This window comes from Procambarus clarkii, chromosome 57 (assembly GCF_040958095.1).
Source record: "Procambarus clarkii isolate CNS0578487 chromosome 57, FALCON_Pclarkii_2.0, whole genome shotgun sequence".
NCBI lineage: Eukaryota > Metazoa > Arthropoda > Malacostraca > Decapoda > Cambaridae > Procambarus > Procambarus clarkii.
In genome coordinates, this window is record NC_091206.1 from 19,189,834 (window position 1) to 19,261,922 (window position 72,089).

Here is a 72,089-nt window from a genome sequence, read left to right on the forward strand (position 1 = left end):
TCAGGGCTAGGCGTGACGAACCCTCCGTGTCAGCCATTCCTTTTATGGCTCGGTCTCCTACCTTAATGGCCTTTAATAATCCATATCGCTCTTTTATTGAACCTTTCGATCTTCTTTCTTCTCGTCACTCTTTTTTTTTAATTTACCTTTCACTTCCCTCTCGCTGTTGGAGTGAGAGATTCTTCTCGTGTAAATCGTGAAGAAACGCAGGCGAAACGCATGCACTACGAGGCAGAGGATTAGTAGTAGAAGTAGGCATCCTGCACTACACACAGAAATCACAATGGCGTGATGTATCAATGAACAAATGGGGGGAATTGTGTAAAACCCTAGTTTGTGTCTCAGAGAGGCTGCAGGATCCAAGGAAGTCCAGTAGGACTTCTGGTTTCAACTCATTTGACCATGTCGTAGCTCAGTCGATTAAGGCAGCGTCTGGGATGATCTCGGACGTAGGTTCGAATCCTCGTCACGGCCCTTGTGAATTTGTTCAGGCAACTTGCAGTCTCGGGAGACTATGCAGTTGCGCTCTAGTTGCCGAGGCTGGCGTGTCCGCTTAGTTCACGTATTATGCACTCTATTCCTATCCTGTGAGGGTTAGTAGATAAGGTTACGGAAGCGCACAATAGGTTCAGACAATGAACCCCAAATTTTGTTTAGGTAAATAAGTTACAGCACTGATGAGTTAGTTACATAGTATAACATGTAAATAAATAATGTTGATAACCAGAATGAGAGAGTCCCAAAGACTGAGAAAACATGATTGATTCTATGAGAGGGACTGTTAAACAGCGGATGGGGAAGTGTAAGGAGTTTGAAGACCAACACTGTGTAATGTGAAGAGAATTTATGTCAACACTTATACAAGAATATGGAGAGGATAACCAATTTAGAAGACGTGGAGGAATAACGAGGCATTTCAAGAAGCTTCATTAACGAGAGCTTAGATGACAAATAAGAACTGCGCGAGGTAGAAGAACGCCTTAGTTTCAGAAAAAAATAGGTTACAATGCGTTCATTTGAGGAAGAGAAAGGGAAGTTTTCCTCTGGTGAGTCACTGAACATGTTGAAGGTCGCCTACAAACCTTTCTTTGTTGAGCCCAAGAAGGCCATGACCAAGTTTATAATGAAGTTGAAAGGTCACGTCGCTCTTGGTTGTATTCAGAAAGTTCCAATGGCATGAAAAAAAAAAAACTAGTTAAATTTCGTCAACTAAGGAATCGCTTTGGCTACAATTGTCTCTTGACTATTGTCAGGGAAATAAATATCTTGTCAGCCGCGAGATGTTTATCTACAATTTCTAGCACTTGGGGTAACTTAAAATACAAGTTATTGAGAAACAATTTGTTCTATGTTGTTTGTGTTGAGGATTTAATATACTGCACAAGAGGTTATCTTCTTGAGGTTATCATGAGAGGATTTCGAGGCTTAGCGTACCCGCGGTCCGGTCCTCGACCCGGCCTCCTTTTTCTTACACACCTCCCGGGAAGCAGCCCGTAGCAGCTGTCTAACTCCCAGGTGCTTATTTACTGCTAGGTAACAGGGGCAGCAGGGTGAAAGAAACATTTTGCCCATTTGTCTCCGCCTCCACCGGGGATCGAACCCGGAACCTCAGGACTACAAATCCGAAGCGCTCTCCACCCAGCTGTGGATCACATCATTCTTACACAACGCCAAGGACTGATGTCCTACAACCTTCTAATGAATCCACACTTTAGCAAGAACATATGAAAAGGGATAAACGTATATCTTAACTCCAAATAGCCAACAGTTGACATAAAAACTCGTTATACATGAAGCAGTCGCCCACTTATCCATAATAATCTGCCATCACCAACTTCAAAACCTTAAATATAGTTGAGAATGCAGATCAACTATGCAAAGTGACATATGCTCTGTAAAAGACGAGCCAATTCGACTGGTCGGTAGCCTCACTTTCTGCAGGTCGTGGATCGATCCTCCGATGTTCCAAGTGGTTGGACATCAGCCCTATCCCAGCTCCTATCCCATTCGTGTGCTATACAGTCATAGAGGCTTAGTGCCTTCTCGTAATTTCACATTTCGCTCGCTAAAAAGCTGACGAAACTGAAATAACGAAGAGAATTACTGGCTTCGTTCCCTCCTGTTATCCATGCTTATTGGAGCCATTTCTCGTAACTTCTTGAAGACGAAAAGAGCAGGAAATGTTGCCATTGCTGAGACGCGTGTTGGTGTGTTGCACCTCCTTGTCTTGCTTGCATGTTGATCTTACTTACGTGTGGCTGTTGCTTGTATTACGTGTGCTTCTTGCCTAGTGTGTGGTGTGTGCTTTTTGTGTTTTGCTGTTTTTGTGTTTTGCACGTGTTGCTGTTGGTTGTTAGTCGTGTGTGAGCTGTGTGTTGCTCTTGTGTTTCTGTGACTTGTCTTGCCGAACTAATGCCTCGTCATAATATCGTGGGCATCTATCTTGAGGTTATCTTGAGATGATTTCGAGGCTTAGTGTCACCGCGGCCCGGTCCTCGACTAGGCCTCCACCCCCAGGAAGCAGCCCGTGACAGCTGACTAACTCCCAGGTACCTATTTACTGCTAGGTAACACGGCCATCAGGGTGAAAGAAACTCTGTCCATTGTTTCTCGCCGGCGCCAGGGATCGAACCCGGGATCACAGAATCACGCGTCCAGTGTTCGGTCCGCTCAGCCACCGGCTCCCTGAGCCACATGAGGGAGAAGTAATCAAGAAAGTAGTGTCATCTGTCTCAGAATATAATAAGGTTGAGGTTTAGGCCTATGTGTTAATTATTTAGAGAATCTTGTTTCTAATTATACGTGATTAATATCTGAGACGATTATTATCTGCCCTATTGTATCGGGCACTGTCTGCCCTATTGTATCGGGCACTGTCTGCCCTATTGTATCGGGCACTGTCTGCCCTATTGTATCGGTGACCTTCACACTATCAATATATATATATTTTTAACACAAGTATTATTTTCAATTTACTTGGAAAAGTTTCCACTTGAATAGTAGAATGTAATACCTGGATATGTGTGTATTAAATATTTCATAAATGTTCATTGTTCTCGTGATCTTTTCGTTCTTCTCATTCTACTTATTCTCTTTTATTTATCCATGCCTTGAAAATTATAATGGTAAAAATGCTTTATAACATTTTATTTTGTCTTGCTCGCCTTTATTATCTAAATATTATTGTCTTCTTTTTGGCAGTGTTATTACTATTATAATATTAAATCTGATTCAAGTAATAAAACGTTCAACGACAATTGTCACACATCAACAAATAAATCCCCATCAACACCAGATGTGTAAATAAATGAGCGATAATAAGCTCAATCAAAAGCGACAACGACAAAGTCCTTGACGCCAAGTGCATGTAAATGACTCACACTGTTTTGGTGCTGCGGTGTGAGTTACTCATGAATGTAAACACATGCATGAGTCATTGTGAGGGGGTCATGAATGGAGTGATGCGTGTGTTATTGTAAGGGGTCATGAATGGTGAGATGCGTGTGTTATTGTAAGGAGTCATGAATGGTGAGATCTGTGTGTTATTGTAAAGGGGTCATGAATGGTGAGATCCGTGTGTTATTGTAAGGGGGTCATGAATGGAGAGATCCGTGTGTTATTGTAAGGGGGTCATGAATGGAGAGATGCGTGTGTTATTGTAAGGGGTCATGAATGGTGAGATCTGTGTGTTATTGTAAAGGGGTCATGAATGGTGAGATCCGTGTGTTATTGTAAGGGGGTCATGAATGGAGAGATCCGTGTGTTATTGTAAGGGGGTCATGAATGGAGAGATCCGTGTGTTATTGTAAGGGGTCATGAATGGTGAGATGCGTGTGTTATGGTGACGGGTCATGATGGTGAGATACGTGAATCAATAGTGAGAATATGTCTGGAAATATCTTGCAGATTGTATCAATTGTTAGTGAGAAGTAAACCATGCCACCTATCAATGGAGAAGCTTATGATTGTAATCTATAAGCTGGCTAAGCTGGCCTCCCCTATACTCTAATTGACGGGCTGTTTCTATTGGTAAGTCCTCGGTTAGGTTCGGTTCAAGGCAGTTTAGTACATCATTTTTATGACGTTGTGACCACTCGAAAGGGTGGGCTGAAATTCACGCACATAACCTCCTCAATCACTTTAACAAATTCACTCACCCCACTGCCTCTTGAATACACACGCGCTCAGCATATTACCTATAAAAATCAAACACACACACACACACACACACACACACACACACACACACACACACACACACACACACACACACACACACACACACACACACACACACACACACACACACACACACACACACACACACACACACACACACACACACACACACACACACACACACACACACACACACACACACACACACACACACACACACACACACACACACACACACACACACACACACACACACACACACACACACACACACACTTTATACTCTAACACACACTACTAACACTAACACATCCTTCACTTAATCTCTCACTTAAGGCTTCTATACCGGAGCACATACTATGAGAATGATACAACATCGTAATTCGTGGACAAGTCTAGAGTGTACAGCATCCATACCCGGGAGATATCATGTGTACGACCATGAGGACAGGCTTAACTACAGAGAGAGAGCGGACATGTGGAAAATGTAACGAGACTAATCGAAATTCTCAACGAAAAATTTCCCGGCATTTGTCATGCTGGATCCTGATATGCTCATTGGTCTAAGAGACCCAAGTGGACCGACAGAGCTGCATGACAGACATTTGGGAATAGAATTGATACCAGAAGATTTAAACGAGTAGAGAAAAAGGCTGTGTTAAAGCTTACAAGCCTCGGGCAAGATCTCACGGTATATAATAGACAACTGAAACCTTACACTGACCCCCTCATGGTAGAGTGCTGAACTGAATGAAAAAGTGAGAGGTACCAGAGTGTTGGCTAACACACCCTGCACTCTCCACAACACACGCCCTGCACTCAACACACACACACACACCCCACGCATAACACACCCTAAACACAACACCCTACTTACAACACGCTCAAATTACCCAGCACAACGCACCCCTACACACCCAGAACACAACACCCTGCACTCAAAACCTGCACACATATAAACTTTTCTATAGTGGTATCCTCCCATCATTATGTTTTTCACACGCACAAATGCACGCGCTTCACTGTGCCATAAATCCCGGGCTTTATGGCACAGTATACTCCCAATCCCTCCCCGCCCCCCCCCCCTCTCCTGAATCCTCCTTCTCCTCCTCCTCCTCCTCTTCCATTCGTCCTTCCCCCTCCTGGGATAGACGGTCCTCCTACCTCCCAGGGGCTTGCATAGAGGCTAGTTAGGTTTTCTAACCTCCGAGTTTCTCGTCTGTGGTGAAACCTTATTATAATTTATGATAATTGAATAATTCTAGCACAAGACGTTGGGGGTGTGGGCGAGGTGAAAGGGATGGGTGGAGGGATATGCTGGTACTGGCTGGGTGAGGATGGTGGGTGGATAGGTGGTGTGGACCATACAGTGGACGTCAGTGAGGTCGCTGGGGACTATACCATCCCCCAACCACTGACAAACAACGAACAGTTGAGACATTACACACATGGCACTCAGAGCTCGTAAATTCATCTCGTGATGGCACTGCAACAGCTGACTAGTGTCGCGAGATCGGCATACAACTTGGTGTATTATTCGAGCTCTCACGTCTCTCTCTAGCATCGTCCTGGGATGTACGAAAGGTCCACACATTATCCCGCTCATCTCGAGGGAGGATAAACCCCCAAAACAAATATCCAAGTCAAGAAAAAAGGAATTTCTATGCAAAAGAGAGAAAGGTTACTGTGGAGGTTAGTTGGCAGGCAATGTTGCTACTGGCTCCGGCCACCAGATGCCGGGATTAATGTGCTGCACTTGATAATGACAGATTTATGGCCTCCCACACCCTCCTTCCACCACCCCCCCTCCCCTGAAGGTCTTGTTTTCCTGCCGGCGTGGTCTTATCGCTCCTGATAACGATAGCGAGTTGCACAGTCACGTACAACCGGGCCACAAGCTCATTTTGGACAATTCAAAAGCCAAACCTTTTTTTTTTGGGGTGGGGGGGGACTGCATATACCAATGAGGATGTAATTAGGCATTACAACTGTTTTTCTTAACTTTCGATCACAATATAACGATAAACTGATCTGACAATTGAACGTTAAGGTCATCACTCATCAAAAAATATGAAATTAAACCTCAATGAAGAACCGTACCTACACACTCAACCATGAATAAATTAAAAGTTGAGAATGCTCCACTGATGCTCAAGACTACCTTTCAAGGTTGATAATGCTCCAGGCTGATGCTTTAAGGAACATTACGCTCCAGTAATGTTCCAAACAGATCCATCAACAATGAGAATCGTCTAATAATGCTGTAAGAGCACCCCTCTCAATATTTATAATACTCGACTGATGCTCCACACTGCCTTTTAAGGTTGGAAAGGGTCAAATAATACTCCATGCAGACTCTTCGTGATTGACAATGCTCCAATAATGCTCCTGGTTGACCTCTGGTGCAGCTGGGGTTGAAAATAACAGGAAAACAAACTTCTTGCACTTGCCTATTTTTCATAAAAATAATCAGAGTAATTTATAGTGGACAGATTGAAAGAATTCACACGCGAAACGCAAGAATTTAAAACAAATAATTTTTAACATTTTGATACGGTTGTCGGGGCCCTTTTCGCACCTCAGACGGCGGTGTAATTTAAAAATCGTGTACTCTCTCCATTAAAGTCTCACAATGTTACCTGTTACCTAGCAGTAAATAGGTACCTGGGAGTTAGTCAGCTGTCACGGGCTGCTTCCTAGGGTGTGTGGCGTGGAAAAAAAGTTAGTAACAGTTGATTGACAGTTGAGAGGCGGGCCGAAAGTGCAAAGCTCAACCCCCGCAAGCACAACTAGGTGAATACAGTCCTTTACTCGCCAAACTATACACACACACACTGTACCTTATGTACAATGCACCCTACGTACAATGCACTCTACGTACAATACACCATACGTACAATGTAGGGTGTAATACACTTTGCGTACGTACAATACACTTTACAGTACACTTTATAATACACTACATACAATTTAACTTAAGCATGCCACAATCACCATACACACAACCCACCAAACACTCCCTCTACTCTAGCTTAAAACACTGGTTTTCTCCTTTTACCACCAAAAATATACATTCTAACCCCCAGAAGAATTTTTTGTTCGATATCAAACCAGGTTTAATACTTAGATATGAATAGTATCAATTGTATATTTGAACTAGTTTCGTGAAATAGGGTTTGCCAAGCATGCTGTCTTCTGTATCCAGCAGTGCTCCCGTGTGGAAAACGCCTCTTCCAAATGATTAACAGTGATTAACTTCCAGATTAGGTAACAACCCCCCTTTCCAGATGATAGGATTGGAGGGGGTCCAATCCTATCATCTGGCCAGGATGTCAGATGGAAGACAACGCAGTTATACATGCCTTAAAACCCCGTGTTGATGCATTTATTTAATTTTTGCTACGTCCTTCCTGATGTTTTTCTCATGCGTCTGTTTTTCTCTCTCTCAGTCCTTGCCTGTCTCCCACCATTGAACTACTGGTCCATCAGCCTGTGTGTGTGTGACCTCATTGCTCGCTGCAACGTGTCGTTCGTTCACTGTCCATATGGACCAATCAGGGTCTTTCACCACCTCCGCACTGCAGCTGCCACTCGACTGTTTAGCCTTCAGCAGGTACATTACTCCCTCAGGTTGCATAAATTATGGGATAAATTATCATCACACCCAGAATCATTATACCCCCATTAGGGTTAGATTATCACTATGTTTTGATGTATTTGCTTTACAGATATGGGGGGTTCATGCCATAGTTAGTGTTTTCTTCGCTCGAGCTTGTCATAAATGAACACTAACACAAATAATGAGCATTTGAGGCTTGGGGAGAAATTTCATGAGGTAGACTATTAAGGCCAAGTTAACATTTACAGTACTGGATCAGGGGAAACTATTTACGGCTCGTCCACCATCCAATGATGGGTCTGGAATTATTGCTATTAAAGGAGAACGAAGGGGGGAGGGGAGCAATTGTTCCTTCATTTGGTTTGATTTTTTGTTGAATTGTGCCACCTTTGTTTTAACAACGTATACGTGGGATATGGTTATACGCAAGATACTTGCCTATTACGAACTAGAAAATGAGACTTAGACCACAGTGATTGCCTAAGTAACTCCACACGTAACACCCCACAAAGTCTTACACACAATCAGCACTTCAGAGATGCTAGTTCACGAAGCATGACGTGTGTGAGATCACACTTCAAGGAGCTGTATTACACAATACTAATTAGATTCATTACTCAACAACTTATTAACGCTGCCATCAGACACAAGTCAGTGATGACAATACAGTAATTAACCGCGTAGCACAATAATTCCAGAACACTACTTGTTCCTTGGACTTCTCGCCCAGTTGCTCCAGTGTTTAATGATGATGGGCCGTGACGTGTGTTGTAGGTGAGAACTGTAGCAGATGTTACTGTACCGTAGAAGAGGTAGTAGCAGTGTCGCCATAATGGAGAAGGTGAAAGTGGAGAAGAGAAAGGGAACCTCCTGGTAACGTCGTCAGAACTCAGAGCTAAAACCACGAATGTCAAGTAATCTAGTGTTGTCGTCCCCGAGTTGAGCGGCTTGTCTACGCCTGGTCGTGTACTGACAATACACTGTACTGGGAAGAACAGTGAAATGAAGAATGCTGGTGTTGACCAAACCACACACTAGAAAGTGAAGGGACGACGACGTTTCGGTCCGTCCTGGACGTTTCTCAAGTCGATTGTGAGAATGGTCCAGGACGGACCGAAACGTCGTCGTCCCTTCGCTTTCTAGTGTGTGGTTTGGTCAACATATTTCAGCCACGTTATTGTGACTCCTCGTCTACAGAATGCTGGTATTGGTGGGCAATGAACAGTTTTTTACCAGCACCAATCATGCCAAAGCATTTATTTGGAAGATACTTTTGAGTGGCTCTCATTAGATGCACCTCAGCATGAAGAACAAGCAGGAAAGACCTAGATTTTGAACGGAAAAAGTTTTTAGAAGGACCTAGTTTGAAGAAGACCCAGTTTGTGGTGGATCCAGTTTATACGGGAGACCTAGTTTGTAGCGGGACATAGTTTGTAGAGGGATGGGGGACCTTGTTTGCAGAGTGGACCCAGCTTATTGGAGATCTAGTTAGTAGGGACACCAGATTGTGCGAGGGGTACCCAGTTTTATATGACTGTTGTGAGGTAAGGGGAAAATAAAATGCTGTATACGACTGTTGTTTGTCGTATACAGTATACGACGTATGTTTGTATACGACCAAGTTTGTGTGTATTGTGAAGGACGTCCTAGCATCCTGATCGCATCTAGAATGTGAAATTTCAAGCAGTATTTATTAACACATTTGCTTCTGCAAGAAAAATATATCAAGGATTTCACAAGATTTAAATACTTGGTAACATTAAGACATATCTTACGAAACCAAAATATTATGTGTGGTTGAAGATTATTGGTAAATGAGAAATGAGAACGAGAAATGAGAATAGTCCCTACAGTAAATGTTAAAAGTGCAACTAAAACTTAAATTGATTTCAAAAGAGTTTAATATATTACAAGAAATTAAAATATATAAATATTAAATAATATTACAGGACTTATGGGCTCCAATCCTTTCAGGGTAAGATCACTGGGCACCGCTGAGAGTCTGATTAAGATCACACACAGAAATCACAATAGCGTAATGCATCAAATGATGCATCACATGTCGTAGCTCAGTCGATTAAGGCAGCGTCTGGGATGCTCTCGGACGATGGTTCGAATCCTCATCATGGCCCTTTTGGATTTGTTCATTTAATTAAGATCCTTTGTACCCTCTCTAATCCTCTGCTGTACCGCTCTCAGGATGAGTATGAGATACACAATAAACTAACACACTCCAGCGGCGACTATCCACATATTTAGCTACGGTACACCACCTGTGATTGTAAACGTGGTTTAAATCAACTGGAATTTCATGTTCTGAGGAAAATATGGCGTTGAATAATCTAACCGATCAAACTACCTGGCTTGATTCTTGTTGGCCAAAATATACGCAAATAAACTGTCATAACCATATTAAGTTACCAAAACCTCAAGAAAAACACAATTACCTCAAGCACCAACACAAACCATAAAATAACTATCAACTCCGCAATAACCATGACCAATTCTGCTGGCACTTCCATCACAATCACCATTACTCTGAACAAGGCTAACTAACCATCAACCAGAACCACCTTCCCCACCAGGCAACAAGGCACCACCCCCTGATTCCCCTCTCCTTCCCTCCTCCACTGACATTATACAGAGATCGACAGGAATTAAAATCATCATATTCTTAGCATATACGGCAGTGCGCTAATATATGCAGGGTTAAGACTGCTCATCAGCAAACCACACATCACATCAACAAACTACGACGCCTCACCGGGCATTCACAGCCATACACAGTGGTAACATATTCGCCCGGCGCTTCGCAAGCGATTTGGTCTGGGTTCGTGTCCTCGATGAGGAGCATTGATTATTCGCCAATCCTTAACTGTACGCATCTGTTCACCCAACAGTGATTGGGTAATTGGTTGTTAGACGATTGGAGGGTCGTATTCAGAGGAAAACAATTGGGTAAGGCATACCATGAGCTATAGGAAGGGAAAGCTTTCCGCCTGCTAACAGGAGACAGAAGTCGTCTGTTCCTGAACCCGCCGGTTTGTAAAGAAAAAAATCACCAGATCACCCCCCCCCCCCACACGATCATCACTAGGCAAAAATTCCACAAAAAATCCCACATAACCACAACAAAATCCTTGACACCTACCAAAAGTACCACAACCACCCCAATCCAGTCATCACTAAAACTACTTAACCCCGTCCCCAACCACCAGCACCACCACAACAAGAGCCTCCACCACCTACAACACGACATCTCATATTACTACTAACATTTCTACTAAAGACACCCCAGCAGCGGGTATAAATGTTTTCACAACCATCGCATTACCACCACCACCACTAAAGCTACCACAAACAAGACTAAACTTTATGCTTCTCTAACTCCACCACTGACATTTCCCCAGAAAGTTTCTCCCGTGTCTGTAGCTTTAACTGTTCCACTGAGATATCGCACAGAAAAGCTCTTGCTCTAGCTAACCTACCATTTATTTTGTGAATTTTTATTTCCCCAATGTTCTTGCTTAATTTAGATGTTCTCATTGCAATAGCTATCTATGTTCTCTACACCATCAGTGTTTACTTGGTTTTAAATATTTTTTTGTAACATCATATCTTTAATAATGTTTAACTAGTAGCATGATGCTTGTGTCTTGTGCAACACTGCTCAGCTGTCTTGGAGTCACGCAACTCCTCAACTGACATTAAGCTGCAGAATTGTGTTATATTTATGTTAAGATATCTTAATGTTTGTAATATGAGTGACATTAGGCTTTGTGGTTGTGTATTTGTCTCTGGCCAAACAGAATGGCTCCCGATTCAGCTCTGATATTACTTACCCTTTCCCTCTCACTTGGGATGGACGGTAGAGCTTCGGTCTCGCTTCATGCAGGTCGGCGTTCAATCGCCGACCGTCAAAGAGGTTGGGCACCATTCCTCCCCCCCCCCCCCGTTCCATCGCAAACCCTTATTTTGACCCCTTCCAAGTGCTATATAGCCGGAATGGCTTTCAGCTGATAATTCCCTTCTCTACGTCAGATTTGGAAGTAATCGAACACTTGCTGCAAAAAAGTAACTTCGTTATCATCCTCGAACAGTATGCTGGACTGAAATCTACTGCCGTACATATTGCAATACCCGTAGGAACATTTATGAAACTAATTTGTATGTTGCCGTCTGTCTAACTGAAGTAAGTTGTAGTGCCGTGAAAGTTTAAGATATAGGTCACTAGCTAATTCTAAGCTTAGTGCACGCCCGTAATAATCGCCTTCTTAGTTGGTTGTAAGTTCTTTGAGGGGGTTTCTTGGTTTCCTCATTCCTTTCAGTTTATTTTCTTTATAAAAACCTAATTATTAATTATCCTATTAAAAAAATAATTGGGAACCCCATTGTTCCCAATATCCACCTACCCCATTTTTTCTCCACATTCTCCTCTTTTCCATCCTCCTCCTTCCCCCATCTTCCACTAATTCCCAACCCCCCTTTTAATCCCCCACTTTTTTATTAATTTTAGATTAATTTAATTTAGATTAATCTTTAAATCCTTCCCCAACCATCACTAAACGCTCCATTCCCCCATTCCCTACTCCCCAATTCCCCTCTTCCCCCCAAACATGCCTCAAATCTGCTATAATTCGCAAGCGAATTCTTAAATTCATTACAACTCAAAAGGGGAAGGGAACTATCAAGGGAATGCGTCAAGCCATTACGACTATATAGCCCTTGGAAGGGGTCAGGATAAGGATTAGGGATGGGACGGGGGAAAGGAATAGTGTTTAACCACTTGGACGATCGGGGATTGAACGCCGACCAGCAAGAAGCGAGACCGTCACTCTACCGTCCAGCCCAAGTGATATATTTTATATATTTGTCTCCACTGAGATCTCGTCCCCAGTGCAAAATATTCATTCTTGCTGTGATATTTTTGTTTTCAGGGACACCACCAATTTTCGAGGTAAATTATAATTATCATAAGGAATACAGCAGTACATGAACAGGATGAAAAAGTGGGTCCCCTGTCGCCTCCCACTAAGGCAGTGTCGTCGCAGCGTCGTTGTATTACGTATGGCATTGGCTCCAGATCATTAGTGCAGTCAGTGAGAGTGACACTCATTAGCAGAGAGAGATTGTATCCAAGTTTAGCCTCGAATTTGGTAATGTTCGTGATAATGCGAGGTGTTGTATGCGACTATTGTTAGAACGGGGGGGGGGGGGGGCAGGGTTATACAAGGTGTTGTATATGACTGTTGTGGGGGAGTCAGGGCTATACAAGGTGTTGTATTTGACTGTTGTGGGGGGTCAGGGTTATACAAGGTGTTGTACACGCGGACAGAACGCTGGACTTGTGATCCTGTGGTCCCGGGTTCGATCACGGGCGCTGGCGAGAAACATTGGGCAGAGTTTCTTTGCCCCTGTTACCTAGCAGTAAAATAGGTACCTGGGTGTTAGTCAGCTGTCACGGGCTGCTTCCTGGGGGTGGAGGCCTGGTCGAGGACCGGGCCGAGGGGACACTAAAGCCCCGAAGTCATCTCAAGATAACCTCAAGATAACGACTACTGTTGGGTCAGGATTGTACAATGCGATGAGTAAAGCTCTTAGAGAACAATCTTGACACTTTATTTAGCACTGGCCTGTCACTCTAACAAACCGTAAAATTGTCGAACTCATGAAGCTAGAGTGACTCCCTCTAGTCTGTGGCTACCTCTAATTGATGCAACTTCGAGCTTGATCCACCGACACACACACACACACACACACACACACACACACACACACACACACACACACACACACACACACACACACACACACACACACACACACACACACACACACACACACACACACACACACACACACACACACACACACACACACACACACACACACATGGTGTTAGGCAATACACTAGCCCCTAGCCGCCCTGTGTCCTGCTACATTATTGAATGTCCAGTCATTAGACCCGTGAGACCTGCCGGTATGAAGCTTTGCAATTATCCACTCCCACCTTCTCGACAACATCCTCATAATGCCTCCAAAGTTAGCCAACACAGGCTACTGATTACATGCCCCCTGTATGATTAAACATCCTGCATCATGGGGATTTTTTTTTTATTAGATTTGTAATGTCTGGTCTGCGTCAAGCTATAGCGCTTGACGCCAATTATGTAACTGTTCTTATTGTCTTGGTGGCAGCTGCATAAATGCACATTTAACTATATATGATATTAACAAGAATGTGGGTGATGATCCTACCCAACACAACACGCGGTAGAACAAGTCGTACACTGATGCATCACTTAATGCACGTGCAGGCGATGAGTCACAATAACGTGGCTTAAGTACGTCGTCGTCCCTTCAATTTCTAGTGTGTGGTCTGGTCAACAACTCAATGCACGTTTTTTTCAATTGTTGTAACTTGTTAGATATGCTAGGTTAGGTTGTTTTAGAATGGATTAGGTTAGGCTAGGTTTGACTAGGGTAGGGCTTACGATTATAAATGGTTAGCAGGGGTTTGGTTGGTAGAGGTTAGGTTGAGATCAGTTAAATAAGCTAGGTTATTACTAGGCTAGGATGAGAACGAAAAAGTTTTATTTTTTTTTTTTTATTATTATTTTCTACCACAGACGTGGTCACACATTTACAATGCTAACCAGCATATATACATTTTCTTCTATCCTCCATGGACAGGGTTAGAGAAGTGTTAAACATATAGTTCAAGGGTTTATTGAACACTCAACCACAGAAGGTGATTCGGTGCTTTTAAAATGCTAACCTAACCTACATACGTAAATACATAGATACACAGATTTACGTATGCCCTACATATAGTGTTCGATGTGTCTTTTACATAGTGTCATTAATTTACATTTACAAAGGTGAAATGTAATTCTGATCAGCTTCCATATATACTTTATACCCATGCATATACATACACACACACATATACATACATATATACACACACACATGCATTCACATACATTTGTCTCATTTACTCAGACAGGGTGAGATAGCTGATAAAGAAACTAGTGTGCAATTAAGCACTTAATCACTGAAGGTGATGAAGGTGCTTTTACAAGCTCAGGTTATATAGTTACATCATATATATACATTGTATAATTGATACATTACATGGTTAATCTCGGGTACAAGTCCAATATATCATCAAGTGTTCCAGTACTCATATAGTAATTACAGAGTTCAGCATTCCTTAGCCCAGGAGGGCGAAAGTCAGTCAGTATGGTTGTTTGGTTCGCTTGGTTTGGTTGGATTGCGTTTGGTTATTTTAAAAATAAAAAATAAATGGTTGGCAAAGTCTTTAGTACGAAATGGTGGTGTGTTTAATACGTGACCCCGGCAAATTTAAAGATAGTATATGGGAGTACGTGGAAGAACATCTTCGTGGGGGGACTAAATAACAAAGGGTGTTTTAATATTAATGCTGTTATTAACTGGGGTTTGCTTAGCAGTAGATCCCCTCCCCCTCCCTCACTCAGATTAAGTTAATAATATGCGATTGATGTTTTCTTTACACGTTAACCTCCTTCTAGGTTCTTTGATTTGTACTCATACACTCACGAAGTACACAAGACCCAACAAATGTCAGAGTTAATACACGAGTCCAAATCTGGGCCGGTTAATGTACATAGCAAACGAACCTCGTGTTGGTTTGCTAGGTATAAAGTAATAATCCTTTGCTCTATTGAGCTATCGTATGAAGCTTTACATTATTATTATTAACATCTTTATTGACAAAATTAATTACAATTTTGCCTAATCTGAGGTCGGTCCTTTTTGGCTCCCATGAAACGTTATTTATTTATGCGCTTTACTGGAGCTTTATTATTATAGTGGTTTCAGCCACATTATCTCTCTCAATTCCCCCTCCCAGCTGAGAGAGGATGTAGAGAGCCTCTATCCCTCCTGTCAATCAAAACTTACAAAATGTTCCCAAAAGAAACTCCTCTACTCCAGGTAATTACCGAGATAAAGTTACCTCTATCACAGGCAGGTATAAAGAAGATATTCTCCCCTCTTCCCCTTCTTGAATAAGTAGTGTTGGCTACTGGAAGAGAACAAATAATGAGTTTTCCTAACTTAGACAAGCTACGGGAGGGCCAAGGGAGGGAGGAAGGGTAGGAGAGGAAAGACAAAGTAAAGGAGAGACAAAGAAGAGATATAAAGGTGGAGGCACAGAGAGGGAAGAGTAGGAGACGGCAGGAGAAGGAGAAAAAGAGGGGGATATAGGGACCTAGGGTTTAGAGGGAGGGGAATAAAAGTTAGAGAATGTATTCTATAGAGTATAACTATTATATTAGAGGACTGAGAGAAAGGAATTATTTTACTTCAGTGAAGTCTGATGCTTCTTCCTCAGACGCCTCATTAGGTCTAAATAAGCCTAATAAATGGCACAATTAGATTGTTTATTGGAACAGCTATTGATTTACTGTTCGAAAATATTTTTGTATTTGCAGGTAAATACCATAAAGGTGGTACCTAAGCCACCTCTCCAAGGTTGTGAGCGACTAGGACACATCTCTCCCAGGCTTTAAGTGACTTCGGACACACCTCTCCCAGGCTGTGAGCGACTTCGGACACACCTCTCCCAGGTTGTGAGCGACTTCTGACATACCTCTCCCAGGCTGTGAGCGACTAGAACACATATCTCCCAGGCTGTGACCGACTTCGGACACACCTCTCCCAGGCTGTGAGAAACTAGGACACATCTCTCCCAGGCTGTGAGCGACTTCGGACACATCTCTCCCAGGCTGTGAGCGACTTCGGACACACCTCTCCCAGGCTGTGAGCGACTTCGGACACACCTCTCCCAGGCTGTAACCGACTTCGGACACACCTCTCCCAGGCTAAGAGCGACTAGGACACACCCCTCCCTGGTTAGGAATAACCTGGAGCACATCTCTCCCAGGCTGTGGTCGAACTGTATGCGTGCATGTGTTTTTGTGTGTGTTGCGGGGTGGAAGAAGCGGACACATTAACAGGACTATCCTGTGTATAAGAAGCTGGTGAATGAGCAGTGGACAGTAGCCAAGAGAAGGAACCTTGACATTCGTTTTAAACTACCCAACACTTAATTGATGACTATGTATTATAAAGAAAGAGTTACTTTTTTATCTTTTTTTAATAAAATACAATATAAATCATATATACATAAATTTTACAAGGCAATACTACATTACATATACAGTAGTGTAATTCTCAGTAAACAAGTGTTTCATTATCACATTACGGGATACATTTCAGAGAGATGTCTCCACCTCGGATCCCATAAATGAAATGGCTTAAATACAAGGAAAGCATGAAGGAAATAGATGCCAAGTAAAAAAATACCGTAGATATGATTGTGACATACAAGATCTTTAGTGGAATAAATTGAAAAATGTGGATGAGACGTTCAGTAGGAGCAATAGCAGAACGAGAATCCCTAAGTTTAGAAGAGAATACGAGATGCTACAGGGATGATCGGAAGCAATTTCTTAGTATGAGGGCAGTAAAAAAAGTTGGAAGGAATTGGAATAAAATTCTGTTCAAGCCATTTCAATTCAGTTTTAAAAGCAACTTTAAAAAAAAAAGCCGAGTATGAGGTCGTTGTATAAGTGGGGCTCTTGTGTTAAAGGCCAGGGGCCACATTCACGAAGCAGTTACGCAAGCACTTACGAAAATGTACATCTTTTCTTAATCTTTGGCTGCTTTGTTTACAATTATTAAACAGTTAATGAGCTCGAAAGCAACAGGAGGCTGTTTATAACAATAACAACAATTAATTGGGAGGTTTTCATGCTCGTAAACAATTTAATAAATGTAAACAAAACCGTCAAAGATTGAGGAAAGAGGTACACGTTCGTAAGTACTTGCGTAACTGCTTCGTGAATCTGGCCCCCTGGTATCTCTGCGCTGAGGCTCGACACTTCAAGCCCAACTCTGCAAGCCCCACTCAGTGAATAAACACGTGTTTCAGAGTGCAGTTGCGATTTCGCGTGCGTGGCATATTTTATTTTTATGAACGTTATTTTTTTATAAACTTGTGTAGCTGATGTAAACATACCCTTGGTGGGGGCTCGGGAGTCTACGCATACAAGTATACGCTCCGCGATATACACACACCTGCTGCTCTGTCAACAAACCTGTCCGCTTACGCACTCACCGACCCATAACTAGAAAAACCCCGGTAACGTATTCACCATTTTTTGTTTGTCTTACATTTACGAGCAGTCCCCCCCTCTCTCTCTCCTTTGCTACTCCCTCTCATTTTTCCTTTTCTCTCTGCTCTCCTCTCTTTTTCTCTTCCTTTTTCAACTCTTTCATTCTCCTCCCCCTCTCCCAATTGTGTCTATATATATATATATATATATATATATATATATATATATATATATATATATATATATATATATATATATATATATATATATATATATATAAGCCTATACTTGCATAAACCACAAGTGAAGATAAACAATCTTTGGACAACACCCACCAGTGGGACTCGAACCCAGAAAGCACAACTACCTTCCAGTAGCTGGCATAACTAGTATGCTTTAACCCACTACGCCATCAGACCTTACAAAAGAAGTAGATAGTTCGAGATATATATCTCAAACATCTCTACCTCCCGAAGGCACCAGATGAGTGAGGGGTCAGTCTGCATTTTTCGTCAAGCCACTGTCAATGTGAGAGAACTCGTGTCCAGCTTATAAGCCTATACTTGCATAAACCACAAGTGAAGATAAACAATCTTTGGACAACACCCACCAGTGGGACTCGAACCCAGAAAGCACAACTACCTTCCAGTAGCTGGCATAAATAGTATGCTTTAACCCACTACGCCATCAGACCTTACAAAAGAAGTAGATAGTTCGAGATATATATCTCAAACATCTCTACCTCCCGAAGGCACCAGATGAGTGAGGGGTCAGTCTGCATTTTTCGTCAAGCCACTGTCAATGTGAGAGAACTCGTGTCCAGCTTATAAGCCTATACTTGCTTATGCAAGTATAGGCTTATTGATAGATTGGAAAATAATATTTGTATTTGCAATTTCCATGAAGGAAAAATTAGTTTGGTTTTTACGCTTTAAAACGTTAGTTGATTATTACAGATAATTCTTCAGATTTTGAAATGCGTGCTAGCCAATTAGTTGTGCCTTCGGTATCGAGTTCCAGCTCAGTGACTCCACCTTTCCTGCCGCCGATTGTCTAATTGTTCTTGATCTATGTTTCTATCACATTTACTTTTAAAGTTATGAAAGAGTTGGTATTCAACCTATTCATTTAGTTCAATGCATTTTCCTACTGTTCTTACATTAAAAAATACTTTCCAACATTTCCACGGTTCATCTGCTTCTCCAGCATGAATCTATCCCACTTATTGTGTAGCTATCCCCCCTTTCCTGTCCACACCCTCCTCCTCTCTATTTTTCACCCTCTCATACTTTTTAATTCCCTTTCCTTCCCTTTCTCTTTCCCTCTCTAAGGTAGCTGTGGTAATAAAAGTCCCCATCTCGCAGGATGGTTAGTCATACAGGGTCATATGTTTAGTAGCCTGCACTGGCAAATTTTGGGTACACTGGGAGGATATCTTCAAGAATACGAGAGTGAATAAAGTAATGGCAAAGCTCCAGGTACCTCGTGCCAACTGGTCTGAAAGGTCTAATAACTGGGTATCCTTAGAATTTTTTTTATTAATATATGAGGTACATCTGCATTAGTGCAGCTACCCTAGACAAAATCTCAGATTTCATAGTTCATAAAAATCTCAAACGATAGCTGTTGGGGCCGATATCCCTAAATAGAGCTCACATACGATCCATGTGTCACCTAGAAAAGTTAGATGAATCTGTCCCGAGGCCTCTGTCCTCCACTCTTAGTCCGACAAACAAACAAGATGGATTACCTGTTTATCAAACCTACTCCCTCTCTGTTCTTAAGCAACGCTAGGTTTAGCTCTCTCACTCTTCCTGGGCCCCCATGTCACACAACTCTGGAACTGATTCCCCGTTGCAAATCTCTCCCTCTCCTCCTCTTCAAGTATCTTAACATTTGAACACCATTACCTGATGCGATTTATGTATCGATTCCTGGTTGCATTATTTCTCCTATGTGGCAGTGTTTTGGTATCGACGCATACGACCCTTAAGGGAAAATTACACACACATAACTCGGCAAGACCACGTGTGTGTGTGTGCCTGCTGTCAGGTTCAGGCGACGCTTCGGGTTGATGGGGTTTAATATGATAATTAATTTAACGTCAGGGTTGGCATGGGATCTGTCATTTACTGATGGAAGTCACCTGTCCGCCTGAGTGTGTGCATGTATATCACCGTATATGTATCTACGTATTTATACGCGTATGCGTAGGTTTATATGTATACCAGAGTGTTGGTATGCATATAATATATATATATATATATATATATATATATATATATATATATATATATATATATATATATATATATATATATATATATATATATATATATATATATATATATATATATATATATATATATATATATATAAGCGCCTTAATCCGCTTGACCATCACGGCCGTCAAAAGGAAGTGATAGCCGAGGTGCCGTGACGGTCGTGATGGTCAAGCGGATTAAGGCGCCCTGTAGTTACCAGTTGCGTTGCTTCTGGGAGTATGGGTTCGAGTCACTTCTGGGGTGTGAGTTTTCATTCGCATATAGTCCTGGGGACCATTCAGGCTTGTTCGCATATATATATATATATATATATATATATATATATATATATATATATATAAATATATATATATATATATATATATATATATATATATATATATATATATATATATATATATATATATATATATATATATATAATAAGGAAAACGTCTAAACTTTATTTTATCAGCCAGATACAGTTAGCTAGGAAGAATAAGATGGGAGCTTTACAGGGTAGGAGAAGCTCGCGTGCACCTCACACGTCGTCATTCACGTACACACACGCACTCGCACACACGCACACGCACACGCAGGGAGGCTTGACGGCTGAGTGGACAGGGCTCGGGATTCGAAGTCCTAAGGGTCTGATTTCTATCCCCGGCGGAGGCGGAAACAGATGGGCAGAGTATTTTTCACCCCTAATGCTCTGTTCACCTAGCAGTAAATAGGTATCTTGGAGTTAGACAGCTGCTACGGGCTGCTTCCTAGAGAAGGGAGGGTGAAAAAGTTGATTGACAGTTGAGACGCAGCCCCAAAGAGCCAGAGATCAACTTTTGTAAGCACAACTAGGTGAGTACAACTAGGTGAATACACACACTACACACGACTACACACACACACACACACACACACACACACACACACACACACACACACACACACACACACACACACACACACACACACACACACACACACACACACACACACACACACACACACACACACACACACTCACACACACACACACACACACATATACAACCGTGCCATTTGTTGGCAAAGTAAACCTGAGTCACGTCAAAGAGGTTTCTGGAGGCAGAGTGAAGACAGCCAGCCAGGGATGCTGCATCTTACCATGTTTTGACTTGCAGATGAAATTCAAGGATGGACATTTAGGCAAAGGAGATGTGCCAAGCATATTATACAGCGTTAATGCCTTGAATACCCGGAGCAAATGAGCTTCATGTTTGATATGGGAAGTGAAAGACTAGAAATTAGCACCATCGCTGCAGGACTGAAGGATAATATCGGTACGGATTGCGAAGTGGAAGCAGGAGCTAAGGTGCATCTTCCCTTACATGAAACACCTGCAGCTAGTCCTCATTACCTCCTGAGTGAATGTTGTGTGTATCCTCCAAGCCTTTCAACGCTGTCGGTACAGAGGCCTTGGGGGATTGAATTACAGTAAGTAATGGAAGTAATGTGGAGATGGTTGGTGTCGTGTTGCGTCCCTCTTGATGCTCTCGGTGAGGAAATCCTTGAGGAGACGAGCACTCTCAAACTTGATATAAGATCAAGTCCAGCTTCTTTACCTTATGCCAGAGGAGACATTTCCAGCGTTTTAAAGTCACTATTGGTAACTCTAGATCACATGGCACTCTATATATTGAATTATATATTCATCAGTCAATTTATTTTGAATAAATTGCACATATCTTACTTATTTCCATAAAATTTTGTGCAAGCGACATCAAGCGAGGTCGAGAGCGAGCGAGATCGAGAACGAGGGACAGACAACTAAAAAGTTCATAACTTTGCCTTGTATACCAATTTCGGAGACCTATCTTTAAAATTAACGAATACTGACTCGTACAAGTAAGTTACATTTGCTCCATAAACATAAATGAAAACGAAGAGGAGGAAAAAATAGCAATATTCTCTAAATTTGAGTTAATACTTCAACTTGCTGGCTCTTATTTGCTGCTCTCTTACTAAAATCTCAACTACAGCGCTCCAAGCTTAGTTAAAAAAAATAACTTGACATACAACACAATAACAATTAAGTACTTAGAGTATATAAAAAATACGAAAAATTATGAGACATTGAGTAGTGCTATCTAAATAATTAAAATTCTTAGGTCGGTACACGAAACATTAATAATCACATTATTAGTGACCAGATGATTGCGGTTTAGTTATGAAGATCTTGAAAGTATCTGCTGTGTCCAGACTCCGCCTCGTTGTGTATTTTGTAATGGAACAGCGAAACGTTTAGACATGGCAACCCCCGTCATACATCCGCAACTTCCTATTGAAAGCCAGTTGCATCATCCTCAAGCTAAGCTTCAAAGCCAGAGAGACTTAAAAGCAAACTCATCCTTGTGCCCGGTGTATCGCATCTTCAAGCCCAGTGCAACTGTAATGACGATCTCTTTCTGTGCCCTTATTTTGATCAATATAATTATTTGTAATTTGCAGAGTCTTCACATATAGTTTGAAAGGCTAGAAGAGGGAGGGAATCCAGCTTCAGCAATGTAGTGTGGAGGATATTAAAAATAAGTCTATGCTGGCTGTGGCCTCAAAGACACAGCCTTAGAGAAGAGTGCCTGGAGGGATATGCAGATGATATTTCTGAGAGCTATGTCGCGTTGGGAAACGAGGCATATTGGATGGAATTTTCTGAGAGAGAGGAAGAGAAAGGAAAACTACTTATTGGTAGACTGTTCCTGCTAGTGTCATTAGAAACATTGGTGGGATTTACAATCGGTTTTGAAGTCCTGGCTAACATTCATTTAGCTAGTTTTTTCAGTTTTTGTTATTGACGTCGTCAAATGCAAAATGACAAATGAACGAAGCACTGTGGAAAAGGGGGTCTAGCTCAGTAACTTCCATCTTGAATGCAAATTGAAGCAAAGGAAGTTCAGCTTAGTCTACAGCTCTGGTGGCTACAGACCCATCAAGAGATATTGAGTAATCTCCTGCATTATGTACAACAAAGCATTGCAGCATAGTGATCATTAGCTTACGTTTACAACTGTCTTGTAAAGTTCTACAAATTGTCAATAAGGAACTTGTTTTATTGTGTTGGTATATTTTTGAGCAATTTCAGGCTGCAGTTAGACACTGATGGTTAAGCCATAGAAGGCCACCTATATTACATCTGTTGACTTTGTGGAATATTAATACTGGTCATGCAAGCCTTTCTTTATTGGTGCTAACATATTTTAGCACCAATGAATCCTAGTTTCTCACATTATCATCCTAGTTTTCACATTGCATCTTATAAGTATTATAAGCTTATTTATGCTAGTTTTGTGATAAGGAAAGATGTGACAAAATAATTAAAAATCGTTAATCTAATATTATATTTATATTATTCCTTATCAGATTTATATATTAACAACATTTTAGAATGTTCATGTTAGTTGTAAGACCCACATTAAGCTTACTATTGCATTCTAGTTTAGTTATCCATTCAGGTCCCAGCTAGATAACTTAGGTTTAACAGCCATAGAAGCAACTTTAAGTCAGTGTAATTTAAGATGTATTGTACTGTTTCCAAATTAAATTATCTTTTAAGAGTAAGTCAAACGAGCTCTTCAAACGAGCCCGGCTCCTTGTCCTCGACATCCTTCCAAGAGTCATAATTGTCTAGTTCTCTCTCTTTATAATTTACTTACCTTTTCTTACAAGATTTCCTCAGATGCTGATGCTGCCTTGCGTTGCTGTATCTTAGTTAAGATGAACTAATATTTGTTTTGATAAAGAAGCTCATAAAGATGATCTGTCAGATACAATACCTTGCCACTGAGCATCGCACCTTGCTCAAACGAAACGATTCGCGAGCCTTCCGACGTAAGCAAAATTAGGTCATTTCTGAGTGAAAGGGAATATATTCTTCGAAGCGGTGCTGCTGAAGAGGCTTATGAGTGCATTTGGAGCTCTTGTTTTGTACATGTTTTAAGAGAAAGTCGTCAGTGCTCTGACACCCAAGAACAGACAGGACAGTTTTGTAATCATTACTTCCACTTTATATTTTTCACTGCTAACATTTCTTTACCTCTGTGGGACCATTTATGACCCTGACCTTTCTCCAGCGCCTCTTCTTTCCTTTACCAGACATCCACTCTCGGTTCACGGCCCTGACCTTTCAGAAATCCCTTGGCCTCCGACCTTCATGTGCTCGCTCGCCTGTTAAGGACTTTCGCTAACATTACATACTTGATGGAGTCGCCAAGGGAGTATTGGAAGTGTTGCCAAGATATAGGGAGGAGCGGGTAAGTGTGTCTGGAAGTGTTTGCTAGCACAAAGCGCATCACTTGAAAGATATTGACTCTCGCTCGCATTTTTTTTTCTTCAACAAATTCATCCAAATATTTTCAGAAGTTTGTGAGTTTTGCAAAACTACCGATGGATATGTAACCTTGTGTTGCTTCTCTTGACTCAGGCGCTTCTCTTACTTGGTATGTATTGACGTCATAGTTAGGGCGAGAGGAAAAAATAATGAAACAAGTTTGAAGGGCGAAGCGTGAGAAGCGGAGGGTGAAGAGTTAGGGGGATAATATTGAAGAGATAATATTGGAGGAACGGGTTTTATAGGAGAGGATGTCTGTAAGTGTATGAAGAGAGGAATGACTTTTGATTGGGATGTATGCATGAGGAGGGGTGATTGGCGTCGTCCGGAGAGACGGCACGTTGGTGGTGTTCGGTGGATGAGTAGGTGTGGTTAGAGGTTAGGAAAATATGCAGGTTTGTGAAGGTGAATGAAATGGATGGATTAATTGAGCAGGTTTATAAACGCAATTTATAAACGCAGTTTATAAATATCCTTGACTGCAAATGGAAATATCTGTGAGTATGCGTATTTGATTTTCCACAGATGGAGGCCAGAGGGTTGGAGCTAGCCACACCCAACTTTTTACCCTGATTCTTGTAGGGTACGTGCCCAATATTGTCTTGTCAAAGTTCTCAAAAATTAAACAAAAAAGCGAGCCACGGTTACATATCGACCACCACGACTGATTTTGGCAATGGTCGCCGGAAACTACTGGCTAACTATTAAATATATATTTTTATAGCATTAAAAACCATTCTGCATTTAATTCGGGAAAATTAACACAATTTTTTTAATCGGCATACTTTGCCCATAACAGCATAAAACAGAATCCTCCAATAGTATTAAAGCCAATGGGTAACTAAATTATTCTTTGTATATTTCATTAATTTACACATAATATCACTTGTTCTTTTAGTGTTATTCGTGATATTGAGGGAGATATCTCCCTAAATATCACAAATAATCGAGTTATATTAAGCGATATACCTCGCTTCTTGCAGTGTCGGCGCTCGATTCCCAATTGTGCCACTAGTTTGGCACCGTTCGATTGATGACTGATGAAGATTAAGCCACCCAAGAGGTGGCACGGCATGAATAGCCTGTCATGGCACCGTTCTTTCAATTCTTCCTAATATTCCAGCTTCACGTCACCAACCTATTAAGTGCTATACAATCATTCCGGTTTAGCACTTCCTCCAGATAATTACCTGGTCTTACCTCCCTAAATAACTTGGTTCCCGTTAACAATCATTGCAGTTGCCGGTTGCATCTGCATTATACCGGTATACAAATTCAGTGTCTAGCTCTTCCATCCACATTTTCACAGTTAACTGTTGGTAGTATGTAGGCTGGTTTTAAGGGCGCACCTTATGTGTAGGCACTGATTAGTTATAGGGTAGGAAGCTATAGGTTATACTGATGTAAATCCATTTTTTTTTATAAGCTTTGTCTCGAAAGTAGTGTAGCGGTTTTATTGGGACGCCTCAGTAAGTGTAGAGATTTATTTTTTTTATTTTTTTTTATTTAATACGTACTTCATACCCAACCTATGGGCGGTAGTAGACCCCATACCCATCCTGTGGGAGGTAGTGGACGCCATACCCATCCTGTGAGAGGTAGGGGATTCCATACCCATCCTGTGGGATGTAATGGACTCTATACCCATCCTGTGGGAGGTAGTGGACTCCATACCCATCCTGTAGGTGGTAGTGGAATAGATTACAGAAGCATATAACAGGCTCAGGACCTGAACCCCAAATTGCATTTAGCTAAGCATGTTATAATCTTGATAAGCTATAGTTTAGTGCATATATTTATATTCTTTACCACAAACGCTTTAGGAACTGGACGACAACAATCCTGGCTGAGCAGTTTATGTGTGTGATGAACCACTTATATATATCGTGTATTAAACAGGCACCCGACACCCATGCAGTTTACAATGGATGAAAGGTGGATGAAAGTTTACAATTTGTTCATGTTCTACAGCCAGCACACTTTCGAGGATATCTGAAAGTACACCATAGTGTAGTGAGTTATTGGTGTGTAGGGGCTATATAGGCCTGGGGTGTGTATAGGCGATGGTAAAATATACAGAGGGCAGAGTGTAGGAAGATGTGAGGGTGTGTTGGTTAGCGTGTGGTGAGTGTGTTGTGTGTAGTGATGTGTTGCTGGAGTAGTGGTAAGAGTGACGTTTATATGGAGAGTATGTAGGAGTGTGAGCGAGTGAATATAGCGTGGCTGATGTAAAGAGAAAGGGAGCGGGGGGGAGGGGGGAAGAGTGTTTGTGAAAGAAGGTGAAAAGTGTGTGTTTAGGGTGTGTACGAGTGAGGGTGGAGGTTAGTGAAAGGGCAGTGGTCATGGGGTTGCGGGGGGGGGGCGGGGGAGGGGGTATTGGAGAGAGTGAGGGGAGGGGGGTATTGGAGAGAGGGGGGGGAGGGGGGTTATAAGAGTGATGCTGCAGCTTTTGTTGCTAAGCCAATGACGTCAGCAGTGTTCTCACCATCTCAGAACAACAAGGTCATATGAATTCAGCGAAAAAAGGGGGGGGGGCGCAGGCGTAGTTTGTGTGATGGTGACGTAGTTGAGGTGATGGGCGATGACGTAGTACAGGTGAGGGTCACTGACGTAGTTTGAAGTGAAGCTTAAGAAACCATACTTAACACTATCTCATCAGTTAAGTATTCACCTAGTTGTGGTTGCAGGGGTTCAGCTCTGCTCTTTCGGCCCGCCTCTCAACTGTCAATCAATCAACTGTTACTAACTACTATCATCTCGTAGATCAAATATCATCTCGTCAACACCATAAGAATGAAATGAAAGCTCGTTAAGCATCCCAAAAGGCCACCAAGCCACTGGCCAAAAGAAGAAAAAATATTCTATAAACCTTACCCTGGAATATCAGCAGAGGAACTCTGAAATGCTTGAAATATAAACAGACAGGCTTCAGCAGTAAGGCAAGAGGAATGAGTGAAGCCGAGCGTATAGAGTGGGTTGTGTAGGGTAGTGCAATGTTGTGTAGTTTAGTGCAGTGTTGTGTAGTTTAGTGCAGTGTTGTGTAGTTTAGTGCAGTGTTGTGTAGTTTAGTGCAGTGTTGTGTAGTTTAGTACAGTGTTGTGTAGTTTAGTGCAGTGTTGTGTAGTTTAGTGCAGTGTTGTGTAGTTTAGGGCAGTGTTGTGTTGTTTAGTGCAGTGTTGTGTAGTTTAGTACAGTGTTGTGTAGTTTAGTGCAGTGTTGTGTAGTTTAATGCAGGGTTGTGTAGTTTAGGGCAGTGTTGTGTAGTTTAGTGCAGTGTTGTGTAGTTTAGTGCAGGGTTGTGTAGTTTAGTGCAGTGTTGTGTAGTTTAGGGCAGTGTTGTGTTGTTTAGTGCAGTGTTGTGTAGTTTAGTGCAGGGTTGTGTAGTTTAGTGCAGTGTTGTGTAGTTTAGTGCAGGGTTGTGTTGTTTAGGGCAGTGTTGTGTTGTTTAGTGCAGTGTTGTGTAGTTTAGTGCAGTGTTGTGTAGTTTGGTGCAGTGTTGTGTAGTTTAGTGCAGTGTTGTGTAGTTTAGTGCAGGGTTGTGTAGTTTAGGGCAGTGTTGTGTAGTTTAGTGCAGTGTTGTGTAGTTTAGGGCAGTGTTGTGTAGTTTAGTGCAGGGTTGTGTAGTTTAGGGCAGTGTTGTGTAGTTTAGTGCAGGGTTGTGTAGTTTAGGGCAGTGTTGTGTAGTTTAGTACATGTTGTGTAGTTTAGTGCAGGGTTGTGTAGTTTAGTGCAGTGTTGTGTAGTTTAGTGCAGTGTTGTGTAGTTTAGGGCAGTGTTGTGTAGTTTAGGGCAGTGTTGTGTAGTTTAGTACAGTGTTGTGAAGTTTATTGCTGTGTTGTGAAGTGTTGTATGGTATTTATGTTCATTGTTCTATTACAGACTTGATCGTCCATTTAAAATGGCATCCAGAATACTGTACATAAATTTTCTCTGCACAATCGGCGGAGTTAATTATATATTAGCCTTCATATATTTCCATGGGTAATTGAGCACTCGACAACAAAATATAATTCGTGCTTATGAGTTCAGTATATAATTATACTTCATTGACTGCATATTTGTTGCATTAGTAAATTTAGGATACAAATCAAGTATTAAATCATGTGATCGGAAGTCTGTCAGTAGACGACATTTTACAATATTTTATTCAAGAGAATACATGCGTTTTCTTTAATAAATTTGACACATAACATGATTGACACGGGCGGATTGAGGCCAATAAATCATCGCAAAGCTGTTTTTTTATTGTTCCCGTCATCATGTTAATTGTGACATGCCAACTCGCACCCCTACGCCTTACCCTTATTCATACTCCCCTCCTCCCTACACACACACACACACACACACACACACACACACACACACACACACACACACACACACACACACACACACACACACACCTTCACCACACACACCTTCACCACACACACCTTCACCACACACACCTTCACCACACACACCTTCACCACACACACACCTTCACCTCACACACACACCCACACCCCACACACCCTCACCACACACACCCTCACCTCACACACACACACACACACCCTCACCCCACACACACTCACACACACCCTTCACCCCACACACACTCACACACGCACACTAATGTACATTATTATTTGAAACGATTTCATAAACTTAGCAAAAGATTTTCCAACAAAAATGAAAGGTTCCGAATTTCCCAGCAGTAAATAAAATGAGATGTATAATTCGACAGGAAATCCACGAACGACCATCTCTCAGAGCAATTGAAGTATTTTGTGAAGCAAGAGACAAAATCTTCCATCATATTACACTCTGTCGTTCGAGGACGGCATATAGTTCTTTTGCAATTCGGTGAGCTCCAGTTTGTCCTTTCGGACTCACTCGTGCACGGAATTGAATGCCGTTGCAAAACAAGTGCGCTAGATTACCTTTAGAATGAAAAATGGAAAGCTTGCATGAGTTACTCCTCTATACAGAGTCATCGAACAAGCTCTCTCGGAACCTTAATAATAAATGGATATTGATATATTCTCGAGCTCAAATATCAGCATACATAATACTTTTTAGACTTGATATTTGAACTAAGGAATTGAGGAGGTCGACGGTGATTGCACACACAACAAAACCTAACTTTGTACTGAGAAACGTGCCCTGGTTATGAAATTTTCTCAGTTTGTCTAAGACTTCTTTTTTCATTGTTATTTAATCGAATTTTGACTCCAAATCTAATGATCATCAGTCACAGTATTCTGCCTATTTTCGTACGTTTGATTAGGTGGTTGTCTACGTTAATAGGGGTCTGAATTTCGTTTTAAATGTATATTTTTCGACACTTTTGTTTCTTGGTATATATATTTTCAATTGTTTTTTCAAATTCATACACTTCTACTGCCGCCTTTGTTTTGTTGACTAGTAACGTCCAGGTTTTCCAATTATTTGAATGAAATCATCCGTACGTGATGAATTCCCTTGTAAAGGAGGGAACAGGTTTGCTTTATAATGTTGAAAGAGAAAGTGATAGCCAACTTCCATGTGGTACTTCATTTCTTAGTTCGACTGTGCTTACAGGACATTACAGGCATAGTGGACTTCTATTGAAATTTTGCAGACACCAGTGCATGATTTTTTGCACTATAGCAGGACAAAAAATGATGGAAACAAAAAATAAAAATATTTCAAAATACAGTTATTATAGATTTACAACAGAGCAAAAGCTGCTAAACATTGGGAAAGTCTTGCTCAAAAGGTCTAGGCTCAACCCTCGAGCACACATTTATTTTTAGATTCCTGAATTTCCTTTCAAACCAACACTTCCTCTGTAGAATCCAATGCCGCAAACTCCAGCAGTAGCAGCAGCAGTAGCAGTAGCAGCAGTAGCAGCAGCAGCTGGCGGCTGTAGGGAAGGGAATAACAGTCCTCAAACCCAACAAAAGCACCTGTGTCGTAAGATAATTAGCTGCAGGTCTTTACAATGGCATGAACGGCAGCCGGAAGAGACCAGCGAAGCGCCTAGTAATTACCTGCATAAAGCATCCTTGGCAATTATAAATACGTTAACAGTTATAATTATTCCATTTGCTTGCATAAGTAAATTGAGAGCTCCTCCTCCTCCTCCTCCTGGGATTTGTTTTTGATGGAGTTATTGCATTTATTTCGAGTTGATGCTTGAGGATTGCAAGATTGTTATCTTTGCACGAATTTATCCATTATGTGTCTTTGTTATCATAAATGAACACATTTAATGAACTCGATCTAGCAACAGTCTGGCGAGCCAGACATGCAGTTAAAGTGACCCCCAAACAATCATTCCAATAAATCAAACTTCTTTAATTGGTATTCAACACAAAATGGTATTCAATAAGTTTCAGTTATAATTTTGTTGTAAATTATTCACATTAAAACATACATATGCAGGTATAGGCCAGATAATCACTGCTCCTGATGTTGAAGATAAAATTGCAAAAATAAATACCTGGGCATATCTGACGTGTTCACAAATTTAAGCACCTACAATTAGTATCTTAAAGTTTTCTTTATATGGGTGATGATAAACACTTTAGAATGATGGTTAAAGTGTTCGATTGATCGACAGTTTTATCCCAAACCCACATTAGAATAAAGCTTGGAACTCGGAGCTGCGAAATACAGCTTTATATAATTTTAAAATCAAACACCGAATTTTAAACGAATGCTTCAATGAATTTCAGATACATAAATTTAGGCCCACTGGCGTCCGGCTGAAATGGAATTAATTACCTAACTCCTATTGTTACCAAGCGGGAATTTTTGTGCCGCCAGTGTTATCAGTAAATATATAATTACAATGAAACAAAATATAGCCAAGCACCGCTCTCATCAGCTCCCGCTGGTTACACCGTTGGGAACATGTGGACTGGCCTAGTCAATCCCTGTTACGACCAAAGATACTCAGATGCCTCGAAATATTTCAGCTATTTCACCAGTAAAATGTGATAGAACGTTGTAATGGGCTTACATTGTGATAGTGTTACTTCGGGCTGGAGTTGCTCTCAGATGCAATGGCTTTGTGTTGGCGTTAATTTGTGTTGGCATTGCTTTTGGATGAAGTGGCTTTAGAATGGAGGTGCTTCTTGGGAATGGTGTTGCTTTGGGGAGGCGAAGCTCTGTCATGGAGTTGTTCGTTGACTTTAATAAAGTTAATTTGGGATAAAAGTGTAATTGTAATATCTGTATACATAAACGGCCTTATTAAGACAATAAATTCATAGCGTTCTGTTCAGAATCCCAGGCAGTAGCACCAGGCACGGAGCACCAGGCACGGAGCATCAGGCAGTAACACCAGGCACGGAGCCCCAGGCACGGAGCTCCAGGCAGGAACGCGGTGCACGATTCACTTCCCTGCTTGATATTCCGGAGGGTGGAGGACGTCCCTTCAAGACAACTAGAGCCTCAGTGTCTTGTGTCTGGGTTCTGGGCTTCATAATGGGGCCTTCTGTGTTGGACATTCCCTGCTCATTCCTCACAGTGGATCGAATACCGAGTCTAACTCGCTAAGGGAGAGAATTCTGGTGGGAGTTGAGATTCCGGAAGCGTCGTGGTGTAGTCTGGAGGGCTCCAGGGTTCGAACTTCGTGCTGGATTTGTTTGAGCATCTTTTCTTAAACCTAGCAGATGCCTCAGAGTTAGGCAACTGTTGTGGGTTGCATTCTTGGGAAGGTCTGTTGTTGGACTAGTGAAGGACCTCGACATTGACAAACCAGATTTAATATGACTGCAGTCGAGAAGATAAATAAATGATAGCAGTAGTGGACACACTGCGCACACTCACCGAAGGCTAGAAAGGCGGGATCCAAGAGCCACTGCTCGATCCTGTTGGTGAGTACAAATAGGGATGTACACACACACACACACACACACACACAGACACACACACACACACACACACACACACACACACACACACACACACACACACACACACACACACACACACACACACACACACACACACACACACACACACACACACACACACACATACACACACACACATACACACACACACACACATTCACACACACACACTATATACGCCAACAATATATGTCCAGTGTGAATCCAACATGAAGCTATCATTCCTCTCCCAAGCACACAAAAATAATCCAAAGTTCTTCCCCTGTCGCGGAGACCAGCTCCTCCGTTCCTGTTATTACACACTACTACCGACTTTGCGCAGATCCGGACAGCCTGGAGAAGAATGGGAACGTCCCCTTTTTCCTAAGATATTTTATGTTCACGTGGAGAATGGAATCCTCGGGTATAATACCGACTAATGGAGCTCCCTCCAGCTCACTTCCGTGGCGACACGTGTCTTCAAACTTTTATCTTTATTTCAAAATAATTGGAAGTGGTTGAGAAAAATGTTTAACAAATGTGGGAGAACTGGTCGACTAGAGCGTGGAGGGCTGAGGGAGAAAGAGAACAAGAGATGAGCGTGGAGGGATGAGTGAAGGTAGTCACGTGTCAGTGAGAGATTAAAATGAGAAAGAACACAAGACAAAATTAGAAGCTTAGAGGGATGGAGTAACTCTGAGAGAGCCAAGACTTCATCCTCTCCTCACACCTCATTCACCCAACAGTTCACCAATGAGAGTAGGCCTCGTTGTGTTAGGTTGGTTTATGTTGGTACTCATGTACTGTAAAGCCTCTTAGTTATACGCTTTTCAATATTAATGTTAGACATCTTATCAAATAGTAATTCCGTCTGTGTGTGTGTGTGTGTGTGTACTCACCTAATTGTGCTTGCGGGGGTTGAGCTTTGGCTCTTTGGTCCCGCCTCTCAACTGTCAATCAACTGGTGTACAGATTCCTGAGCCTACTGGGCTCTATCATACCTACATTTGAAACTGTGTATGGAGTCAGCCTCCACCACATCGTGTGTGTGTGTGTGTGTGTGTGTGTGTGTGTATGTGTGTGAGTGTGTGTGTGTGTGTGTGTGTGTGTGTGTGTGTGTGTGTGTGTGTGTGTGTGTGCATTCAAGCATTTGTATGCATATATATATTCGATAAACAAGAAACTATATTGGCTTAAAGTGAAGTTCAACGTAGAAATGTTGGAGCAGCAAGCAATTCATCAGAGATCTCCCTCTTCCCTTCTACATACCTGCTTACCTCCCCACCCATCTCCCATCCCCCCATCACCCCATCTCCCATCTCCCATCCCCCCACCCAAACAACCTTCCCACTCCCCTTCCCCTACTCTGCTCAGATGAATATTTCATATTTTCATCAGACAACTAAATTGGTATGATAACTTGACTGCCTATCTTAAGCAGACGCTCTAACAAATGCTTTTAAAGTATTAGACCTTTCCTGATAGCCAGCTTAATGGGGGCTGCTTATTCAGCCATCAGCCACCCAGCAGATGGTCTGAATATGACGTGGTCTGATTGTCAGGTCCAGCATAGAGTAAAGATTTCTTTCCTCTTAAGTATTTTCGGGAGCTACAACTTTTTTATAATTGTTATTAAATAGTTTCTCAACGTTGGCAGGTTGCCACTTAATTAAGGGACTGAAACATTATGAAAATTCTACCCATTTTTGTATGTTGGAGGTACTTCAGCCGAGTGACAGCAAGGTATATCAGTGTCATTTTGGAAAAATGTGAGCGTGCATGTGTGTGCACGCGCGCGCGCGTTTCAAGGAAATATTTATCTACAATATACGTTCTTATTGTAAAAATGTAAGGAAATGGTGAGAATTTGCAATACTACAATATTTTTATATATTAGCTGAAGTATGTTATGAACATTGAGATCTGTGGATTGCTGACCAATTGCAGGAGAGATTCCGATGAGCGGCGAGGACATGATGTGTGTGACGTGAATATGTGGGCGTGATGGAGATGTACGGACGTGATGAAGATAACGTTTGGACGTGGAGATGAGTGGACGTGGAAAAGACGTAAGCAGAACTGGTCCGGCTGTGACGTACACACAGACATGCTATGACACCATGCATGATCTGCCATGAAATGCAACTGAAGTGACAATACGAAAATATTTTTCTTGTGACATCCTATTACATACTGGATGGTAGCTAAAAAACAAAACAAAAAAACATGACTGTAGAAATAAACAAATAAGGGTATTCAAAGCCTCAGGCACACTTATCCCCAAGGCTGAACCGGGTTTGCATAAATCATTATCACACAAGCTTTCCCTCTGTCCAGCGAACCAGTGGTAGTGGTCTGAAGCGTATCCCAGGATATAACAAATGAAAATTTGATGAAAGTCTTCAAAAGGGCGAAAATTATTGCCCCACTTGTCACCTGCTCACGCACTGGGCTCTACTCCAGCTCATGAATAGCTAAAAATGTACACCAGAAAGTGCTGTAAACACGGCGATATTTTTGCAGGCCGGAGTGATACAGGGAACGTTCGGGGCAAACAGAGACAAACGAGAGATGCTTCTCTTGCATACAAGTGGCTCACGCCAAGCAAAACTATCATCTGTATCATTTAATGCCAAATCCACTGCGTTGATATGATTCGCTCGGAGCATGATGGCCAGATCTACCTGAAATTAAACTTTGTATTCGATACATAATCACAGCAGACTAAGGAATTTAATGTACATGAATTGCATGATGCATGAAAGAGACTGAATTGCAAAAGGTGAAGAGATAACACACCATAAGTTATCTGGGGTATGTCTTGGGAGCGCGAAACTGCGCGAAATGTACCCCTGGGCGTCTTGCATCTTGAGAAATGTTAGCTTTTTTTTTGAGGTGACACATAGATGTCTTGACAGCCGAGGGCAGCTGGAACCTCGTACTCCAATTCTATTTTCCTTTTATATAATAGAACGTTATTCTTGTATGGAGTTACGATTGCACGTGAAGCGAATATAAAGCCATTACTGCATATAAGACTAGTATAAAGCCATGACTGCACATGTGACTAGTATAAAGCCAAGACCGCCAGAGACATGCCAGATTATTTTCATTGTTACTGAATGAACGACAACTCTCCTGCCATAAGCCGCGTTCTCTCGTTATGTTAATAACCGAGACGCAGAGCTTCTCTCCCGTGTAGCGTCCTCGTGAGCACAACATGTTCCCTATGAATATATAATAGTGATATAAGACTCTAGCGCTGAAGATGAAGCGAAAAACTCAACTTTCATTTAATGATTCGGTTATATCATTCACATATATAAGAATATGAGCTAAATTTCAAGCTAAGAATCCCATGGGTAGAATTTCTTTTTAAAGAAATGTGTAGGAAGAGAAGCTTAGGGTAATAAATGGCAGTAATCTTTATATTTACAAGAGGGGGGGCATCACTCTGGTCTACATCTTCACCCCCTATTGTTATTTAAAAAAAAATAGGGGGCGCGGATCCGATACAAATATTGCACAATAGCGATATAAATATCATCATCTCTGCGTACATGCAGGAAGAGTTTTCCTAAATACTGGAGTATGTTCATGACTAAATTATACTTCCAGATAGACCAGTAAGTTATTGTGATATTCCAGCTCTTTCTCACAATCGTTCTCCACGTCAAGAAACTGTCGTGCTAAAGTGACTTTATCCTAACCTAACAGAGGACCCAAGAACTGAAAACGGGAAAGTATGTTTATTTCGAATGCCGCTACCATTTTCTAGTACGACAGGTTTTGCCTATAGGTAACGTATACGTCAAAATGCTATGATTTAGCTTTGGTTCTTTGGTCCCGCCTCTCAACTCTTAACTTGTCTCGACTGTCAATCAACTGTATACGCGTGTGTGTGTGTGTGTGTGTGTGTGTGTGTGTGTGTGCGTGTGTGTGTGTGTGTGTGTGTGTGTGTACTCACCTAATTGTGCTTGCGGGGGTTGAGCTCTGGCTCTTTGGTCCCATACTTTGGGAAAGTACTTTGAGAAAGTACATACTTTACTTTCCCATACTTTGGGAAAGTATGTTTATTTCGAATGCCGCTACCATTTTCTAGTACGACAGGTTTTGCCTATAGGTAACGTATACGTCAAAATGCTATGATTTAGCTTTGGTTCTTTGGTCCCGCCTCTCAACTCTTAACTTGTCTCGACTGTCAATCAACTGTATACGCGTGTGTGTGTGTGTGTGTGTGTGTGTGTGTGTGTGTGTGTGTGTGCGTGTGTGCGTGCACGCTCACACGTGCGAATGTGTGTGTGCTAGGGAAGTATTAGATGCTGATTGATAAAAGCTTCACAACACAGCTATGAAAACTTTTGGGCTTGAATAATAAAGAATCACACAAAAATATATTGCAGGAATTTTTGGAAATTCATATTCCAGGTTAAACTCGCGTCAAAATTAAAAGAATAAGTATTTTTCACAAAATATGTTCTCTCTCTCTCTCTCTCTCTCTCTCTCTCTCTCTCTCTCTCTCTCTCTCTCTCTCTCTCTCTCTCTCTCTCTCTCTCTCTCTCTCTCTCTCTCTCTCTCTCTCTCTCTATTTCTCTCTCTCTCTCTCTCTCTCTCTCTCTCTCTCTCTCTCTCTCTCTCTCTCTCTCTCTCTCTCTCTCTCTCTCTCTCTCTCTCTCTCTCTCTCTCTCTCTCTCTCTCTCTCTCTCTCTCTCTCGCTCTCTCTCTGTCCACTTTCTTCAATCATAAAGTGATCTATCTTCTCTGCCTCGAATTGTTGAATCTATTATCAGAACTCCAAGAAATTCCGGTGCTTGTGCAATCTTTTTCAGAGGTTTATTAAATCTCAGACTGCAGACTGTGTAAAAGAAAATAGATTTATCCAAAGAATCTTTTGATGAGATTTAAAACTCCAAAATATATTTTAATTACTGGTATACAGTTTAAGACTTTATATAATTAGGCACGGCCTAGATAAGAATATGACAGAGCATAATTAATGTCTTTTGTTTAATATTACAAGCACACACACACGCACACACACACACGCACATGCACACACACACGCACACTTTGGTGCACACTTTGGTGGAAAGTGGACAGCGCGCGAGACTAGTAATTCTGTGGCCCGGGTTCGATTCCCGGACCAGGCAGAAACAAATGGGCAAAGTTTCTTTCACCCTGAATGCCCCTGTTACCTAGCAGTAACTAGGTACCTAGAAGCTAGACAGCTGTCACGGAGCTGCTTCCTGGGTGTGTGTGTGTGAAAAGCAAAAAATATTTAATAGTTGATTGACAGCCTACAATTATTTGTTATTTGACATAAATAAAATGTGTTCATTTGATTCGCTGTTTTTTTCTGGATGTAATTTTATAGATCCAACTTGATGTTTTTCATATTGGATCACGCGCGCGAGAGGGAGTTTTTTTTTGCATATTATTTAAAGAAAATTAAAACTTCTGGCGCTTGTAATTCGAATAAATTATTTAATCACCATGGAAACGTCATTTCTATCGACGGGATGTGAAGCGTGAATCACCATGGAAACGTTACTTTATCCCCAGGGTACGAAGCGTGACTCATCCGAGACCACTCTAAAACAATGCCTCACACTACCACACAAATATCCTAAATTCCCTTCCACTGTAGATTAAAAATGATTAACAATCTCTTGAAACGATAACAGAGCTTTAACTTCCCCCGCAATATGCTAAAATAAAGCTCAACTCTCACAAGCTTAAAAAGAGAAAGGTGGTACACAAACATCTCATAAAGTGCCAGAGATAAGCCCAAACATAACGTCAGCCGTTTTAATTAGGATTAACTACCACCCTGTCTTAATAAAAACGCCGTTCTAGGAGGGTGGCCTCTCGTGTCTCAGCCATGGATCATAAATATCGGTAAAGTATTACTAACCACCAGCAGGCGATTTCCTGGAGGCCCCAGCGAGGTACACAAGATGTGTGTGTGTGTGTGAGGAGGAGCCTGGAGGAATATTGTTTGAGGAGAATTAGAGAGACAGGGAAGGGGAAGGGAGTACTACCAGGAGAGAGTGCCAAGCCATTATGACTGTATAGCACTTGGAAGGGATTAGGATAAGGATTTGGGATGGAACGGGGAAGAAGGAATAGAGAGGGAGAGGGGAGAGAGAAGAGGATTGGTTAAATGGATGGAAATTGGGTAAAGAAAAAGAGGCCATGAGCAAGAGGGAAAGGCGAAGCGAGAGAGAGAGAGACAAGAAAGAGAAGATAAGGGCAAATGGGGAGGGCATAAGAGGGGAAAATGGAAGAAGTGTAATGAGAGAGAAATAGACTGATGGAAAAGACTAAGAATGGAAGAGACTTAGAGGAAGGTGAAGAATTGGAAACCAGCAAGACAAGGACATAGACTTGACAGTCAGAAGAACATGAGCAGTCAGTGACGACAGATTTCATGGAAGACAAATACGCAGACTTATTCCAAGACGAACGAGCGCCTCGTATGTCATGGGCGCTCACATATACAGAGATAAAGAGATATACAAATAGACAGAAGAATCGATAAACATACACTGATTAGTCGCAAGGCTAGACAGATATACCACAAGGCTATACAACTGACCGGTAATGACAGAAATAGGAAGGCCGGAAATTTCTTATCCCATTTAGAAATTTCCATTATGAAATGTCTTGGCATGGGCAAAGAGATAAAGAATACGTAGTAAAAGTACTTTAGCCAGTTGATTACAGCCTTTTCTCCTTATATACAGAAATTACTTTTCCAAATGCAGTTGATTGGATCATTTTGATCATTTTCATAATAATTCTAGCCTCTCAGGTGTAAAAATTTACGATTTGAGGTATCGGGATGTAAATCTTACATTTGTCTTTACCATCTATAAAATGTTAAATCAATTCATCTTCACTTGATGAGAGAAAACAGTTTGTGTATGTGTTTGTATATGTGTTGGTGTTTGTGTGTGTATTTGTATGTTCTCCAGCGAGCATTTCACTCACTTATATATACATGTAGGATGAGCTTCAGCTCCTGTGTCTCGCCTATCGGAAGCAGCAACTTCCGGATGTACAAATAGTCAACCGAAGCATCATTAATATTAAGACACGAGAGATGCACGAGGAAAGTAACAGGACGTGATTGAGGCCGAAAGTAGCAGCTGCAGCAGAGACATTTGATGAGCATTAACATAAATATGCAACAGTCAGTAGAAACAAGCATGCAACGGAAGCAAGAAGCAGGAGGAGCGCTCAGCAGCAGCAGTAGCAGGAGTTTTTAAAACAAAAGAATATTCGCCTGAGCTCCTCCAGTACTGTCGTGGGCAATACTGGCATCTTTCCAAGCACTAATTTTGCTCTTCGTTAGAAACCTAATGACTTCTGCGATCTTTAACACCATCTCGCTACTCACTATATGCACCATAGCGTTACTGTTCTCAACATCCAAGTATGCATATGGATCTTAGTCCACTATACTCCCATCAGACCACCATCAACATCAAGCAATATCAAAGCAGATATTGCAATAAAAGAGTGGACATATTACAACATTTTGCACACATTTACCCTTATGTAAATCACACGAATCTTTAGCACATTGACGGAAACCAACTCCCATCATTTATATCAACCGAAAGCTTTCCCAAACTACCCATTACACCACAAAGTCATCACCCCCCTCAATAACCATCACCAAACAAAGGTTTCACCCAAAACCACCATACTAAGCCTTCACCTACCACCACGTACACCACAACCACCTGAAGCGTTCACCCACCACTACCACCTCACAACTACCAACTCAAAAGCTTTCACCTACCACCAAAATCAACCACCACCGAGACGAATATCACAATAGAGGAGTCTGCCTCAATGTCTCCCATTTTTCTTCAAGTTGTGCAGCATCTTGTAGACGTTCATAGTCGGGCCGGAGACGGACCTGTCATCTTGCTCGACACCCGTCTAGCGGGCCGGACGCTCTGACAGGCCTCCGACGCTCGCATTGTGCAGCTGATGGGTAAGTTTTATCGAGGGGGGTGGGGGGGGACTAATGCATGTTGCATGGCGCTGGGTGCAGGTCTTGGATAATCCATTCAAGGAGTCTAGGGGTGATAAGTTCCTTGACACACAATATTTCTTTTATAACCTTAAATGTAATTTGGAGAAGTGAATAGAATTAGTTTTTTCCTATAAAGTATATTATATTTTTCCTCGAAAAACCTTTACACATAAGAACCTTTACACGTAGGATGAGTACATAAGACAATGTGTACATAGAGAAACAGCTCATATTTGCGATAATATATATAGATATATATATATATATATATATATATATATATATATATATATATATATATATATATATATATATATATATATATATATATATATATATACATATGTCGTACCTAGTAGCCAGAACGCACTTCTTGGCCTACTATGCAAGGAATGATTTGCCTAATAAGCCGAGTGATTTTCTTTATTTTCAATAAATTGTTTCCAATTAGTTTATTTGAATTATTATGATTATATTATATTAGGAACATAAATTATTGACTTAGTTGTGTTAGTTTAGATTAGGTTTAGATAGGTTAGGAAGGGTTGGTTAGGTTTGGTAGTTAAGTTTAACTATCTACGTTAGTTTTAACTCAAATTTCAAAAAATTAACTTATAAATAATGAAATTGACAGATTTGTCATTTCATAAGAAAAAAATGAAAAATATATATAAATTCAGGAAAACTTGGCTTAATAGGCAAATCGGGCCTTGCATAGTAGGCCGAATAAAACATTCTGGCTACTAGGTACAACATATATATATATATATATATATATATATATATATATATATATATATATATATATATATGTCGTACCTAGTAGCCAGAACTCACTTCTGAGCCTACTATGCAAGGACCGATTTGCCTAATAAGCCAAGTTTTCATGAATTAATTGCTTTTCAACTACCTAACCTACCTAACCTAACCTAACCTAACTTTTTCAGCTACCTAACCTAACCTAACCTATAAAGATAGGTTAGGTTAGGTTAGGTAGGGTTGGTTAGGTTCGGTCATATATCTACGTTAATTTTAACTCCAATAAAAAAAATTGACCTCTTACATAGTGAAATGGGTAACTTTATCATTTCATAAGAAAAAAATTAGAGAAAATATATTAATTCATGAAAACTTGGCTTATTAGGCAAATCGGGCCTTGCATTGTAGGCTGAAAAGTGAGTTCTGGCTACTAGGTACGACATATATATATATATATATATATATATATATATATATATATATATATATATATATATATATATATATATATATATATATATATATATATATATATATATACAGATTCACAAGGGCCGTGACGAGGATTCGAACCTGCGATAATCGATATATACGCTGCCTTAATATATATATATATATATATATATATATATATATATATATGTATATATATATATATATATATATATATATATATATATATGTATATATATATATATATATATATATATATATATATATATATATATATATATGATATATATATATATATAGCAACATTGGAACACTTTTACCTTAGTATCTACTCTCACGTTAGGTAGCTGGCGTCGGTTGCTGGAGGGATTGGTGACTTCAAATTATTTAGAAGATAAACGCATCAAAGAATTATTCTAAGATTTTCAAAATGTTGGAATAAACATGGAAAAGATTTGACCCCGTGTCGTAAATAAATATGGCATTAATAAGTTAAGCTTCATTTTACGGATAGATACATCTATTTTTTTTCTGTCCAGTGCATATATTTTATTACGAAAATCTCTGACTATATTGATGCTTAGAATTTGGGTGATTAAAGGAAAACGTTTCCTTTTGTCGGTGACTAAAGAAAGGTGCGGGAGGTCGAGAGCTGAAGTCTGTACTAAAAAGAAATCGAATAGGTGCATCATGAGGCACAGGAACCAGGAGCACTGGAGAAGCTGAAGGGAAGACCACTCAGCACAGACATAAAGTCTCAGTGAATACTGGAGTCGAAAACTTATTTTCTACAACGAGAAGAGAAAAATGACAACCCTTTAAGGTGTTTTCATTGGTGGCCCCCATGCTTGTGTGTGTACTGGAGGGGTACCCATGCTTGTGTGTGTACTGAAGTGGTATCCATGCTAGTGTGTGTACTAGAGGGGTACTCATGCTGATATGTGTACTAGAAGGGAATCCATGCTTGAGTGTGTACTGGAGGGGTATCAATGCTTGTGTGTGTACTAGAGGGGGTATCCAGCCGCATACGGATCTCTCTCCCAACTTCACCTCCTTCACATTTCCCCTCTCTCCAACATTCTCCCCTCTCTCCCACCCTAATCACCTCTCTTCCCCGATCTCCCAATATCCCCCCACCCTCTCACCTAATCTCCCTCTTTCAGTTCTTTTCCATCTCCCCTCTTTCCCCTCTGAACCTGTCTCCTCTCTCGCCTTTACCCTCTTCAAACATTCACCCCTCTGGAGTCTAGATGGTAGAAGTTACTCACGTAGAATTAAAAATATCCAAAACAAAATTAGCAATTCTAATAATGCTGTCCTCTGTTTAATTATGTGTATTTGAGAAAACCTGCTCCCAAAATATTTCACAGCAGCATAAGGACTAAAATCTGAGTTACAGAACAAATAACAGCAAATGTCAGGAATAGAATCATCAGAAGAACCAGGTTGTTCTTACCAGAATTACCAGAACTTCGAGGAGAATGAGCAGGAACACAAATATAGACGCAGACCCATTAGCCGCACGAGTAGCGCATCATTACCACAAGTGTTGAAGGCAAGAGAGAGAAACATTAGCACCACCACCGCCAAGCTCAACTCCACAGATGTAACAATATATCCACGCACGGTTACTGAACAAACTTAAAAGTTTGCTCTCTCCCTTATATCTGTATCTGTAAGAAACTATATGTCCAAAGTTGGAGACCAGATGTTTGGGGGTAGCCTAACCGAAATTTGCAGGGGGGGGGGGGGAGGACTTCTATGAATATCGTGATATTTTTGGTTTGGCATTAGTTAACTAGTTCTTGACACACACACTGTACTCTCTTTCATATAGTCCAAGGTAGCTGCACAAATGCAGATGTACCTAAATGTGTTAATAAAAAGGAAGGGTCTGGGGTACGGGACGGACATAGGCCGGTCGGGTTGGGTGTGAGTTCTAATCTCTGTCTAGATCATTTAAGTACCCGGTTACCACCTGTGTAATGTCTTGTAATGTCTTTATCAATCTTATCAATTCCCCTGAGAATCTTGTTTATGTGCGCGCGTGCGTGCGTGTATTTGCCCAGCCTTACCAATTTGATTTGTTTGTGTGGCACTGTCTTCAGCTCCTGGGCCCAGGCTTTTAACTTCAAGTCGACTTGAAGCATATGGATTTACTGGGCCCGGCTTCTGATTATTATGTGTTTGGCGATTTGTGCCTTCAGATTCCTAAACCCCTTAATTTTGTATGGGCCTATATCATATCTGTATTTCGTACACACACACTCTCCCAAGATGCACCCTTCAGCAGCTGTGTAACTCCTAAGTACCTGTTAACTGATAGGTGAATAGTGGCCGAAGGTGAAAGAAACTTTTGTTTTTTTGCCTGAGCCCTCTGCACTAACTTAGCCTCCCAAGCGTTGTCCGTTCGGCAAGGAGGATGTGTGTGTGTGTGTGTGTGTGTGTGTGTGTGTGTGTGCGTGCGGACAGGCGTTGAGTGCACATCTCCTTCAAGTCCTGTGGACACCACAATCATACTGTGGTGGTTGGGGTGCGCTAAGGCAGGATATCTTCACCACAGTTGCATGTGTTGGCCGCCTGCCGAGGAACACACACACACACACATTTCAGGATCTGGTAGCTGAGCGGACAGCACGCAGGACTCGTAATTCTGTAGCCCGGGTTCGATTCCTGGACCTGGCAGAAACAAATGGGCAGTTTCTTTCTCCCCTGATGCCCCTGTTATCTAGCAGTAAATAGGTACCTGGGAGTTAGAGAGCTGTTACGGAGCTGCTTCCTGGGTGTATGTGTGTGTGAGTGTGGGAAAAAAAATTAGTTAGTAGTTAGTAACAATTGATTGGCAGTTGAGAGGCGGGCTGAAAGAGCAGAGATCAACCCCCGCAAGCACAGCTAGGTGAATACATCTAGGTGAATACACGCACTCCAGCCCGGCCTCTCTGAGTGCTGACACTCGCCTGCTGACACACAGACACAATATGTGAATTCGGGACTTCATTTAAAATCTATAAATAACACTACCTGAATAAACTTCAAAATCTTTATTGTCACGCCACTGTTTTACTTTCCTCGAAACTAAAATTAACGAAATATTTGATCAATACAGTATTTTTACACAGCTTCCGTGGTAATTAATGCAGAGCGTGATTTTATTTCCTGCCAATGCATGGAGAAGCATAATGTCTCAATGTGATTCATTGGTTACATTGTATCTGCCCCGTTGTTTACATCTTCTGTATTTTTGTGTGTTGTACCTGTCTCTCCGAGTCTCCGTGTATCTGTCTCTGCGTCTCTGTCCTAGTCTCCTTCTCCCTCCCTTCCCTCTATATATTAGTTAACTAAAAGTAACAGATATTCATTGCATTTGGTAATTCTCAATTTGTAATGCTATGTCTAAATAAGGTCAACGACAAGAAATAGTTTTTGCTGGATTGTATTCCATCTAACATAGATTCTAACACCCAATATTTGTCTAAACATTCAGCTCTCATAGAGAAATCAGACTCTCAAACACCTGAAAGGATAAAAAAAATGTCTTGTTTGTTGTTTAAGATTCGCTGCCTGGAACAAAAAGTTCCAAGTAGCACGGGCTATGGTGAGCCCGAGAAAATGTATTTCTTTAGATACCGATACACATATGCAACCCCCTAAATGGCCACCAGACATTGCGACGTAGTTGTCGCCGGTATCAGGTTACCTGTGACAGGTGGATACCAGTAACGAATCTCCCCATCCTGAGCACCTTATCAAAATAAAAAAATATAAATAAAAATGTTTATCCAGGTAAAAGTCTATACACAGAACGTGAGTTACAAACATAATGTTGGATTTATAGACAGAGCTAGTACATTCTCAAGCCCCGAATATGCACAGCGTTTTGGGCAAACGCTTTGTGTAAATTCGTTATGTGCATGTGTATGTGTAAAGTTATACTGTATGTAAATTCTGCGAGGATCGTGATCTGTGAAGAAAAACGGGATTTATATCACACTATATTATTAAGTGTCCAGTCAGTAGACATTCCAGACCTGCCGGTATCAGTCATTAGACCTTCCAAACCTGCCGGTATCAGGTACCCGGAACCCAGCAATTACTCTTCACTGGTCATGTTCACGAGGATATCCTCACAATGCAGCCAAAGTTTTCAATAACACATACCAAGCTCCAGTCACAAACTATATACTCCAGAGTAATTGCATAAATGTAGACGTACCTATAGGTCAAAGAAAGAGAGGGAGAAGGATGTTCTTATCTCCAAGGGGAAAATACTTGCTTGGACGTGAGTTATGATGTTGCCATGACTACGGCATCTCTAGCTGCCGGGGCCTTAGGGAGATGTTTACCACGATGTGAAGCGGACCATGGCCCACGGGTTCCGGGGTAGCGGCGCATGTTATTATATCCCAAAGCCTGTCGCAGGCACGAGGCGCTCATATCAGAGCCCTCGAGTGGCTCCTAACTGCATAACAGCTTTACTAGGAATAATTAACTCGGGTTTGGTATTAGTGGTCTTTCGTGACCCAGAAACGTATTCGAACATGGGAGACGAAAGCAAGTTTGCACTTGATAATTAAGAAAGATCTTTAGGGGAAAATTGCAAGATCGATTCATGACTCTCGATGCCAAAGTATACCAGAGTGAAGTATGAGAATGGGACTCAATAACTGAACTTTATTGCCTCTTTAACTTACAGAAAACTTCTTAATCCTGATATATTCAGGAGTGAAATAGCATAACTATGCCGATGATCTAACATTATTAGGTACGGGCTCTTTCCTTACGAATTAGCAAGCATCAGGTAATGATTGAATGCAACATTTTCGGGGTCAAAATATATACTGGAATCCGATTCATTGTGACTCTTAGGTAACTCATTGGAAAGTAACTACGTATTCAAACTATTAACTTTCGATGGGTTGAACAATACCAGTAACTTGAAGTGTAGATTGACCTGTTAACAATTTTGCCTCAGTTGTCGAATTTATTGGGCAGTGTAACTAATGATACAGTAAGAGTGAATATACCGCAATAACATTATGTACAGCACGTCCTAATGTAACGCAATTCCGCTGTTCATCCTGATACTTGCACACAAACGCAGTTGAAAACTAAGTCTCAAGTGAACAGATAATTTAACAACCTATAAACAGTCATTTACCAACTTTTAACAACCGTGTTACAGCCTTTGATCAACTATTCATCAACCCTTAACCCACATCACGTTCAGGATGCAGAATGAGGAAATCTTTTAGGAACAATAATGTATCTACTATTTATCATTGTAGACACTAATTATATATATATATATATATATAATTAGTTTAAACATTAGTGTAAACATTCATTACCTAAGCATTCCCTCTAATGCGTTATGTGGTCCCCCTTCTTCTAAAAGTAGAGATATATATATATATATATATATATATATATATATATATATATATATATATATATATATATATATATATATATATATATATATATATATATATATATATATGTATATGTATATATATATATATCCACTTTTTCAAAATACTCATATCCGCACAAGAGGATAACTTCGGGGGCCTTGCCTCATCCCTGACCATTATAAGTCGTCTACCACAAGGCAAGGGATCCAGCAGTCGACTCTCATAATGCCTGGAGGCAATAGTGGTGGGCCGGCCTGCGGATAAATCCTTGGGCTGGGGGATCACAAAGAATTCTCACCAAGAGGCTTTACGCCCTGGTAATGTTCTCAAACTTCATCGCTCGCCGAGTCAAATGTAATCAGGGAAAAGGAGGGTGGGATGAAGGAAGGATAAAGAGAAATGGAGTGTTGGTAGGATATGAGAGATGGAGTGAGAAAGGAGGAGAGCGAGAGAGGGAGTGTTGGAGGGAGGGAGGGAGAAGAGGGGAGAAAGAGAGCATAACTTTCAAAATACAGGGGAACAGAAGGTAAACAAACAAAAGACACAGCTAAAGAAAGCAGGCAACAGCAGAGAGTGACAGAAGAGAGAGTGACTGAAGAGTGACAGAGGAGAGAGAGTGACAGAGGAGAGAGTGACAGAGGAGAGAGTGACAGAAGAGAGAGTGACAGAGGAAGGAGTGACGGAGAAGAGAGTGACAGAAGACAGAGTAACAGGGGAGAGAGTGAAACATGCGCAACACAAATTTACGGTCGAAAACTTGGAATAAAATAAAGAGAGAGAAGCTGGGAGGAGCGCATAGAAGCTCTCTCTCTCCCGCCCATCGTGTGATGTCGCTGCTGCGTTAGTTGTGAGGCAGACATGACAGGACAAAGCCGGTCAAGTCATTCACCAGGTCAGCAACCCGGAAGGGATGTGTCCGCACCACTGATCTGCTTACAAGGTTGTGAGATGATATTCTTCGTCCCTACCCCACCTATCCCCTCCTCCTCCTCCTCCTCTCTACTATCCCTCCTCCTCATCTCTGCATCCCTACCTCTACCCCACCGTCCATTCAGTCTAATATTTCTCATCCCCGACTTTACTCCATTAGCGTCAGGCCAACAGTGCCATTGACGTACTTTGTTTATCCAAACTACTGTCGCTCAACCACCTAAACATCACTAAAGATTGGAACTCAGCCCCCTTTCTCTTCTCCCAGCCCCCCCTTTTCCCCTTTCCACGCCCCCTCCCCTTTCGCAAGCACGATAAGGTAAAGGTATTTAGGTTGAATTAATTCAGTCTATCCCGTTCTCTCGACGCACAGTGATAATCATATTCACTACCAGCACCACCACCACCATCAGCTTCACCACCAACTCCAGCACCATCAACTTCACCACCAACTCCAGCACCATCAACTTCACCACCAACTCCAGCACCATCAACTTCACCACCAACTCCAGCACCATCAACTTCACCACCAACTCCAGCACCATCAACTTCACCACCAACTCCAGCACCATCAGCTTCACCACCAACTCCAGCACCATCAGCTTCACCACCAACTCCAGCACCATCAGCTTCACCACCAACTCCAGCACCATCAGCTTCACCACCAACTCCAGCACCATCAACTTCACCACCAACTCCAGCACCGTCAACTTCACCACCAACTCCAGCACCATTTCCACCCCCTATCATCACAATCCTCCAAGCTTAGGAAAAAATCTAGAAACAAATGAATGGAACAGAGGTGTTCTCTCCTTGCTCATCAGTTTACTCAGAAAAAATAGCATTACTTCCTCTTCCTCATGTATGGTTGGGCTTGAGAGAGAACACCCCTTTTCTCCCAAGCTTTCGTCGTGCATCTCTACTCACAGAGAAGCTTCGCTGACTTAAAGAATATTTTTGTCACGTTTTCTCTATCCTTTGCCTGCGTCGAATTTTCCCTTCCTCCTGATATATTGTAAATGTCCGCCAGAACTCGAGTCCAGGCCATAAATGGGGTGATTTGATATTCCCTGAGCAACGTGGAATACTCATAATTCTATACAACGGTAAACCTGAGTACTCGAGTCATTCGCTGGGCCTCAGGATTTCATGTTATTTACTTTTTCAGCAACGGCAAATAGTGCATTCTTAGTATATATGTGTGCTAATATGTTTCCAGTCTGTTTTGAGTATATTATATATGCTCAAAATATATATATATATACATATATATACATATGCGAACAAGCCTGAACGGTCTCCAGGCATATATGCAACTGAAAACTCGTGTTGGTCGAGTGGTTCAGGTGTTCTGTACGCCAGATGCAGAGTGCTCCTGGCAGTATGGGTTCGAGTCACTTCTGGGGTGTGAGTTTTCAGTTATATATATATATATATATATATATATATATATATATATATATATATATATATATATATATATATATATATATATATATATATATATATATATATATATGCGAACAAGCCTGAATGGTCCCCAGGACCATATGCGACTGAAAACTCACACCCCAGAAGTGACTCGAACCCATACTCCAGTTATGTAGTTACCAGTTGCGTTGCTCCTGGGAGTATGGGTTCAAGTCACTTCTGGGGTGTGACTTTTCAGTCATATATATATATGTCGTACCTAGTAGCCAGAACGCACTTTTCGGCCTACTATGCAGGGCCTGATTTGCCTAATAAGCCACGTTTTCCTGAATTAATATATTTTCTCTAATTTTTTTCTTTTGAAATGATAAAGCTACCCATTTCATTATGTATGAGGTAAAAAAAATTTTATTGGAGTTAAAATTAACGTAGATATATGACCGAACCTAACCAACCCTACCTAACCTATCTTTATTGGTTAGGTTAGGTTAGGTAGCCTAAAAAGTTAGGTTAGGTTAGGTTAGGTAGGTTAGGTTGCCGAAAAACAAATATTTCATGAAAACTTGGCTTATTAGGCAAATCGGGCCTTGCATAGTAGGCTGAGAAGTGCGTTCTGGCTACTAGGTACGATATATATATATATATATATATATATATATATATATATATATATATATATATATATATATATATATATATATATATATATATATATAAATATATATATATATATATATATATATATATATATATATATATATATATATATATATATGTCGTACCTAGTAGCCAGAACGTACTTTTTGGCCTACTAAGCAAGGCCAAATTTGCCTAATAAGCCAAGTTTTCCTGAATTAATATATTTTCTCTAATTTTTTTCTTAAGAAATGATAATGCTACCCATTTCATTATGTATGAGGTCAATTTTTTTTTATTGGAGTTAAAATTAACGTAGATATATGACCGAACCTAACCAACCCTACCTAACCTAACCTAACCTATCTCTATAGGTTAGGTTAGGTTAGGTAGCCGAAAAAGTTAGGTTAGGTTAGGTTAGGTAGGTTAGGTAGTCGAAAAACTATTAATTCATGAAAACTTGGCTTATTAGGCAAATTTGGCCTTGCATAGTAGGCTGAGAAGTGCGTTCTGGCTATTAGGTACGACATATATATATATATATATATATATATATATATATATATATATATATGTCGTACCTAGTAGCCAGAACGCACTTATCAGCCTACTATTCAAGGCCCGATTTGCCTAATAAGCCAAGTTTTCATGAATTAATTGTTTTTCGAGTACCTAACCTACCTAACATAACCTAACCTAACTTTTCCGGCTACCTAACCTAACCTAACCTATAAAGATAGGTTAGGTTAGGTTAGGTAGGGTTGGTTAGGTTCGGTCATATATCTACGTTAATTTTAACTTCAATAAAAAAAAATTGACCTCATACATAATGAAATGGGTAGCTTTATCATTTCATAAGAAATAAAATTTGAGAAAATATATTAATTCAGGAAAACTTGGCTTATTAGGCAAATTTGACCTTGCATAGTAGGCTGAGAAGTGCGTTCTGGCTACTAGGTACGACATATATATATATATATATATATATATATATATATATATATATATATATATATATATATATATATATATATATATATATATATATAAAATTGAGCATCTCGTTGTCAGAAAATGTCCAATATCTAATGCTCTCTCCAAACTCTCAGGGATAGAGGACAGGCAATTTATCAAATTCTGAAAGGTAGCGAGGCTATTAGCGCTGAGGGCTAAGTATCGCTTAAACCCGAGATAAATTTCTCTCGCTGAAAAGCACCAGGAAACCATTTTATTGCGCTGAGCTCCATCCTCGCTGAAGTGGGTTAAGAGTCCTCAGCTGCCTTCGCGAAGGACGTCTTTGTATGTATACAATATTCACCACCCTGTGGATCTATTTTGGTGTATATTCATACTCTCCTGGTGCAGTATGATCCGTCTCTACTGATGACATTTTCTCGTGTTGGCTGTATAGTTCGGTTGTACGAGAATAATATTTGCTCCGTGTATGACCAGAACTTGTCTATATGTCCCCGGAGGAACGTGATCCGTCTTCACCGATACAATCTACGTTCTTAACTTAATCCATTTTCCTGTGATCAACATTTATTTAGTGGATAGTCCGTCCCCGTCCCTCCCTCCCACCCGTTCCATCCCAAATCCTTATCCTGACCACTTCCAAGTGATATATATATATATATATATATATATATATATATATATATATATATATATATATATATATATATATATTTATATATATATATATATATATATATATATATATATATATATATATATATATATATATATATGTATATATATTTGCGGCTCATATTTGTGTCCACTTATTGTACTTCACCTCACTCCACCATTCTCTCCGGCCTATTTGTGTCCAGTACTCGACCTGTAAAACCACTCGTTCTGAAGATGTATTAATATACGAAAGTACTTAAGGAAATTCCAGTTCCAATTTTCCTCCGTGGTCTGACACTGTCACATTTTTAATCACGTGTTTATTTCTCGTGATTTACACACACACACACACACACACACACACACACACACACACACACACATATATATATATGTATGTATGTATGTATGTATGTATGTATGTATGTATGTATGTATGTATGTATGTATGTATGTATGTATGTATGTATGTATGTATGTGTGTATGTATGCATGTATGTATGTATGTATGTATGTATGTATGTATGTATGTATGTATGTATGTATGTATGTATGCATGTATGTATGTATGTATGTATGTATGTATGCATGTATGTATGTATGTATATATATATAGAGATAGATAGATAGATAGTCGTAATTGCTTGGCACGCTTTCTCCTCATAGCTCCCTAACTTTAGTGGCTAGTCCATCTGCTTTTCTGTTTGTGATTCAGCATCATGCATGCAATATTATACCGTCTCCTGTGAATGAAATAAGAAAAACGATCCATGGACAAAAAAATATGGAAGGCCAGAGTTCTGACACCTGTAATAGAATATGCAATGAGTATTGCATATTCTATCCATGTAATGTTAAGACATTATAGAAGGTCAGGAAAGTAAGCCTTCTTCCATTTCTTTTAACAGTTAGAAAACTGTTGCCAGGAAAAGTTATTTGAACGAAATTGAAAGTTTATCTGATTTTGAATCACGTCTCACTGCATATATATATATATATATATATATATATATATATATATATATATATATATATATTATATATATATATATATATATATATATATATTATATATATATATATATATATATATATATATATATATATATATATATATGCAACAATGATCACAAAAACACTGATCCAAAGTATGCAGAATAACCACATATGAAAAATAGAAAATGCTTAACGCGTTTTCGGCTAATTCGCCTTCATCAGAGCAAGTAGAATGATTCTACTTTGCTCTGATGAAGGCGAATTAGCCGAAAACGCGTTAAGCATTTTCTATTTTTCATATGTGGTTATTCTGCATATATATATATATATATATATATATATATATATATATATATATATATATATATATATATATATATATATATATATATATATATATATATATATAATTTCATAACTAAAAAGTCAACATACAATGTCATGTAAAAATTCTGGAGAAAAATGTGTGGAGGAAGAGTGTGTGGAGGTGGAGAGCGTCCCTAGCATAAAGTGGGACCTCCTAGCCATTATCACCTCAGTGTTCCCGCCTGCCGCCCTCCAGAAGCCTGGTAAACCGGAGAATCACTCCTGATGGTTATTCTTGGTTGGTTGGGGGATGAGGTATACAGTCATCCCTTGTAATCTACTTACAACATCTGCGGCAGGCTCGTGCGACACAACGGGAGAGGGGGGGGGGAAGTAATTGTAGTTTTTCTCACATTCATGGGAGATGGCGTAGTTACGCATAAATTCTTGCTTGTAAAGCGTGGTTGTAAAGCTATTGATGGGTGGATCGTGGTTGTAAACACATTAACGGGAGTGTTTAGGTTGTAAATAAATTCGTGTGAGGATTGTGGTTGTTACATACACTAACTCGCTTTACAATGAACGTAGCTAAGGAGATTAAGGAATATGAAGACCATAGTGTCTCGTATATCATCATCTTAACAATGCATTACAGTCGTGTGATTTTTTAGTACGATTTAGCTGTTGCTCATTATCCTTTGTCCCTCTTCACTCGTGTAATGAGTGAGCTCGCGAACTCTTTCTCGTCTCGCTAGCCAACCATGAGTGCAGCGACTCTTGACTTTACACCATGGGTCGGAGCCGCTCTAGTGTTTGCCTCCTCACACACACACACACTCCTCACACCCACACACACAAGAACACTACCCGTGTAATGAAGTGATGTCGTGCCGAGGTCGTGTTTTGGCGCTAGTGGCGCCGGGGTGGTTCAACTTTAGCCAACTGGAAACAGTTTCGTAGTCCAACACAGCACCCTGTAACGACGCGCCAGAAGAGGTTTCTAGTGAGGGGATATCCGGGCTGGCATCCAAGAAAAGGGGAAATCGAGGGAGCAGCCAGGGAAGAATGAACGTTATTTTCTAATGGATTCTCCTGAAAATGTGCCGGAGCTCATATACCCGGATGCGAGTGTGTGGCGGGAGTGGAGGATATTCCAGCAGACTTGTACGCTGCGGAGTAAGCAGTGAAGGATGAGCTTTACGGAGCTCAGACACGGAGCGCAGGCACGGAGCGCAGACACGGATCGACACAACATTCAAGAACATGGTGCAATCTCGGAGTGCTGTGGTCTTCCTCAGAGAGTTTTTTAAAATCCCGAATTAAATAATAATTTTGTGTATGTACAAAATAGAACATTTTCTGTGATAAAAGTTATTTTGGTGATTATAATTGCCCTGACAATCTGCTCTATAATTTACTATATATAATAGTAAATTATAGAGTATACATTGATGGGAGAGAGAGCAAACAAAATTACAGAAACATGTTCTCCTTCCTGTGGTCAAGTGCTCGATATACTCACATGTAGACCTACTCTGAAACCTTCACCGTAACCCCAAGAACATGTATTCTGGCGAAGCCACCAACACTGACCACTTTATACAGACAGTAATCACACTAATGTGTCAATGCCAAAATCCGTAGGAGCCGTGATGAGGATACGAACATATGCGCTAGGGTATTCCCAGGCATACGCCCCAGACAACCAGTCCATCGACATAGTCAAAAGGATTGCAACCTGGGGTTCATTTGAACCCCTCGAGAGATCCTGAGGCTTCCACTGAAGCCGAACCGGAAGAAAATACACAGAGTAAATCATACTAACGTGATGTGTCTGTGACAAAATCGATTTTCTCATCGATACATCACGTTTGATGTGTCATATATATTTAATATTTCATGTTAACTTTTGCTTTTTAATTAAATCTGTTTTCGAAGTAGGATAGTTTAACTCTTCACACTATATTAAGTTTTACTACTCCATTCGTAACTAGGTCCAATCCTATTTTTCTCATAGTCATAGTTTTGTGATAATTGAATTTAAGTAATGGCATTTATGAACTATGGGATTGTTTATTCTCCTGGCTCCTTGTTTGGTGATTAGAGGACAGTATGTGGGTTGAAAGGACTATAGGGTCTTGATGAGGAAGATGTCTGTTAAAGATTTTGAGTCATATGTATTATTGAAATTAGATTCCCAGTTGCTACTTACTGAGAAGCTCATTTATGAGGAAGCATGCTCCAATGTTTGACAATAATTTCTCCTCCTTCTTCCTGTCTTTTGTTTTTCATTCCCTTACTCTTTATCCCTATTACATTCCTTTCACCTCTACTTGTGTGTTTCAAATTCCTTCACGGCTCGGAGTAATATATTGTGTTGGCGTAATTACATATAATAGTCTAGGATCAGGCCAGCTTCTCATGCATCTCCTTGCCTTGTTAAACACTGTGTTAATAATCCCATCAAAACACAGCTTTAAACGGGCTTGAAAAATAGTGTTAGTGGTAGGGCCACATTAAGCAAATGAAACATGGTGGAAGATTAGATACAAAGACCAGGCAATATATGTGTTGACTCATTCAGGGGGGCAGCCACCATGCACCGCCCTGCAGGGCATTCCCCAGTCTGTATTATAGCACTATATTGCTGATGATGAGTCACAATAACGTGGCTGAAATATGTTGACCAGCCCACACACAAGAAAATGAAGGGACGACGACGTTTCGGTCCATCCTGGACCATTCTCAAGTCGATTGTGAGAATCGACATTCTCAATCGACTTGAGAATGGTCCAGGACGGACCGAAACGTCGTCGTCCATTCTAGTGTGTGGTCTGGTCAACTATATTGCTATTATTGAAATCTTGAATGCTATAAATATACTATTTGTTATAAGTAGATTAATATTCATGCGCAATAATATGTAATAATTTATATGTAAATAAATTATGTTTACGGGGCCTGACAGGCTGAGTCAACAGCGCTTGGGATTCGTACTCCTAAGGTTCCAAGATCGATCCCTGATGGAGGCGGAAACAAATGGGCAGAGTTTCTTTCTCTCCGAGGCCCCTGTTCACCTAGCACTAAATAGGTACCTGGGAGTTTGACAGCTACTACGGGCTGCTTCCTGGGGATGTATAACAAAAAGGAGGCCTGGTCGAGGACCGAACCGCGGGGACGCTTAAGCCCCGAAATTATCTTTAGATAACCTCAAGATACATATTAGTGTGTATTTGAAGCAGTCTTTCTTGTAAACATGCGATACGAACGTATACGAACGAAAAAGTCATTATCAATTAATTAAAGTTCGATACTTCTCTCTTATGTTCTTCAAAGTTCGTTTTACAAGAGTGAGGGATCTGACGCGTGTAGCTGAGTAGGTGTCGTTGAAACACTCCTCAACCTCTATGGAGACAGAGGGGAAAGTAGATACATAGTAGCGGGTGTTACATTATACCCAATATAGGATGAAGTGAAGTGATCACAATGTCGATGACAGCTGATGGAAATGTATGAAGTGGGAGGTGGAAGTTCCGTCTTGGTCTCCATCATGGTAAAGCTGACCAAAGTGCAAAACGTGCTTTTGGTAATTGAATGACTTGGTTTTTCACGTGTAGGACTTCGGCTATGTCATATTTTCTATTGTCGTAGTATCTGTTGATTATTTCGGTGTTATTTGCAGGGATGCTGACTAACAACACCGTTTTTCTGTTTTCTGCCCCGCTTCCGCCCTACTTTAGTATCCCTACTCTGCAAGCATCTGTAATCAGCTGTACCTGTTTCATTACACACAGAAATCACAATAGCGTTTAAGCCCCCTTAACCATGTCGTAGCTCAGTCGATTAAGGCAGCGTCTAGGATCCTCTCGGACGTAGGTTCGAACCCTCGTCACGGCCCTTGTGGATTTGTTCACCTGCTTCACATCCTCTCTCCCTACCTCTGTCAGCCTTCAAATTGTAGACGGTTGGAGTATAGCCAATCCCGAGGCGGTAGGCCTCTGACGTCTCACACCTTAGAGCCGGTGGGTGCCTGCTCAAGTGAATGTCACCAGTACTTAGCAAGGACTAGAGCAAGTGGGACCTCGGAGCGATAGATCAATCGTGTTACCTCAGTAAAGTCCTGTGAAGCAACCTAGTTTATTCTCTACAGACCTAAGTGAAAATTGATCACCAATTCTCGAACCAATGAGTAACGAAAGCCGAATACCTCATCCCATTTCGGGGATAGAAATAGCCTAAGCTACTCTATCCTTTTAAGATAGTAGATTGTTCTTGTCTCAATATATATACTTAAGCTTGAACTCACCCCATAAAGCTCCCTATTCCCTTACTCTCTCTTACCCTGTGTTACAGTGAATACCAGCATTATCCTCATTTTAATTAGTCTTAATTGAAATCCTCAGATTAGGCAAAAATGTAATTAGATTTTGTCAATATAGATGTTAATAATAATAATTACCTGGTTTATTCCATCTTCCCTGACTTTTACTCTCACACCTCTCCATCTTTCCCTTATTCATTCTCTTTATCTTGCTTTCAGCACGTTCCTTTCCATGCATAATTCTCTTTGTTGGTAAAATCATGTAATACCTTTTGTGGATAGTATCTTGCATATTTTTGTATATATTAGCATCCAGAAAAATACACAGTATCTATATATTTGACGCACGCGCAAGCACGCACGCACTCACGCACGCACGCACGCACACACACACACACACACACATCTCAGTCACAGAGATGTTAGGAAGTTTTCTTTTAGCGTGAGAGTAGTGGGGAAATGGAATGCACTTCAGGAACAGGTTGTGGAAGCAAATACTATTCATAATTTTAAAACCAGGTATGATAGGGAAATGGGACAGGAGTCATTGCTGTAAACAACCGATGCTCGAAAGGCGGGATCCAAGAGTCAATGCTCGATCCTGCAAGCACATATAGGTGAGTACATATAGGTGAGTACACACACACACACACACACACACACACACACACACACACACACACACACACACACACACACACACACACACACACACACACACACCAAAAAATCAATTCTCCAAAATTCATTTTTATTTCTAGTCTGACGCGACGTTTGAACGCGTTTCGTAATAACTTATTATATTTTCAAAGACTTAAGTTTACACACACAACTGTAACCTGTAAACACATCGATACCTATACTCGCATTTGGATGAGGTGATATAAAAGTTAAAGAATTTTTCAATTACCATCGACAGTGAAAAAAAACATAAGAAATATTGAGAAAATTCGTGTTAGAATTATTAATCTTACCTTTTCGGCCATATTTAACAACATATATATATATATATATATATATATATATATATATATATATATATATATATATATATATATATATATATATATATATATATGTCGTACCTAGTAGCCAGAACGCACTTCTCAGCCTACTATGCAAGGCTCAATTTGCCTAATAAGCCAAGTTTTCATGAATTAATTGCTTTTCGACTACCTAACCTACCTAACCTTACCTAACCTAACTTTTTCGGCCACCTAACCTAACCTATAAAGATTGGTTAGGTTAGGTTAGGTAGGGTTGGTTAGGTTCGGTCATATATCTACGTTAATTTTAACTCCAATAAAAAAAAATTGACCTCATACATAATGAAATGGGTAGCTTTATCATTTCGTAAGAAAAAAATTAGAGAAAATATATTAATTCAGGAAAACTTGGCTTATTAGGCAAATCGGGCCTTGCATAGTAGGCCGAGAAGTGCATTCTGGCTACTAGGTACGACATATATATATATATATATATATATATATATATATATATATATATATATATATATATATATATATATATATATATATATATATATATATATATATATATAATATATGAACACATACTGAACGGGGTGAGAATGGTTTGAGCTGCCTCATCCCTTTTGTGTGTATTTATACCTCAATACACTTAATTCAATTTGACTTTCAATCTCAATACTGCGAAGGAGAATGAGGGAACTGGACCTAACCACACTGCAGGAAAGAGGTGGACACACACATGATAACGGCAAACAGTATTCTAAGGGGAATTGACCAAGCAAATGGAGGAGCAATATTCAAAGAGAGGAACAATAGATCAAAGAGAAAGAAATTGGAACTGGACACAATAATTTACACGTATATGAGAAGAAACTTCATTAATTTTAGGGGCGGAAATAAATGGAATGGATAAGTTAAAGTGGTTGTTGCTTACCGAAAACACAGTTTTAATGTGAATATGATAAAAACAAGTTAAAAGTAAATTCATTAAACCACTGGTAGTGATTGCATCTTGGTGAGCGCGCGCGCGCACACACACACACGTGTGTGTGTGTGTGTGTGTGTGTGTGTGTGTGTGTGTGTGTGTGTGTGTGTGTGTGTGTGTGTGTGTGTGTGTGTGTGTGTGTGTGTGTGTGTGTGTGTGTGTGTGTGTGTGTGTGTGTGTGTGTGTGTGTGTGTGTGTGTGTGTGTGCGTGTGTGTGTGTGTGGAGTCATTGCTGTAAACAACCGATAATTCGAAAGGCGGGATCCAAGAGTGAATGCTCGATCCTGCTGGCACACTTAGGTGAGTACACACACACACACACACACACACACACACACACACACACACACACACACACACACACACACACACACACACACACACACACACACACACACACACACACACACACACACACACACACTCACATACACACACTCACAACAATATATATTTATTTCCTTCATTTTTCATCTATGTATGAATATCACTTTCCTCCTTATCTCCATATGCAAAGCGCGTGAAGCTTCCCAGCCAGCAGGAGGTACACTGGCGCGAACTGAATATGTAAAAGAGTATTTTCCTGCTTGCAAAATCATCAAACAACATTTTCTGGACCCAGGACGCAATCGCGAGCTTTTTTAATGACCTAGCGAGGCCTGGAGCGGGCACGAGAAAAAGGCATCAACAGCTAATTACCATTTTCAAAAGATTAAATAGCCAATATAGTCTCTTGCAGAGAGCAGCATCCGATAATAGCACAGTTTTTAGATTTCAATAAATATATTTCTTTGGAAGTTATTGGCGTGAGAAGTGGTCGAGTGCTGGGAATTTTCATGTGAAATTTGCTTTTGATTATGATTAGGAAAATGATGAGTATATGTGCCTTAGTAGAGCAATAACTGGTGGAAATATACTTAAGACATCTCAAGCCTATCTTAACTCATGTACCCAAAAATAGGAACTTACAGATAGGTAATTACCCTATTAGTTTAAACCTCTCGGTGCAGAATTTTGAATAATCACTCAAGCCACTTATGCGTCCTCAGTGGCCTTGATCGCATGGTACTTAACTTTTACTCAAGAGGTCTAGAGTAGCATTCCAAAAATAACTTAGAAGTCTAAGTGTGTGTCTTGCATAATAAAATTCGGGAGCACTTTAGATAAAATAGTTGAGTAAAGACAGCAACCTCGCTCGTCCTTCACGTGTATCTAAGCTCAGAGCAATCTGTTGTGCCTTAGTTTACGTCAAGGGTCTTAGGTTCCTTTTTCGATTCATTATTTTAGGTTCTTTTTCACCCCAGGTGTACAGGAGAGAAATATGAAAATATTCAACTTGTAAATGTCGCTCTTCCGGGGGTCTTTCAAGAGGTTGGGTCTCTAAGGTTGGTTGCAGGAAGGGGTCTAATGCTCTTCAAGTATTAATTTTATTGAAAAGGGGCTATTGTTTTACCAGTTTCCAGGTCTCGGAAAAAGGGGGGTGCTGTTCCTCTTCTGGATAAATCCAAACGTAGGCTGTTCCTTCTCGTAGAGGAACCCCCAAAAATGAATCCTTTCTCAGGGTTGAAGTGCTAGGCAAAGATCTACTGCTCTTCCAGCATCAGGGTCCACGATGGATGCTGCGGCTCCTAGAGGATCAGGCAGAGGTGAAGCTATTATTCCTCTTTAACTGGCCGTTATTAATCTCGGCTGTCGCTGCTGTCTGTCGGGCCACGAGAAACATTTTTATCCGGCGCTTATTGTTCCCCCGGCAGCCATTCTGCTCCTGCAAGCCGCCACACGTTGTAACGCCTCTAATTTCCACCATTTGTGCCTTCACTTGCCTGTAATCTGCGTGAGCACGCAGCTACACATCAGCCGCAACACTTAAAATCGACTCATAATTATACTGCTGATGCTGACTGAGGAAGGTAAACTTTATAAATATAAATGTAAATAAATATAAATAACCCACACAGTTGACCAGTTACCAGGTCAGTAGGCCAGTTGACCACAATTTACCAGTTGATTGACTGTTGGGAGGCGGGACGAAAGAGCCAAAGCTTAACCCCTCGAGTACAACTAGGTGAGTACAACTATGTGAGTAGACACACACACACACACACACACACACACACACACACACAGTACTTGAAATAATAATAATAATCAGAATAAGATTAGTTACACACTTGGAGAGAATTAGGTATGTACAGAAACGCCATCATTACTTTAGGGAAGAGAAAATTATGCTGCAGTTTTAAGATAAAGTAAGAAGAATAAGGCACGACAGAAAATGGTGGACAGATTACGTATTTCTGGACTGCCAAAAACCCTCTGACATAATACCCCCACAAAAGATTACTATATTGACTACAGGAGGTCATTTACTTTGCACTGCTTTGTTTAGTGCCAGTCCTGACCCGCCCATGTTGTGCATGTACCCAACAGCAATTACTGGCAAAATTGGGTGAAACTAGCTCAAGGCGTCTGGCCTTCATCAGCCTTGGGCAGAGAGCCAGGCATTCAAACATTTCCGTTATAAATAAAGGGCAAAGAGCGTAAATCTATACAATCGTCAAGCATACATTCATACAAGCATGCATGAATGAAGCAACATTTGCACTTCCGTGTGAATAAATGAATACACTCAAAAGGCAGCCAGCCAGAAGTTAACTGACCAGAGCGGGCATCATAAGGCTCTCATAAATATTTCATTTCCACCTCGGCAACCTGCGCATCCACTCCCTTCTGTGGCCAATCTCCACACAATAGAGTGTAGCTGCCTTTGAGTGGACGCTGGCGTTTTTGGGGAGTATGTGTTCATTTGTGTTCTCTTGTGTACTCACCTAGATGAGCTTGCGGGGGTTGTGCTTTGGTCCCGCCTCTTAACCGTCAATCAACTGGTGTACAGATTCCTGAGCCTACTTGGGCTCTTATCATACCTACATTTGAAACTGTGTATGGAGTCAGCCTCCACTACATCACTTCCGTGTGTTTGGGTGTATTTGTTAATTTGTGTTCCCCCTGTGTTTAGGGATGAGTATGAATTCATATGTGTTCGCTTGTATTTTGGATGTATGTGATCATTTGTGTTCCCCTGTGTTAAGGGAGGAGTATGAATTCATATGTGTTCGCATGTATTTTGGGTGTATATGTTCATTTGTCTTCGCTTGTGTGTTTGGGTGAATGTTTTCATTTGTGTTCGTTTATGTTCTCGTCTATTCAGTTGTGTTTGTGTGTGCGTCAGCAGTTATCTGATTATCATTTTCGGACCTAACCGAGTAACCATTTGTGGTTTCAGTAGAGAAAACAGTAGTTAATCTTGTGCTAGAAATTTTTGAGCCTCGGTGATGTTGCTAAAACCGACTCGCCGAGAAATTATAGAAATGTTCCCATGCTTCTGCTTCCTCTGAAGCAGAAAAGCAGCTGAGAGAAGTGCTTCCTCTTCAGATTCTGGCCGGAGAGGAAGCAGAATTAAGCAGCTTGTGTGTTAAGCTTAAAGCAGTGCGAGAGAATTTGAATATTATATTACTGGAATTTGTATAAATACGTGTAAGTTAATATTAAAAAAATAAATAAAAGGGTAATGCATTCATAATGAATTAGATTCAAGTCCACACATACACACACACTAACACACACACACACACACACACATACACACACACTAACACACACACACACACACACACACACACACACACACGCACGCACACGCACTCTCACACAATCACACCCCCGACCACACAATCATAGTCACAGCTTGAAGTATTTTTCGGAGAAATTTGCATCAGATGTGGTGGAATCTTAAGAGCATTAAGCAACTGATGTGCTTTGGAAAGGTCGGGAACCACCCCGATGTTTCAAATCAAGAGGATAGCGAATGTCAGACACAAAATACCATTGAATTGGGAGGATTAAGGCCCAACCATCATATACGAGAATTAGGGCCTGCCACCATCAAGGAGGATAAGGGTCAATCATCATATACAAGAAGTAGGGCCAACCAATATATAAGATTATAAAATAAATTCAAATCTATACCTTGAAAATTATAAAAAATGAGTAATTGTGAAACGACACAACAATTCCTGAGTATTGCTTAGGGAAAAGTTGTCATTGATATTTAGTGCCAATAATAATTATCCCAAAGTAGGGGAAGGGAACTATCAGGGAGAAAACACCAAGTTATTGCTACTATATAGCACTGGGAAAGGGCCAGGATAAGGATTTGGGATGGGACGGGGGAAGGAATTATGCCCAACCACTTGGACGGTCGGGGATTGAACGCCGACCTGCATCAAGCGAGACTGTCGCTCTACCGTCCAGTCCAAGCAGTAGAGCGGGAAAAGGAGCAAGAATTTGACAAATCAGAGAAGCAGGAAAGGCATAAAAGTTACAATATATGAACAATGACCTGTGGAAGCCGCAGAGGTGCTCAGCTGCACATCAGGGGTTCCTATCACACCATTAAGAGGCTTTATACCTGGTGACTCGCTGACGCTGGAAGACACACACGTGGGTAGACATATATAAAAAAGTGAAATAAAACTTTGAAGTGAATTTCTGGTCTAATGAGCATAATGAGTGTCACCAGGTGTACACCCGTGAATGAGTTGAAATCAAATCGGTAATGACACGAATGAAAGGAGGCGAAATATACAAGCGGCACCAGGAGAACGAAAGTAAACCAATATAGAGAGCTTCTCTTGTTTACCGGCGTCTCGCGAGGCTCTGTATAGTGAGTTGACGTGACAGGAGGAACAAAACACTTAATGGTTGAAGACAAGTGTCAAATTTGAGAGATAAACAGGGCTAGTTGTGAGGAAGGACACCCCAGGTGGGATCCGGAGAGAGGGAGATTGAGTGTCAGACCCGATGAATTAAGAAATATAATAGTGAATTACTGATATAGCAGAGATATGTGTATGACAGCATAGGAACATGCGACATAAATTATTACTACTCAGAGAAGGGAAAATAAGAGCAGCAGAAGTTACCCACGATTCATCAGTCTTGAAAGGCCAATAGCAGAAGAGAAGCGGCTTCGAATAATAATAGGCACCAAGATCTTAGATCAATAGAGACACTAAGGGGGACCAGAAAGAAAGGAAGTATAAGGATATAGAAAGAAACAGGAAACTTCAAAATTCCATAATTGTCAAAGAACAGCTGAGTGTATTACAGTGTCACAGTAATAAAGCCAGAACCAAGAAGACCTAGATGCAAGGATTGGCAAGGACAATTATATGTTTCAGTGCTATAAAAGTGAACAACCTTGCCCCACTTGTGAAGGATCACACTTTAGGTGAACCTTCACACCGAACGTGGCAGGATATAGTATAGTCCACTTCAACTTGCATCCAAGAGCCTATTTGACGAATCATAAGCGATTAGGTTATATCTGCACCAGATGGCTGATAGCCCTCGAGGCGGATGCAGCTCATTCCCCACAAGACAAACAGGTAAAAACCACATAACCTAAGTGATAAGGTATCACAGTCATATTCTACTGAACAGGGACAAGGACACAGGGACAAGGATACAGTTAAGAGGCGGGACCAAAGAGCGAGAGCTCAACCCCGCAAGCACAAATAGGTGAGTACAGGAGCTGTCTTGCTAAAGGCTTGAAAAATTCAACACCCTGCCAATGCAAAGAATTGAGCATTGTAAATACCCAACTGAGTACGGTTCACACGTTGACCCAAAAATATAAACTTTAACACTTTTGCAAAATGTAAATGATTTACTAAAAACTGTATAAATGCCTTTACCAAAGGGAGGGGGGGGAACAATAAGTGATAATACCATTGATAATATAAATGGTAATGACAATTTCACAGCAGAAAAATATGAACGTTAATGCCAGTGTCATTATTAATATCTAATACAATTTTGCAATCCCAATAGCAAAAACATTAAAGCTAAAACTAACAGAATAATAGGAACATTTTCAAATAGTTACATTAAATGCAATCACCAGCTGTGTCTGAGTACAAGTGACAGGATGAACAACTCAGCGGGTATTCTTCCTATTGTGGAGTGTTGTACATGCTGCTATGGCGGTGTGTCCACTCACAGGATGAGTGGCGCTGCCCAATAAACTCGCCCCTCGGGGCAAAATTTAAATAAAATGTTACTATATTTACTAACCTATGAACGACTCTGTACAACGCTTTGTATACAATGCTATGCATACAAAACTATTAAGAATATTGCTCAGGCGGGAGGTAGACAACGTTTTAAGGAACACAACGGACATTGGAAAGTTAACCTGAGGATTTAGCCAGGAGTGTTTCAGAGTTAGTCCAAACGCCCCATAAACTTTCTTTTCCAGGTGAACTACTACTGCTCTGGAAAAAAGGGGAAGTTTGAGACTGAACACGAAATTAGACAGAAAGAGTGGAAGACGGAGCACATTAGTTGAGACAGAGGCATGGGTAGACTGTGAACAAACTGGAAGTAGAATACCTTTAGTAAACAGCCTATTTGGTGTCTACATGTGAATAGTGAAGAAGGAAGAGACATGGAAAACAAGAGATACTCGAATTTAACATAAACTATAAAAGTAAAGTTACTGACCGTCACAGCCGCTAGACTGCATATTGTATAAAGAAACACTAAAATTTATAGTCGATATGAAGTTGAAACTGATATCTCCGCCCTGACGAAGCTGCCGAATTATGCAGAATGAAGGAAGGGAACCTGTGACCGTCTTGATGCTGCAATATCTTATTCACGTTGCAGGAGTGTGGCTGCTTCTGTAGATGTAATGTTAATGTGTAGATGAGGAATGGTCAGTATATGTGACGCCAGTTGGCGCTGTCACTACGCTGCCTGCGTGGATTAAGCGAGTTTTTTGATGCATCAAATGCCTCGCGGCTTATGGAAACTGATGAGTGAAGGTCGACTGACTTAGTATACTAGTTGATGCTCATATATCATTCAGAACTATACTTTATTCTGTATTCATTCGCTGTTCACTATATATTGATAAGGGAGGGGGGGTAATATATTGACCCAATAATGTTTTGTATGTGCTCTGTCCGAGGCTGTGGGAACCTTTACAATCAGCAGTGGTCCCTCATCCCCAACCAAAATACATTAACATACTACAAAAACATATATACACACGTACATTATATATATTTATATTATTATTATTATTATTATATAAATGGGCACCACCTCTGGTGCAATTGTAGGGACCCATAACCTCGGGGAAGGGAATACAGAGCATTCCCAAAATATCTGATGCTGAGGAGGAAGACAGGAAGGCTGGGACAGCAATTTGGGTGGCAGTGTGGCTTCTTTCCACATACAGTTATTGAGGGAAAACTTTATAACTTTTTCTAGCATAGTCTTCAGTAAGAAATCATACTTTACACGCTGTGGGCTGTTGTAAGATGAGGCGCACCTCAAAACGTAGGTTGGCCTCGGAAGGTATAGGCATCTAGTGAGGAGATGAAAAAAAGTCGTGGGCATCGATGTCACCTATTCTGTCTTCCATCGTCCTGAGATCTGTGATTTTCTTATCAAGGATCTCCTCAATGCCGTTAGATCCAAAGGGGGCTCAAAGAAGCGTTCTGTTCACATGCCTAATAACATGAACTCCAGGCAAAATGGATCTTATTCTAGCTATGATGTATATATATATATATTTACATATATTATACGTAATATACATATGTGCAAAATAATCACACTTAAAAATGAAATATAACTGAGCCGTTTACTTTTCATTAATCACTGTGGTTATTCTGCATACATAGAGTAGCGTCTTTTATCTATGTTGTATACTTATGTATTTATATATCTATAATGTGTGTAAATCACGAACAAAATTAGCAAGTGATTGTCATACATCTGTTATAGGTATTCGTATATGATAAAAGATTAACAGTCCTCCCAAAAATATTAACATTTAATTAAACAAATTCTTTGTCCTTTCTCGAGTTAAGGACACAAAACCCCTAGAATAGCAGGGAAGAAGGATCTTCCCTTCTCCAAGACTTCACAATGAACATAAGCTACACATGTACGCATACCAAAGACTGTCATCTCCCAGAAAGTAGATAAGATGCACTTCTTAATTTAAATAATAGATAATAAGACACGCATCGTAACACTAACACTAGCCAATGATGTACACATCTTAATACCTATAATAGTTAATGAGAGACATGTCGTAACATCAACAACAGTTACTGACACACACACACGTTGTAATACTATTAGCAGCCAATACGACACACGTCGAAATACAGAAAATAATAGTAATTATAGTGAGAAATACGTTTCGTTACGCAAGCATTTCATATAAGACAAGTGGACGGGACGAGCAATGAAGCAACACCCGTAATATGACTGGCGAGGAGCCTCAGGGAGGGAGAGAGAGTGAGTTATTAAAACAATAATATCCTGCCTTAACGCAGAAGAGCAGCGGAGAGCATCTAAAATTCACATTCTGCAGGAAGTTTATGAGACTCTGCTCGCTGCGTTTTGCCTCCCTCTTAAATTAAGTTAACTTGTTGAGGATTCCTCCTCTGAAATATCATGCTTTGTGGAAAATGCCTTTAGCATTTCCAGGAATTTCTTGGCTTAGTTAAAGTTTATCCTTAATACTTATCAGCTTTGTGTGTGATATATAGATTTATACACATATTTATACATATATATATATATATATATATATATATATATATATATATATATATATATATATATATATATATATATATATATATATATATATATATATATATATATATATATATATATATATATATATATATATGATGCAGATGCAGTCCAAGATTGTAGGTTAGACGCTTGTGGCTGCCTCATTAAACTTAGCAGGGTGACTGGTTGGAGAGGAAAGACTGCCACTGACGTTTCGGGATCGTCACCATTGCCTCCATTCAAATGAAGTCTGCACTATGACATTATCTTTTGGGTTGACTTGGGTGAATATAGTTATATAAAAGTTAATCTTAATTTAATGTTAATCTCCAGAACTTTGTCATCACTTTGCGTTCTTCGTAACAAAACAATGTGGGTGTCGAATTACTATTCAGACACTGTTAAATGGAATTCGATTGAGCACTGAACGGCTTCTCAATTTGTCTTGAAGTTCATAGGCAGTATTGGGTTTCAGCTCCTGGTTTCTGACAATGAAGATTCAATAACTGCTGTTATGGGATCTCTTCGTTGAGGTGTTGTGGTTGCCAGAGGTCTAATGAGGTCGTCGGTAGTCTCCTGTAATGGTTCCATGGGGAAATTGTATCAGTTCCTGATGCTGTTGTCTCATTCTATTTCCTCTAATTACTTATTTACTTCATCCTATCTATGGTTCAAATATTGTTGGCTATTGTTGCCTCTTCTTCTGCTTATCTATTTATGTTTACTTTTTGTATTTACTATTTGTTCCTACAGAATCGAGCTCTTAGCTCTTGGACCCCCCTCTCCTCTCTAACCGCCGGTTCAAGTCTATTTATATTTATCATATTTACTATATATATTTCGCTCGAGCGCGCGCGTACACATATCCACAGGATGCAGTCCATAGCAGCTGTCTAACTCCCAAGTACTTATTTACTGCTAGATAAACAGAGCATAAGGTTAAAGAAACATTGCCCATTTGTTTCTGCCCGACTGGGAGTCGAACCCGGGTCCTTAGGAATACGACTCCTGTGCGTTATGTGTGTGTGTGTGTGTGTGTGTGTGTGTGTACACACCAATATGTACCTGCAGAATCGAATATTAGTTCTTGGACCCAGCTTTTCTAGCTACCGGTTGCCTAAAGCAATGACTCCTGGATGATTTTACTTTCATATTTACTTTTACAAATTATGACTGGTGTTTGCTTCTACAAGCTGCTCCTTTACTTCATTTCATTTTCCTACTACTACGCTCAAAGGAAACTTTCTAGCATCTCTTTGGCACATCTGAGTCTCAAGCTTCCATCCATGGCCTCTTGTTCAATTGGTATTCATTGTGAACATTTCCTCTTCTGGCACTCTGTTAATCCTCTTAATTATTTTATACGTGTCTATAATATCTCCCCGCCCCACTCTCTTAATCTTTCTATCGTCGTCAGGTTTAGGTTTTTCAGTTTCTCTATATCTCACACTTCGCAATTCACTCTCAGGTCTCTTTCTCGAATCGTTACAGGATGATTGTTTAAATCCTTTGTGTACTGTCCCTTTGATCTCCTATCACCTGTTCTCATTTCCATCACTTTACTCCTGCTTGTATTGAACTCCAGTACCTATTTCTCGGACCTTCTCTGCAACTTGTTGAAGTTCTCTTGGAGAATCCTACAATTCTCACTGTAGGATTCTACAAAGTACACTGAGGACCTGTGTTTCCTCTTTTAATACCCACGGTAATACTTTGTCTTCAACAGCTTTAGTTTCGTCTAATGTCTCTAGTGGTTTTTTTTACTTCCTCTGTTGTCACCTCAATATTTATCAGTCTTACATCTAAGATTATCTACAAACAATGGGAGCTGCTCAGGCTCTGTTGTGAACTTTCCACGTAAACCGGCGTTCAGTACCACGCAAATTTCCTCATCACTTTCTGTGAATGTCACTCTCGTTTCTCGTAGTCTGGTCACTTGATCGTTCACTGTCATTTTGCTTCTTATGTGACTATGTAGTAGTTTAGGTTGTTTATTTTTGCTTTAGCAGTAATATCATTCTCGTAATTGCTTCCCGATGCTCTTCTGTTATTCACGTATTCGTTCCTAGCTCTGTTGCATCTATTCCTGTTTTCGACTATCCTTTGACCTGAGGGTGTGTTAACTGGTGTATATCCCTCAGTGTTATTATTTTGTGTGAATTTGGGTACGATATTGGACGTTTTGTGCTGCTCATAAACATATGTATGAGAGTTGAACACATCATAGCTTTTTATACTGGTGCTTTCAGGTCATTGGAAGTCATTAATTTCTCTCCTTTCAGACCTGAGTGTTTGGAACAATATTGTCTTGACAGCAGAGATGTGGATACTTAGGTCTAATTCAACTTCATATTTGTTACATGCTAATTTGTCTGCACTGTCTGTGTCATTATGATGGGTTATATTTATGCGTGATGGTATCCATAAAAAGATATTCGAAACCCTTTGCTTTGTGTAGCGATCACGTCATTTATAATTGGTAGTATGAGGTTCTTGCTGTCGATCTTCCAGGAGAATGTCTCGATTGCTTGAGGAGCAAACTTTGAATCACAAAATATTATTCCTTCTCCAATGTTTTCTAATATACTGGTAACTAGTGGCAATGGCAGTCTTTTTTTTTATTAATACATGAGGTACATCTGCACTTGTGCAGCTACCATAGACTATATGAAGTGGAGTACAGTGTGTCAAAAAAGCTAACTAGGTAATGCTAAAAAATCCCCATCACACAGGATGGTTAGTCATAGAGAGGCATGTGATAAGCAGTCTGCACTGGCAGACTGCTTATGCATTTTTGAGGATATCATCAACACATGAGTGAATAAGGTAACAGTGGTAATAAAAGTCCCCATCTCGACACACACTGTATTTCCCTTTACATAGTCTACGGCAGCTGCACAAATGCACATGTACCTAAATGTGTTAATAAAAAAAAAATGGACGAGTACGGTCGAGTGAATATGAACTCTTGTACGTGTATCTATGTGCACGTGCGCCGGCATTTCCCTGCACTTCAGTTCCAAACATTTTTTATTTTATTTTTGCGTACAAAAAATAAAACCTTTTTTCCCCCCGGGCTATTTACTTTGCCGTGGCTATATATTCTCCGGCTCGGCCTCAATTTGTAGCGTGGATGGGGGGCACACATTTTGAGTAGTAAATCCCTTTGATAGACGCGTATATTGTTTCACCATTTGTTTAAATTTCGTCGCATATACAGTTTGCTGTAGCAGTAATGCAAACACACAAGTCGTTTGTTGAAGTGCCGTGCCTTTCGCTGTGTTTGCATGTGTTGTGCTTTTGGGTGAGTTTACACGCGTTTTCCTTTTGACTGAGGTTCACATGTGTTTTGATTCTGGCTGAGTTTACTTCTGCTTTGTTTTTGGCTGAGTTTACTTATGTTGTGTTTTTGGCTGAGTTTACGTGTCTTGGGCTTTTGGCTGAGTTTGTAAGTGCTTAACAGTTAATTGAATTACCTATGTTTTGGTTTTTGCTTGATTATATCACGTATTGTCTTTTGTTTCTAGTTTTTTAATTGATACCAGTGCATCAAACGTAGTCTCCTTCAGCCCATCTTCCTGTTTTGGCAGTACTTATAGTAACGATGAGACCATAGTACATATACCGAATTACAACGCAATTGGAAAGTAGAAACAGGTACTATTGAATCTGGACACATTGGAAAAGATTTTCTATTTATGTAGCAAAGACAAACAAAACTAATCTAACCTTCCTAGGTCTAATATTTGCTATCTAAGGCCTAATATAATATATGTGTGTGTTATGCTAGGTCTAGGAATATTTAAGTTAGTTTTTAGCTTCATTTTTTCGGACTGTATAAAGTGAATAGTATCAAATACTACTATTTAGTTACAAAAAGTAACTATGTAAACAGGAAGATTGGTTGTCTCATATAACTACGAGTGTTCGTCGTGTGGGGGCCGGGAGCGGAGCTCAACCCTCTGCAAGCACATCTAGGTGCGTGCAAACACACACACACACGAGAAATCAGGCCCATCTCACCGCACATCAAAGACCTCTGAGTTTGAGAGTCACTAAGC